General features: G+C 34.0%; 2 protein-coding genes, 1 long non-coding RNA gene and 1 other non-coding gene across 5 annotated transcripts; 1 reads left to right on the top strand and 3 right to left on the bottom strand.

Annotated features, from left to right (window-relative positions):
- Positions 1-12855: 12855 nt before the first annotated feature.
- LOC139904363 (uncharacterized) lies at positions 12856-16883 on the bottom strand. Of its 2 annotated transcripts, XR_011778756.1 has the most exons (7): positions 16436-16883; positions 16217-16286; positions 16048-16120; positions 15910-15967; positions 15561-15816; positions 13648-14109; positions 12856-13242 (listed from the first exon to the last, which is right to left on the bottom strand). XR_011778756.1 is itself a non-coding variant. In XM_071886299.1 (6 exons), exons 1-6 carry the CDS (start codon positions 16499-16501, stop codon positions 14096-14098), a joined length of 537 nt encoding a protein of 178 aa, XP_071742400.1. In that variant the 5' UTR covers positions 16502-16883; the 3' UTR covers positions 13260-14095. The 2 variants fall into 2 exon arrangements, 1 of the variants encoding a protein (XP_071742400.1); XM_071886299.1 differs by lacking the exon at positions 12856-13242 and having other exon boundaries at positions 13260-14109.
- Positions 16884-17599: 716 nt separating this feature from the next.
- LOC139843182 (uncharacterized) lies at positions 17600-23165 on the bottom strand. Its single transcript, XM_071833249.1, has 6 exons — positions 22699-23165; positions 21716-22298; positions 21551-21630; positions 20958-21414; positions 20771-20865; positions 17600-17658 (listed from the first exon to the last, which is right to left on the bottom strand). Exons 2-6 carry the CDS (start codon positions 21910-21912, stop codon positions 17600-17602), a joined length of 888 nt encoding a protein of 295 aa, XP_071689350.1. The 5' UTR covers positions 21913-22298; positions 22699-23165.
- A 4661-nt stretch (positions 23166-27826) lies between these two features.
- On the top strand, positions 27827-29872 carry LOC139904362 (uncharacterized). Its single transcript, XR_011778755.1, has 2 exons — positions 27827-28146; positions 29002-29872. It is a non-coding gene; the product is annotated as an uncharacterized lncRNA (long non-coding RNA).
- Positions 29873-36337: 6465 nt separating this feature from the next.
- LOC139845845 (small nucleolar RNA R71) lies at positions 36338-36444 on the bottom strand. The gene has a single exon (XR_011758600.1). It is a non-coding gene; the product is annotated as a small nucleolar RNA R71 (small nucleolar RNA).
- Between the last annotated feature and the right edge of the window lie 35645 nt (positions 36445-72089).

The raw sequence follows: 72089 nt of genomic DNA, 5'->3' as shown, positions 1-72089 counted from the left end.
AGTCTCAATTGAAAATTGTAGATTAATGTGTCGATTTCAAACTGATCACTGGTCGTTCAGTCACTTGAAGAAGAAGATGAATAAGGGAAACAGAAAAAGAAGGTTTAAATGATTTTGGGTTTGGGTTTATACAAATATGACGAGTCAGCAGAATGGTTTGATGAGTATGCCGGGATTCGAGAGGTCGCGGGTTCAATCCTGGCTTGGGGCAGTTTTCTTTTTAAAAGGGGTTTCTTAAGGTAGTTTACATTTTTATTATTATTAATATTATCATTATTATTATTATTATTATTATTATTATTATTATTATTATTATTATTATTATTATTGTTATTATTATTGTTAATATTATTATTATTGTTATGGTTATGATTATTGTTATTAGTATTGATTATTATTAGTATTATTAATAATTATTGCGGTTATGATGAAAATCATTATCATTACTAATATTAATTGTGACTATCATTATCACAAATATAATTGAAATTATTAATATTATTGTTATTACTAATTATTATCAATGCGTATCATCATTATCATTTTATGGCTATCATTATTATTATTATCGTTATTACTAAAAGAATTATTACTGTAAAACAACCACTTTTAATAAAATTAGTAATAACATTATCATTATTAATTTTACTAAGTATCCTTATTACTAACCTTAATATTAGAATTATCGTCTAAACACCATTATTAGTATTAATATTAATACGATTATTAAAATTTCTATTAAAACTATAATTATTACTAAAATTACTATTATTGTTAAAAGATATTATTTTTATCATTTTATCTTATCATTTGTGTTAAAATTATCAACTTTATTAAAATCATTATTATTACTTTCATTGTTATTATTATTAGTAGTATTATCATGGAGATTATTAATAGTATTACTAAAATTATCATGATATTAAAACTATCTGTTTAATTAAAAATTAATATTATTATCACTATTATTTTTATGACAAATGAATGTTATACATGTAAGAATATATTTGTAATAAATATAAGTATGTATTAATCTATTAACTAACATTATATAAATATTCATATATAATAAATTAAATGCTCTTAATATAATACAAATTAGATAAATATATATAATATATAACTTAAAGATATAATGAATAAACTTATTCGGTTACGATTACGTATATTAATATATATACAAATGTTATAGGTTCGTGAATCCAAGGCCAACCCTGCATTGTTCAGTTGTGCAATGTCGTCATATGTATTTTTACTACAAAACACAGTATTGTGAGTTTCATTTACCTTTTTACCCTTTATATTTTTGGGCTGAGAATACATGCGCAATTTTTATAAATGTTTTACGAAATAGACACAAGTATTCGAAACTACATTATATGGTTGAAGTATCGAAATCGAATATGCCCCTTTGTATTAAGTCTGGTAATCTAAGAATTAGGGAACAGACACCCTAATTGACGCGAACTCTAAAGATAGATCTGTCGGGCCCAACAAGCCCCATCCAAAGTACCGGATGCTTTAGTACTTCGAAATTTATATCATGTCCGAAGGAGGATCCCGGAATGATGGGGATATTCTTATATGTATATTGTGAATGTCGGTTACCAGGTGTTCAATCCATATGAATGATATTTTTGTCTCTATGCATGGGACGTATATTTATGAGAACTGAAAATGAAAATCTTGTGGTCTATTAAAATGATGGAAATGATTATTTATGTTAAACTAATGAACTCACCAACCTTTGGTTGACACTTGAAAGCATGTTTATTCTCAGGTACGAAAGAAATCTTCCGCTGTGCATTTGCTCATCTTAGAGATATTACTTGGAGTCATTCATGACATATTTTAAAAGACGTTGCATTCGAGTCGTCGAATTCATCAAGATTAATATTAAGTCAATTATAATAAGATATATTACGAAATAGTATGCATGTTGTCAACTTTCGATGTAATGAAAGATTGTCTTTTCAAAAACGAATGCAATGTTTGTAAAATGTATCATATAGAGGTCAAGTACCTCGCGATGTAATCAACTGTTGTGAATCGTTTATAATCGATATAGACTTCGTCCGGATGGATTAGGACGGGTCCTTTCAGTTGGTATCAGAGCTGTGGTCTTAGTGAACCAGGTCTTGCATTAGTATGTCTAACTGATAGTCGTTAGGATGCATTAGTGAGTCTGGACTTCGACCGTGTCTGCATGTCAAAAGTTTTGCTTACCATTTTTGTCGGAAATCATCTGCTTATCATCCTTAGGATATTACCTGCTTATCATTCCTAGTCTAGACACATCTTACTGCAATAATTGCATGAATAGTGTATAGACAAAATTCGTATCTTAGCGTATCTGCTAATTCATATCTTAGCATATCCGTTACTGTAGACTTTGCCTGACAGCTTACATAGATTCCTCCGTAACTTATGGAATTTTAGTATTATATATGCATATGTAAATTATGTATTGCAGGGTACTAATCTACATCATATAATCTATTTCTTATCAAAAATCCTTCATCTGATCGTACGAGATGAATCCCTCAACCAGTTCGAGTCCCTCAGATTCCGTTAGCTATTCCGATAGTTATTCCGACAGCTATTCCAGCATGGATATTCACCTAAGCTCCAAAAGCGGTGTCACCAGAATGAATTAATCAATCAACTATCCCCAATTCATCTGGTGAGTTCGTAGCCGACTTAATCAATGGAGACGCTTAGAAGGCGATCCCTTCCACCAACCGAATTCACCTCTTGGCGAAGAACCTGAAACACTTACCGGCGAATAAGCCGAAACACTATTTTCACCCTTATTTTCAGGATATCTCGTCACGATTATATTCTATCTAAAATTCTAAAACTTATTCATCCGCTCTTTCCTATCGACAATCATCCCGGAATAATAGAAGAAGTCAACGAACTTCGCGCTCGAGTAATCGATTTGGAGAATGTAGTGCAAAATCTACCAGCTTCAGCAACATCACCGGAACCAACAGTACCATCAGTAACAGCACCAGTACCATCAACAATCCATGCCTCAACATCTCATTCTGTACCTCGAGTATAATCATCATTCTACATGACGTTCTACATCATTTATCTTCGTTCGACATGGCGATTATGTATTCTCTAATGTTTTAGAGATTATATATTCTTGTTCTAACGGTAAATCAAATGAGTCTATTATCATATTGACTCATTAAATCCATAATTACATCTGAAGAAAATATATATGTATATATATTTTCATAAAGATTGTAATTGAAAATTCTTTCGTACAAACTTTTAATGATGAAAATATTTTAACGGGTAGGTAATACCCGAGGAATATTTAGATTTCACATTAATAAGTTACACTGTACATCCTTCAAATCTGATTCAACAGTCATTTACTATCCTACTTACACCCATAGATATACGTATCCGTTCACCGTAGAATAACCATTTTTATTCAATTTCATATTTGGATTTTGACCTATCAGAATCCGACAAGTGGCATAATGAAGAAAACATTGGACAAAATAAAATTTGTTAGAAACAAACAAATTAACTATGAGAAATTTTGCTAAGAATTCACGCTAACAAAATCCTAGTTAACTGTTCCTAGCTAACTGTTTACATTTTATTTATCGCAGTTTATTTATCGCAATTTAATTATCGCAATTTTATTTATTGTCATTTAATTTCTTTTATTTACTGTACGCATTTTATATATCGTCATTTAATTTCTGTATTTATTTTTACGCACTTTAAATATCGGGACACGTATACAAGGTTTTGACATATCATATCGACGCATATATATATATTATTTAGAACAACCATAGACACTCTATATGCAGTAATGATCGAGTTCTCTATACAGGGTTGAGGTTGATTTTACAATAATATATATACTTTGAGTTGTGATCGAGTCTGAGAAGTATACGTGTCACGACACGTATTAATTAATTCGAATATTATATATTAAGCTATATATGAATTATTGGACTGTCAACCGTGGACTATCGACTGTGGACTAATAACAATGGACAATTAAAATGAATTAAAATATTGATTATAACATATGAAACTAAACAATTCTTCAAGTTGCCACTTGATTTCATCTTAAAACTCATTTGTATCTTGACGATTACAATCTGCGTTCAAACCTTTCATGATTCTTAAAAACACCTCAATCAAGAGGATGAACCAACCACACTTTATCTACAGAAGAAAAAGATTGATGCATATAGTTATGCACCTAAAAAACTCTCGGAACCTGAGTTAACGTTTAACATGTATCTGTGATAGCTCCTTTGGCGTTGTTATTACCCAAAATAACTTGGTGATTCCTTTCAAAGTAGCAAATTTTGTCACAGCTCCAGCAAGTCAACTTCGACTTTTCGTTCGAAACAACCTTATTAACATCTTGATATATATGCGTGCTCTTTTGTTGTTACCGGGGAACCTTTTATATCCCACCATATTATCAGTAGACGTACCAGCAACCTCGTTGCTCTGTGGTTTAAATCTCTCCGACAAATCACTATATTTATCTATTGAAGTCTCGTCAGGTACTCATCCGCATCTTATAACGAGAACTGCCATAACAATTACCAGGAATCAGCAATCAGTACTTTAAAAACTCACAGCATATCTACATCAACAATTATATGTATGACATTTATCTCTTAGAATTATGATCTCTCATTCTGAAATTCTGAAAAGCACTCAGTCACAAATCAATACTCTGAATGTTGAAAAAGCTGAATGAAGCAGCAGAAACCATAGACAACCGTAAACGACCTTAACCATCGAAAGTTTGATGATAAAGAATAGTATGTTGGAAAAGCTCAAAAACGTTGGAACTGGAAAACGGATAGAGTTAACCATGAAAGAGACCAAGGACAAATACCAGGACCATACCATATATTCAAAGAATCCAGGTAATTCTGGATCTGATGAAACCTTCAAAGAATATCTTGCTCCGAAGTCATGTTAAAAATCTTGCGGAAAATCTTTCTCCATCAACCATCGAACTTAGAAATTCCAAAATATCATCATCAATATCTTCGATATTTCTGAGGATATTTTCATAAATATTCTTGTCCGAAATTATATACCTCTTCGTGCTTCCTGTGTATCATTATATTGGAAACATTCAATAGAAAATTTAGTACCGAAAAGCAGATAATGCTAAACTAGGAAGAAAGCCGTGGACAAATCACAAAGAATAAGTTTGACTTCAAAGAATCCAAATGATTCAATGTCTGCTAAAGTCTTTAGTGAATATCTTGCTCCTTACTCTAAACCCTTGCAGATAATAGTTTCTATCATCCTCTGATCTTAGATATTCCGAGATATTATCGTATCTTTCATTATAAATATCCTCCATATTTCTGGAGATATTTTTATGACTATTCTTATCTGAAATCATTAATCTATTCGTGCTATCAGTATTACATCATATAGAAACTGTTAGTTTCTATATTCTGTAAACTTTCGCGCTTAAAATATGAATGTTATTGAAGTAATGTTGGGAACTGATGCATGAGTTAGTATAATATAATGACACTTGATCAACGTGATTATATTACAGTAATTCATGCTGAGTTTCTAATGGAACGTGATGATTCACAGTACCATCATTACGTGCCATTTACACGACTCTTACATTCTAACCAATCTCCAAACATATTAAGAATATATCTTCTTAATAGTTCTATCTTTTCGGATATTCTGGTAATTTACCAAATCAAGATCGTGCCATTACGATTCTCTTCTTAAAACATTAACTATGTTAATCCAAAACTTCATATCTATGAATTATGGACCATTATTCGCTTGACTTGAAGTCGGGAAGAGGAGACAAAAGTATGGAACTCTTGAATATAAAAGAAGATATAAAGTTTGACAACAAGACACAAATTACAAACCGTGCATATCAATACGTATTGCCACGTAAAGGCATGGGAAAATTAATAACACTATAACCCCAAGATAATAGTAGAAGTAAATAAAATCCTCCGGTGGTAGATGAAAGAGAAGAATGACAGATATGAAAGTTAAGAGTATATCAAGAATCAGAACTGGATGGAGCATATTGGCGAATGCTTTAAAGTATGAGCTGAGGGAGAAAGAATAGAAGGTGTGGGAAATAAGAAAAACGAAGGGGGTGGATTTATAGTAAAATATCTGACAGAGTAATCAAAACAGATGATCGCATTTAAAGCGGATCCTAATTTCCTTGATTACCGAAGAATCAAATCTAATTACGAAGATTTTCTCCAAATCTCTTGAATTTGGAAATCAATCCTATCTACGTCAAAAGATATGACGAATCTATACCTACTTATTTCACCCTTTGGTGATAGCTTCACTCGTACGCTTCACATGATCGAATCATTTTATCTATATTAATCAATAATGATAAAACTCTAACTCATATTCGTCATGAAAACACTTTTATTGTTAGCCATGACGACCTCACTCAAATTTCGGGATGAAATTTCTTTAACGGGTAGGTACTGTAGTGACCCGGAAATTTCCGACCAAATTTAAACTTGATCTTTATATGTTTTCAACACGATAAGCAAAGTCAGTAGTGTTGAGTCTCGAAAATTTTGGAAACCATGTTCATATATTCAAGTTACCCTTTGATTGATTCCGACGATTCACGAACATATGTTGTAAGTATATATATATATATATATATATATATATACATATATATATATATATACATATATATATATATATATATATATATATATATATATATATATATATATATATATATATATAATATGTATCTATAAATATAAAAATAAGTACATATAATGATTTGGAATTATAGAATATAGTTTAATCATCTGAATTAAACAAGTAAAATAATATAATTAAGTTATTACTAAAATGAATATATATATATATATATATATATATATATATATATATATATATATATATATATATATATATATATATATATATATATATAGGATTTCAGTACATGATTATTATAAGTACAATGTATATGCATTAAAATGAATAAGAAATTAATACTAAATATAAGTTATTATTATGTAGTATAACCAATAAAAATGTAATACCAATATATTAAATTCAATTATAAATATAGGTTGTTATAATTATTACTTTCAATATAAATACCAAATTCAATACTAATACCAATACTAAGTGATATTAATATTATTATTTTAAATATATAATCTATAAGTATAAGTTTGATATATATAAATTGTTATAGTTACTCATATTATTATTATCATTGATAATATTATTAATATCAATGTTATAGATATTTTTATCATTATTAACATAATTACTAAAAATATTCATTTTCATTATTTCTATTACTTTTATCATTTTTCTTATTAGTAGTATTATTTGGTGATTAGTATTATTAACATTATTATTATTAATTCTATTATTATTATTATTATTATTATTATTAGTATTTATCTTTATTAATATTAATTATTAATATTAATCAACTTTCCATCACAATCTTGTCCTATTTTTCCTCATAAAAATTCGTTACTGTCTATTAAAATCTAAATGGTCGATGACTTTTTCATTCCCAAACAAAATCAGTTAGAGGTCTTCATCTAATTTTTTTTTTATTTTTTTATTTATTTAATTTTTTTTCTCTTCACTGATTAATTGACGAATATAGCTGTATATATATATAATGATCAATTACTTGAGGATATTAGGCAAGATATTCGATTATCCATCCACAACATCAAATTACAGAAGTCTATGATTTCTTGCATCTGTAATTTTTTTTTTTTTTTTAAGCTCGTCTGCTCTGTCTCTCTTTTTTTTTTTTGTCAAATCACGATTACTTATCACAATTTCAAATCCATAAATGCTATGTTGTTAGGAATGCTTCATTGAAACTGTCTGTAAACTCTTGGATTCCAAATCGGTTTATTAATTGAGAATTTTCGAGTCAAAGTTTTCTAAAAAAAAAGTCAACAGGATGTTCTTCGATCAAATTCGTACTATCTGTTTCGATTCAAGTTAAATTGTTGATTCCTAATGTTTGTATACACAAATTGCAAACTAATTCATGTAGAAAGTTTCTGTTAAAAGAGCTTTTTTGTCGAAAATCAATTTTTTTTTTTGTTCTTCACTTTGAAGCAGCGACAGTTTTATCTGTTTATTTTTTTATTTTTTTATTTAATTCATCAACCTTAGTCGTTTATAAATCAATTTCTAGTCTCAATTGAAAATTGTAGATTAATGTGTCGATTTCAAACTGATCACTGGTCGTTCAGTCACTTGAAGAAGAAGATGAATAAGGGAAACAGAAAAAGAAGGTTTAAATGATTTTGGGTTTGGGTTTATACAAATATGACGAGTCAGCAAAATGGTTTGATGAGTATGCCGGGATTCGAGAGGTCGCGGGTTCAATCCTGGCTTGGGGCAGTTTTCTTTTTAAAAGGGGTTTCTTAAGGTAGTTTACATTTTTATTATTATTAATATTATCATTATTATTATTATTATTATTGTTATTATTATTGTTAATATTATTATTATTGTTATGGTTATGATTATTGTTATTAGTATTGATTATTATTAGTATTATTAATAATTATTGCGGTTATGATGAAAATCATTATCATTACTAATATTAATTGTGACTATCATTATCACAAATATAATTGAAATTATTAATATTATTGTTATTACTAATTATTATCAATGCGTATCATCATTATCATTTTATGGCTATCATTATTATTATTATCGTTATTACTAAAAGAATTATTACTGTAAAACAACCACTTTTAATAAATTATTAATAACATTATCATTATTAATTTTACTAAGTATCCTTATTACTAACCTTAATATTAGAATTATCGTCTAAACACCATTATTAGTATTAATATTAATACGATTATTAAAATTTCTATTAAAACTATAATTATTACTAAAATTACTATTATTGTTAAAAGATATTATTTTTATCATTTTATCTTATCATTTGTGTTAAAATTATCAACTTTATTAAAATCATTATTATTACTTTCATTGTTATTATTATTAGTAGTATTATCATGGAGATTATTAATAGTATTACTAAAATTATCATGATATTAAAACTATCTGTTTAATTAAAAATTAATATTATTATCACTATTATTTTTATGGCAAATGAATGTTATACATGTAAGAATATATTTGTAATAAATATAAGTATGTATTAATCTATTAACTAACATTATATAAATATTCATATATAATAAATTAAATGCTCTTAATATAATACAAATTAGATAAATATATATAATATATAACTTAAAGATATAATGAATAAAATTATTCGGTTACGATTACGTATATTAATATATATACAAATGTTATAGGTTCGTGAATCCAAGGCCAACCCTGCATTGTTCAGTTGTGCAATGTCGTCATATGTATTTTTACTACAAAATACAGTATTGTGAGTTTCATTTACCTTTTTACTCTTTATATTTTTGGGCTGAGAATACATGCGCAATTTTTATAAATGTTTTACGAAATAGACACAAGTATTCGAAACTACATTATATGGTTGAATTATCGAAATCGAATATGCCCCTTTGTATTAAGTCTGGTAATCTAAGAATTAGGGAACAGACACCCTAATTGACGCGAACTCTAAAGATAGATCTATCGGGCCCAACAAGCCCCATCCAAAGTACCGGATGCTTTAGTACTTCGAAATTTATATCATGTCCGAATGAAGATCCCGGAATGATGGGGATATTCTTATATATATATTGTGAATGTCAGTTACCAGGTGTTCAATCCATATGAATGATATTTTTGTCTCTATGCATGGGACGTATATTTATGAGAACTGAAAATGAAAATCTTGTGGTCTATTAAAATGATGGAAATGATTATTTATGTTAAACTAATGAACTCACCAACCTTTGGTTGACACTTAAAAGCATATTTATTCTCAGGTACGAAAGAAATCTTCCGCTGTGCATTTGCTCATCTTAGAGATATTACTTGGAGTCATTCATGACATATTTCAAAAGACGTTGCATTCGAGTCGTCGAATTCATCAAGATTAATATTAAGTCAATTATAATAAGATATATTACGAAATGGTATGCATGTTGTTAACTTTCGATGTAATGAAAGATTGTCTTTTCAAAAACGAATGCAATGTTTGTAAAATGTATCATATAGAGGTCAAGTACCTCGCGATGTAATCAACTGTTGTGAATCGTTTATAATCGATATGGACTTCGTCCGGATGGATTAGGACGGGTCCTTTCACCAGTGTTGGATGACGTTCTGAGTTTATACCATGTATGAGTCCGGAAATCTGTTGCTCTGGCTTAAGATCTGGTATGCGCAGACACTCATTAGTATATCTTGTGAAAAATTCACCCAAAGATTCCTTGGATTTCTGCACAATATCATGACATTCGATATGAGTGCGTTTGCGTGGCCTCTGATTCTGATATTGCACCAAGAACTTCGTCCGCAGATCCATGAACCCGGATATGCTACCTGATGGGAGCTTATTAAACCATTCGCGAGCAATGCCCTGCAGCGTAATGGGAAATATCTGACATGCAACCGGATCCACCCAGCCTTGGGTGCGCATTGCGCCCTCGAAACGCTGCAGGAAGTCATCCGGATCAGTCAAACCATTATAAGTGCCCAGCGTATGGGGTATCTTTGGCGCTGATGGAAACGGATATGCAGTTATATGCGGAGGAAACTTATCAAAAGTAGTTGGTAGCTCAAAAGGTGGTTTAACAGGGTCACCTTTGAGCCCTGCGAAAAAACGCTTCATCATATCCTGAACAAAATCGGGTTGCGAAAATAGGTGGATCATGTCAGGAGGTGCCGCCTGCATAAATTGGCTTGCAAGATTCGCCTGCCCCTGAATATTTTGCCAAGGTTGCCCCGGCGTTTGCGGATACAACCAAGGCTGATGTGTTGGAAAAGAAGGCAGGCTTGCCGGCGCAGAGTATACGGGTAGCTGAAAAGGTGCCGAAACTTGCGGCGCATATGCCTGCGAGACCTGAGGATATGCCGCTATAAGTCCAACCGTATGCGCAGTGCTTTGCTGTTCTGCGGTTATCGGTGACCAATGAGAATTAGCATCCAGAATGACACCGAACCCCCAACTGTTAAGTAATAATGCCTGCGCATTCGCAGGAGTCAAAAACTGCGAAATTGGACGCGGTGGTTGCCAAGGTTGCAACGGTGTAAACGATGAATTCTGCTGAACACTCTGCGTCTGCAGAGGGATTGAAACCGTAGTACTATAAATAGGTACCTAGTCGCAGCATACCACGCGCGGGCCTACTGTTTCACCGCTAGTGCTCACCAAGATGACCCTTGGATCCACCGCGGAAAAATCCAACCGCGTGGTGGTGACTGGCGAGTTTGCCCTTGGCGGTGTAATCCCATCTGGATATATCGGCTTATACCTCTGAAAAGGCTCGCCGGATACAGGCGGAGGATATGGCGCGTATCCCGCCCCCGTAGCCATAGCTTGCATCTGCTGATTACCAGAAGTCGTGTTTTGATTATCTGTTTGAGTACGTTCCGATGATTCCCCGGAAGTCATGATACTGTTAAAGAAAAAATTCAAAAAATTTTGTGAATAATAAGCCTTACAATTCAAAACTTTAAAAGAAAAAAAACAAATAAACATGTCTTGAATTAGTTCGGCTGTCAATGAAAGCACCACTTGATCATGCATATTTTAACCATATGGTTAATATGCCTGTTCAATGCGTAAAGTGAGGTTTAAGGATCTTAGAACAAGGCTCTCTGGTCCGGCTACCGTGAATAACCCTGGACGACATGATGACGTTGTCGGGGTGGCCATGTGATTAAGTCCACCTTTGATAACGATCGTCGATCAGAAGGCCCCAAGTAAGGTCGTAGGTGCTAGTTTAACGAGGAACTAACCTGTTGACCTTGAGAAGATGCTAGATGATGCTGGTTACGTAAGACGTGTAGTAGATGATGGTTACGTAACGTGATTGTCCTCTTAGAATGATAATAAGGGTTTGTATATATAGGCCAACCCTAATTCTAGAACCATCTAAGATAATGATAATCTCGTCCATAACTAACTCCCCCGAATCACGGATATAATTATGAAAAAGATATTTACTTGGTAACCAAGCAATCGCCGTACCGGGGACAAAGGCATTCGACACGAATCCGCATACCGCATGCCGCATACAAGTGCAAACATACGCATGCTAGCGAGTGCCCGCATACGTACTCATTGCGCATGCGGGTTGCGTTATCATTAACGCCAATTGTGTTGTGCCGTCCACCAAAAGTGGTTAATTTACTCATAAAGTCAACAACCAAATATGCATGGAAAGTCAATCTCAAAGATACACTAACCTAAACTGAATCTAAGCCACATGTGGGTTTGGAGAAAGACAACCAGCATGAAGGAAAACAGATACTAAGAAAATGACTTGTACCAACCCCCACAATCCCTTTTTAACTGCATGTTTAATTCCACTCCCAGCACACACTCAAACACATACTGCATTCCTATTTCTATGTTATTAATAACAACATTTTCCTGCTGGGAAATGGCCAAACCTACAGCAACGTACAACTTTCACTGCATACGCTACAAGTACGTACACAAGTTTTGACCAACACCAGTACCCCAAACCCGCCCGCCAAGGACGGTATAGGGGGAGTAAAGATTTAGACCATTCACAAACAAAAAACAAAATACATAGAAAAAGAAGCGGTGAAAAAATGACTTGGACTCAAATTTTGGAGAGATTCGGTTACTAAAACACTAACTTCATATAAAGTTGACTTATTTACGTATGTTTTAGGCAGGTTTGACAGTTGGTAAAAAATAAGTGTGAAGCAGACATTAAAACATGGAGGAACAAAGAAAGCATTTACATTTTGGATAGCATAGTGCCATCTATTCCTAATTGCATGAAGCACATACAGATGTCACTTTCATCCACTACAAAGTAACGCATACATCGGTTTAACAATGACCTCATAATGTAAACTTTGAATAACAGCACTTCAACGCTGATGGCATACACTTGCATTTCCTACATCCAATAAAAGAGAGAGTAGCAAATATGCTTTTTCCAGTTTTAATCAAAAAACTCATACCTCCTTCACGATCTAAACCCAGATGAAATCTTATCTTATTATATGAGACTCCAAATCTTTTCATACCCCCACTTCCGAATCTGAAACGTCCTGTGAAATATTCACACAATTATACGAAAATAGAGTGCGACAGATAAAAAGTTGATACCTGCAGATACAAGTATTCAGGAGGCAGCAACTGCAACTGCAACTGCAAGACATCTATTTACCACAATCGCCACTGTATAAACATAAGTTGTATGTACACGGGGCAGTTGCAGTTGCAGTTGCAGTGTTTCTTAAGATATACTACTAGTAAAACAAAAAAGCTTTTTACAGTCCAAGTCACTAAAACTAGCACCAAAATCTAAAATATATAAAGAGCTCCCTCCCTCAAAACTTGTTTACATGTTCTGAAAAGAATCTATCTGTAGTAGTCTTCTAATTAATTACTGAACGGAAAGTCACTTGAACGTCATTATGTAAGTAGTAGTTGTATGCCGAAGATGTCTATACCTAATATGATAACCAACTTTAATTAAGCCATCATATTCAGATCTGTTAAATCATCCATTGGAATCTCGAGACACATAAAGTCATCATCTTGTAATATGTCATCATCAATGTTTAACCAAGAACCTATATCCTGCCCTTGCTCACCAAAATCATCTCCAAGAACATCATCCATATCAGGAATTTGCAGGTTGCGAAAAATCAAGTGGTTCCTCGTATTCGGTATTTTCCTTCACATCGACCTCAACTGTTGGTTTATGCTGATCTGAAACCATGAATTGAGAACCACTATTTACTAACGGAAGCAGATAATTGAGTCGGTTTCTGCTTGAGATTTGTTTTTGTCTTTGTCTCAACTTTATAGCAGCCATTGTTTCCCTTCCATTCTTTGTCTCTCTCACTCTTCTTTCCTTTTGCACCAAAATAAATCTCATGATTGTTCAATGGAAGGTTAAATTGTGTTACCTAGTGACGACATTGCAAATGAAATTAACAACTGGTGAATATAAGAACCCAAAAGATGAATTGAACTATTACATCTGAATACAAGGATTACTAGGGGCAATTTCGCCATTTACATATTGGGTTATGTTTGAAAGGATTACTTGTGTACCTAAATGTTATTGCTAACGGAAGAAAGAATTGGTGAATAAATCCAAAACCTCAAAATATATTATTACTTTTGAATACAAGAACTAGAAGGGGCAATTTTAATTTTAGACACATACACTTACGAACGGGCCGATTTTGGACATTTCGCTTATGTTTTATCTCTAACACATCACACAAGCAAACTCGAAAATTAAAAAGAAAGACAAATTAAAAAGAAAGACAAATAAACTAAGCCAACAGTTGCTCCCGAGTTTACGATCAGAAGAAAAGAACATAAGAGGATATAAAATGATAGAAAAAAAAAACATCGTGTTGTAGCTCAAGTGTTAGTGGCATGCTGATACTCTTTGTTAGAGGTGAGGAGTTCGGCTGCCGGGGACTACAACATTGCACACAAGGTTATCCTGTGACCTTGAAATCCACCCAAGGTCGCGTTTCGCACATTGCGTTGCGGGGAAGAGGGGATTTTACCGGCCATGCCCTCAGATTGATCCGGGTTTCCTGCAGGGCAGCAGTTGGGGGCGAGTTATGCAACTGCCGGAGATGATGGCGTGGGTGATTTAGTCCCCCCGGGATCCCAAGCTTGTTGTTCAAAAAAAGAGAAAGAACACAATTCTCGAGTTGAAAAGAATGAAATTTACACGTTGTGCATTTTCCGAGTTAGAGAAACGGGAGGAAGTGAAATTATATAACTTGTTTGATCTTTGATTTCTTCCCAAATTGGGAGAGAAAAAAAGGTCAAACCCTCCCCCCACTTCTCTTCGCTTCTCTGCTTAAACCAAACTCGGGAACACAATGTGATATTCTTTTTACTTCTCTTCTCTTCTTCCCAAAAAAAAACAAAAAAAAAAAAAAAAAAAAAAAAAAAAAAAAAAAAAACCCAACAACTCAGGAAGTAGATATAATTAAGATTTAGATTATTACTTATAAAAATATATTTTACCTTCTTTATTGAAAAACGAAGTTACAAATTTTTTTTGAAATGAAGTGTTTCGGGCCAACCTCTTTTACCAAAATTTACACATTTTGACCAGTTACTCAAACCACCCAACATGCTCACTAATTCAAATTTTCAGCAGTGAATCTTTTATGCATACAATCTCTAGGTATTATTCAAATTTTAGATTACCATTTATATATCTTTTATTTATATTCATATTGAACGTATCAGTTATAACTTTATTTTGAAACAAAGTGTTTCTGGCCAACCTCTCCTCGCAAAAAATACACGTTTTGACCAGTTAGTCAACCCACCCGCCCTGCCCACTGTGCTAGCTCTAAAGTCATGTATTTACATGTAATACCTGAAACTATTTCCGTGGAATTTGCATATAGTTGACCAGAGTCGGCATTAGTCATGGCACATAATTGAGTCTCGTTGGAATGTGATGGCCCCGATAGAAACATTTCTCTAAATAAGGGCTTGCTAAAGCAGCTTTTGCCAGTTGTTTCAAATTTTTGACATCGGTCTAATGTCCGTTTTACAAAAGCTTGAGCAGCTTGCCTGGTAACTTTGCTACCAGCACTCTTACCTCCAGGTGCAGTAGGGTCCCAACTACTCTGTACAGCATTAACCAAACAGAAACAATCTTAGATTTTGTCAATCATATTAATTCAATAACAGGAGTTTGTCACATAATCAATAAACATTACCATGTACTTCTGGTAAGCCATTCCTGTGAGCTCGTCAAAAGAATGTTGTTCATATTCCCTGCAAATTTAGATTGTGGTCTATAGTTAAATGATATTCAACGGAAACTAAATACATACAAAGGTAATCAAAAAACCTACATCTCTTGGAGCCGTCTTGCGTCAGTAGTAGTCTTCAACATTTTCTCAAGCAAACTTTTCTTTCTGACAACCTGTTAATTCATAGTATAAATAAAAGTTATCAAAACTATATTTTACTCTGGAAATTTCAAATAAAAGATTACATAACGTACTTAAGAAATTTGTAACTTTTCATGGTGCATGCTTTCTAGGTTACAGATATCCCCAGAGATGTCTCCTTCAGTGTCTGCTAGATCAGGCTGCAGAAAAATGTATCAATCGAAAGTGATTACTGACCCTATTAATGAATTTGTTAAAATAACCAGCTTATCATCATAATTTAGGTAATTTTGTGACCATAGGCAACACAAAATAGTTACAAAGAGTTAAGGTTAAAGAGATCACAAACCACTAGTTTAGGGTATAGTCCAATACTCTGAATCTCAAGAAGTAGTCTCTCATTCATGGGAATCATACGGTTTTCTGAAAGGTTATGTACACGTTCCTTACAGGACTTCTGCACAGAATTTATGTAATGCCCATTATAAGAATAGTGTCCACTAACTTCCAAGTTTTGCAATTGCTAGTGTTTCGAGACTTTGGATTTGTCATCTATTTCGAACTCAAATCTGGAACCATAGACATTAATACTTAGGTTATCGTTATCTTATGTAATTAGAGCAGCGAGAAGTCTCTGACAGAGAGGAATATCCTGAGGACTCGGTGTTCTTGGCAGTAATGGTTCCGGGTTCAGCTCAAGATTTCTGCTGTCCATTCCATTAATATGAGTATTAAAATTATCAACGTTTGATGATACTGCATTTGTGTTAGTGGTAGTGATAGCGGATGAAATGCTTCTCTGTTATGCAATGAAATTGGAAGACAGTTAGATTGCATTTTACATCTAACAACTTAAAAATAGTTAGCCAAGTGTATTGAGGATTTTGTTAAATAATTTAACATTTAAAATTGGAACGAATTATAGAATAATCCTCATATGGTCAACCTAAAGGCTAAAGGTGGCAACTTTGACCTATTTACTTATAATTGGGTCAATTCAGGTTACTCTTTATCGCCAATGGGTGAAACCTTACGAATAGATATATAGCAAATTGCCCCACATTGGACCAAGGGTCAAAAAATTGCCCAAAACCTCCTAAGTTGTTCTATTAAAAAAATTATTATTACTATTAATATAAATAATAAGAAAAAGGTAATGGCAATGATTTTGGACAAGAGTCTCAGGTCAACCTGACCTAGCCAGTTTTGACCAGTTTACCTACCTGCCAGAACCATTCATTTTGTCACCTATAGTTTTAACTACCAAACCAGAAGAAATAGTGACCACCTCATAGAAAAAGGGCACAAATAAAATGACTAATGAATGAGATATATGAAGAATACTTGCCTGTCGCTTTATAAATGATATGTCCATATCTGATAGAAAACCAAAAACTGGTTCCATTTGCCTCCAGAAAGGGCTGGATAATGCATGAGCTACAAACATCAGTCCAATAATTAGAACGACTGGTGTCCCTATCCTAATTAGAAATTTAGATTATAGCTGAGGGGATTATGAGATAACTGCATGCTGTGCTGCCAGAAGATCTTCATGCCCATCATCTGAGCAAACTAAGACAAGTCATCATGGTTGAAAGAAGAAAAGCGAAGACAAAGAACTTACTGGAACTTTAAAACTGGGTGAAAAATCAATCCAGATACATACAAATGGGTTAATACAGGTTATGTTTTATTTCTAACCAGTCATTTTTTTTTTTGAAAAGCAAGCTAATTTTATTGATAAGGAAATGATACAAAGAGGATTACAATACGAGTAACACTAATTTGAGTGAAACTCGAGGACCTATACTAGACATAAAGTAAGAAACTAACAAGATGAATACCCTAATTTCGGAGCATTATTATCAAACTTAACATCAATCGCCAATAACCATGCCATCTTTATCAAAGTTACCAAATCCAGCAGCAATCCATTGAGTCCTAAAATACTTGAACTCGTGTGGTTGCCATTGATCGATTACTTCTTTTCCTGGAGGATTATGTTTATCCAAATAACTTTTTAGTTTCTTTTTTTCTGAATTCCGTAAGTTCCACCTATCATCAAATTTATCATTTATAGATTCTTCAATTATAATCTCATCAGTATTATCATCAGTATTACCCTCATCATCTACTAATACATAAAAAGGATTGTTTGTTTCAATTCTATCTTTAGAATATGTCTTATTATTACCTTCACCATCAATGCCCTTCCCTTTATCTCCTTTCCTCAAAACATTATGATTTTGACTTTTCTGGGACTCCACATTCCAATCTGTTTCCTCCACATCAATATTGTCTTTAATACCATAATTATTCTTAACTGCATTTTTCTTGATACCTTTTGCTTCGGTTGACTGCCTTTGACTTTTATTATTATCAAAATTCAACTTCTGAAAAACCCTTCCTTTCTTACCAACAACTTTAAAGCCGTCCTCAACACACTGGTTATTTAAATCAACTGTTTCACCATCATTGTTGATTTTCAAAGCGTCTTTTAACACTTGTGCCCATACTTCATCTTCTGTTTTAGGCCTAATTTTACAAGTATTAAAAGAATGGCCAAACACTTTGCAATGAGTGCATGAAGGCGGTTTCCATTGATAGGTCACCTCAAGTTTACCCACTTTGGCTGGAAAAGAACCAATCACAGGATAGGAAAATTCGACAAAGCTAGGAAGGTCATCATTTGCATTGACTTCAGTCAAAACTCTAGCAAACCCTAGTCTTCCACTTTTACTCAAACATCTCTCTGAAGTAACTTTGTCCATCAACATAGGCCTACCAATACCACTAACAAGTTTACCTATACTTCTGCCACTCCATAGTTCAATTGGAATATTGTGAATACAAATCCAAATTGGGACTTTTTCAGGTTCAATTTTTTCAAGCCAAACCCCAGGTTCCCACTGATTCACAAAAAAAGGAACATTATTAACTAACCATGGATCACTCTCAAGCACCTCCTTCATACCCTTTTCACTTTTAAATTTGCATAAATAAAATCCTGCAGCTGTTTTCACGATTTCTTTAAGGTCATACCTCCACCACATTCTCCTTAGATGGGCATTAACAACCCTATAATCCATAGAAGTTCCGATAAAATACCCATATAATTGAAGAGAAAATGCACTACCGCCCTTCTTAACCTCCTCAGCGGAGAAAACAACTCTCTTTTGACCATTAGACATTAAAACAGGTGGAATGAATTCCATTTTTAATTCCTCTTCATCTTTGTTTTGTTTTAAGAAGTCAGCAAAAGTGACGTTTGGATTTACCCATGCTCTTGGGGTTTTATTATCTGTATTGCCTTGCCCATCACTAGTCTCAACTCCCTCCTTTGTTACAGATTTAATCCCAGGAACAACATTATCATTATCACCACTATTATTATCCTGCATATTCATTAATGTTACATCGCCACCCAATGTAAATTGGGAGAAATCATCAGGAACAATAATTGACTCTCTAAAACCATCATTCTTAAATAACTTAACAGCATTCTCAGCAGCAGCCACTAGGTTTACATCAACCTCATTATAACTACCATCTGTTGAACTCTTAAAGAATACAACAGGACTAGCAGAAACAGTCGGCTTAGCAACAGCAATTGTTTCACCAATAGATTTAGCAATAATATCATCATTATTAACTACAATATCATCAATAGAATGATCAGTTATAGCAGAATTCTTACCATACCCACCTTTCTTCCTGTTACCCTTGCGTTTTTTAATTACTTCAGGGAGTATTTTTTCATTAACAGGAATAGAAGAATCACCAGCATAAAGAACAAATTGAGCACTCTTCTTTTCTTTAGAAGGACCATCCCCAACATCAATCAGCTGGTTCATTTTACCCTTCCTCTTTCTAGCACTATAGGTTTTCAGAACCATCCCCTCTGAATCATGATTATCATTTGAGCCACCAGTAGTAATTAAGTATGATCTCTGCTTGGTTGGGTCCTGCATAGATCCATCACTTGTTACTTTAGTCCCAACAGCAGCCAATTTACCAGTCACACCTTCATCCTCCTTGCCAGAAGATTCTGATGACGCGTGTATGCTCATCTGATCATCCATATGACACGAAGAATTACCGTCTTCATGTGCAACCGTATCCAATCTAGGCGATTGATTAGATCCAGTAGATTGATCGAAGGATCTTCCTTCATGTTCATCATCTAACCCTATTTGCCTATTCCTCAAAACCCAAGGAAAAGTTTGCACCTTCTTTTTCTTCTTCCCTCCTGACGTTTTCCCCATCTTGAATTGTTGAATTGTTACTCAATTTAGGGTTACCAAAAACCCCCAAATCTGTTACGTGAAAGCAGATCCCTTAATGCCAATTGATAGGTTATTATTCTAACCAGTCATTTAAGTCACCAAAAAGAATGCATAAAAAAAAAAATTGGTCAAACGGGCATAAATGAAACCGAGTTTGTATTTTTAATGTATAAAACTTCAATTATTTAACTGATCAAATGAGTATAGAATTAGTAGCGCTAATAATTTATTCAAAGAAAACATCATTTTTGACAGAGGATGGTTAAGGTCATTCTAGGCATACACAAAAATTACTCGTTTTGACCCAAAACTTTTTGACACATTAACGACCTGCCCAAACCGCCCGTTTTACCACCACTAAAAAGTTTCAAAGTGAATGGTCAACTGATGAACCATACCAAGAAAATCTGGTGCAGTATTAACTGCAGTATGTTTTTGATGTGTATAAGCTTTGCGGTCTGAGAGTTTCCTGGGCGGCAACCGCCCTAGTTTGCTGTAATTATTTCATGACATACAAGTATTATAACTCAACAGATAAAAACTTAAGTAATAGATTAAATTCTCTCATAGAACAAAAATGTAAACCTTTCAGATTTGTCATTGGAATGTTTAGATGTCCTAAGTTGTTTTGTGGTGCCCACATTGTGAACCTTCTCACTCATCGTTGGGGCAGAAACCCGTGCAGAACCAAAACCCCGCCCGGTTCGACCTTTTCTACGAATTCCACTGTTACGAGCTTCCCCGTTCACCAACTTCTTCTTTCTTGTCGGGAAGACTAAATTTGACATCATTTGAAGATTTTGTCCAGAATTAATTTCCAGTTCATCACACTTCTGCCCCTTCTCTCTAATTTTATATTCAGTAGCACCGGACTCTTCACTTTCAGATATTGAAGAAGACATGGTATGATCACATTTAGATTTTGACTGTCGAGGAGAATCGAAAGGAGGAGTTTCATCAGTAGTTGATACAACTGGGACAAGATTGGTTCTTCTTGCGGTACGTGATATCTTTTGGGGCCTCCGTTCGGCCCACTGTGCTACTGGTGGAGATGAAGAACGTGTTGATAGTGTTTGTTTACGATTAATAGAATTCTTGATTGTAACCATGAGACGAACCCTGATCGTTAGAAATATCTGCCTGTTGTACCACAGGGGATAATTTAGGCGGCACAGTACCTGATCTTGGACCTCTAGTATCTGCATGCAGTTTTGTGCAAGTGGGACTACCGGAAATAAATTCATCTCGAACACCCATCCTAATTATACAATTGAACGTTATGATGCATAACTACTTTCATGTCTAATATAAGACCAAAAGAAGTTACAAAATGAATATCGTACTTATTGACAACTCTGAAATCTGTTCTTTCTTTCTCTAAATTATTATTACTCTTATCTCTTTTATCATGGTGAATGGAAGACCTCTCCTGATAGGGCTTCGGGATAAAAGAACGTGATCCATTAGCTTTTCCTGCTCTAATAACTTCATTCACAATCACACAAGTACCAAACGAAATAACAAGATAGATACAGTACATATATATGTCTGGTTATGCGTTTGGGAATTGATACTAATAATCAGTTGCAAAAAGAAGTGTCATTAAAAATAGCGCTTGGATATTCTTTCTGTGAGCTAACAAACAAGAAGAGAACTAAAAGCAAGATACAAACCCCCCGTTGATCCACCATAGAAGTCCGTGTGCGTTTATTAGTAACACTACTTTTCCCTCTTACTTCAACTTTATGTTGTTCAAAATCCAAGACACTAGTTGGACCGTGATTTTGGGTACCCATCGTACCAACACCGCCCCCCATAACTGTGCGATCACCACATCCATCTGGACGTGATCTTTTCCTTGACGGAATACTTGGAAAACACTTGTTCACAATCGACAAGCTCTCGCTAAAGATCTTCACGTGTTCCCTGATATATATTAGAATTTAGAAACTGAAAACATCTGTGATTTATAATCCTCGATAGTGAAATTGGCGAGATGGTCAGGTTGGGCAACATGTCAAAAGAATTCAAGTCGAGTTGGGTTGACCAGATACACATGTTGTCCAAAACTTTCAACTTCTTATGAAGCGTTTCAAATATGCTAATGAAGATTATTATATAACAATCCAAGCTTATAAATATCACCATTTGGGATGTTTTATGCATTACGAATACACTTTGCACAACTTTCCAAAAGTTTTTCCCGGTTCCTTTAAAATTGACCAATTTAACACCTAAATATGACCTAAGTAGGCCCATCCATTAGTAGACCGAATTAAGTTGACTCCTGCCCACATACACTCAAAAGAAACTATCATGAACCTACCTGGCCTTGATGGTTGACTCACACGCAGACCAGTCCTTAGTTGTTTAAGGCCGTCGGGAATAAAAGAAGGTGCTTTACCTTTCAACAGACCAGACGGTGAACCGCAAGCATTGTAGAAAATTAGTGACATCTCCTTGTCTTACAGTTGATGTGGTTCTAGACATGCTTGGAAGTGACAATAAGATAGGATTTTCCATGGCTGATGTATCAACAGAACCAGTTATATATGAACCACGCGTTGCAGAAGGATATAATGGTCTATCTGGGCTACCTACCTGATGATAGATTAAATTTACTAGATGATGCCATTGCATCAGCTTATGAGTTCCCTCTGTGTTACAAATCCTGTCAACGCAGTTGGGCATGACAAAACAGAAGATTCAACCTAAAAATGACAAACAAGAGTAAGCTTCAGATTTTCATTTATTTATTTAAATTTGCTAAGCTGTATAGTGAAGGGATCCCACTTTACATGTAAGATGCAAATGTGAGTGATATAGAACTAAATGTAATGTTAGTACTCCTGAAATCTGAATAAACGCCGCTATTGAACAAATGCAATGATTAAAGTTAAAGGTACAAATTATATGTCCAATTCAATGTTCACAAGTATTATCCGATAACCATGTAAAAATAACGAAGGACCAAACTAAGCATATTTGAGACTATCTAAGATTCTAAACGATCAACATAGAGTTCCTTCGTACAGATGTGTAATGATCAACACCAAATCAAATGATACTATAGTTACATTGTTAAATATATATTTTATATTAGCATATATCATACAGTAAAGTAATAAGTAAAAAAGATTTAATTGATGATATTCAAATAAATACCCAAATTACTTGCACATGTTTTAATATTTCCAGCATTGCATATTAACCAATCGATCTTCATAAACTTACTACGGAGTATAATAAATATATTACTGGGAAAAACAACTTAAGTAGATTTATATGTAAAAAAAATTAGCGACTTCAATTTTAATTATACTTCATCAATATCAGATCAAATACATGCATAAAATTAAACAACACTTCCAAACCCTAGAACTCCAATCTATGCAAAAAAGAAAAAGAAAAAAAACAAACTAAAAAAATACTTTCAATTTCATAAGCCACAATAGTTCAATCAAGCTTGATCAGTTAAACTAATAAATCAAAATCAACAAAAATATCAATACAGTATTATATGTGTACGTATATGATTACGTTTAGTTGTAACCACTACACAACAACAACAACAACAACAACTACAACAATAATCGCGCGTAAAATAATGGGTAAACAGAGTTAATAAGAAGGCGAGTTGAATTTTTATTTTTATTTTCCTTGGGAAAATTTTAGGTTGAGAATTTTCTTTTTATTTTTCTTTTTTTTTTTTGGCAAAAAACTGGAAATAAAATAAATAAAAGGAATTTTCACGAAAAAGTGAAAAAACCTTACAATTACAAAAGCTATTCAAAATGGGCTTACATCTCTTTAAATGACCATTTGAATCAACACATTAAACATATACTAGAACACTACATTACATCAAATTACAAACTATAATAGGATCAGAACCCTTTTATAAGACCAAGTTGCAAGCATGAATTTCGCATTACCTTAAAACTGAAACTAGCTACCAAAGCACTCCATCAAACCTCTGAACCGTTAAAGACCACGTTAAGACTAGCTACTCAGACTAGCTACTCAAAGACCACAAAGCGTCAGAACCACACTAACTTGACAAGAACGCATCTAAAACTACAAGGACAGAAACCATTAAAATTGAGATTAAAACTCATCAGCCGCCTCAGAGCATACAACCCTAAAAACCAACCATACCTCCGTACACTATAAAAACCCCATATCACAATAAACACCTTCATGTTAGAAATAAACAATCTTTAAAGAGTTGTTGAACCCTGATCAGTTAGAAGAACCCGCCCAAATGAAAATAAACATATCATTCCACACTAAATTGTGTACCTTAAACAATGATTTCGCAGCCCCTATAAATCCAAATAGGAAATCTTCAACGCTTTGATTTTGAAGGTCGTTCTTCACTATCGAACATACTTTCTAAGAAATTTCCAAACTTGTTGATCTCGTCGTTGCTTATCTTCTTAGGGTTTAAGACCTTCCTTTGACTTTAATCAGTTTTTTGGGGAACTCAGTAGTTCGAGTCTCCTCTGCACCACCATCATCATCATCCAAAGATCTAACGTCCGACCCGACCTCTACTTCTCCATTGATATCCCTTGTTATGGATTTCTTTCTCTTATTATCTTTTGATGAGCAACGGTGAGTTCCAACGCCCACATCTTTCTTCGACGTAATTTTTTATTTTAATGCGTTTTTCTTATAATGAGCGCACGAAGAACGACAATCAAGAGTCGGACATCGATGAAGATCTAAATTATCATGTGAAAACCTTGTTGCGTGAAAATAGACGGGCTCTGAAGGAATTTCAACGTCAAAATTAGAGAGGTTTTGGGCCGGCCTGCCATTCATGGGCTTGTTAGTTAGACTGGACTCAAAAGCAATCTTAGGTTTATCCAACAAAGAGGAACCATTAGGGTTGTTGTCACTGTTAACTGTTACAACAGGACCACACATTTTTTGTAGAGTATCCTCCACCAAAAGGTACTTTCCAGGTTCACTTTCACATTGTTAAGATATCTTTCCTCAAATGATCTACTCTTCACCCACTTTACAGGCACACTTTTTGATTGTTTCTTCAAAACGGGTCCCTTGTACTTTTCATACACACGTAGATTCAAATTGGAATTGGGAAGCACGCTATTAACCTTTGGATCCAAACTAACAACCGTTTGAGTTCCAAACAGTTCAAATTGGATTGAAGATTTCCGATAGTTACATCCCTATACCTGACCGGAGTAGACGGATCATTCTACGATGACCTTAGAACATCAGCCCCTTCATTTTCAATTAACGAATGATTACCGTCACAAACCTGACTAATCGGAGTTGTAGGTTCCGTTTCCAGTAACTCCACCTCGTCAGCACCTTCGCCATTGTTGTCTGGACTTGAATCGTCACCAGAATTCTTTTCAGCATTCTCACGATCGTGAACATCAATAATTGCATTGTTAATGCTTTCAATAAAACCTTCATTGTCTTCGGAATCGATATGCTCCCTAGGATTAAAACTGTTGTTGGTTTCATGAACCCATATGTCCAGCATCTGATTATCTTTCCCCATTGTGTTTATTATCCTATCAATGTGTTTCACCTTGTTGGGTTCCACGAAAACATAATACGATTCAGCTTGGATCATATCATAGGTGATTTAGCAATGTAAAGTATAGACCCAATCTCATGAACAATCTTGGAAATATTCTCCACATCTCCAAAATCAAAAGGTAAACCTTTGATTTCAATCCATGTGAACCTTGAAAATAAACTTCTTCTCTCGATCATTGGAATAACTTTAAGGAGATCATTACCATTGATTATTGCAGTCGGGCCATGACTTAGATTCTGATAGCTTTTATCATCTGCACATCTAACAATAGCACCATAATTGCCCCCATAAAGAGCAATGTTCAATTTTTGCTTTCTGATTGATAAGCCACTCTGTAATTTTGGTTTTTGATATCCCCACCTTATCAATGAGCAAAATACTTCGATTCATGCCTTCGCTCATCTCATCGTTCACCTGAAGTTGAATCAGTCCCATATTTTCCTTCTTTTTGCTTCCATTTGGTATATCATTCTGAAAGTAAGAGTCTTGACGTTGACGATTGTTTTGGTGCCTGAAGTTATTTTTAGGAGTTGAAGAGTTCTTGTCAAACTTAGCGAACCCAGTTCTAATTCTATTACCCAACAATGGTATCCCGTTCATGCTTTCAATTGCTGCAGATGCTTGCTCGTAATTCTCAAATTTGACAAAAGCGAAATTACGGCCGTACCTCCAAGCTATGTTTTGGATCCAACCGAATGTCCTAAAAGTGCTACTAATAACCATGGGGTTAATAGCTCTATCTAAATTGCCAACGAATACAGTCGTAATTCTTTTTCGTTGTCGTTGACCTCCATATCCATCATCCCCGTGATTAGTTTTGTCACCGATGTTGTTATTCACTTTGACCGCCGTACTCGAAGATCTTACCGCCTTGGCATAAGAGTGAGGTAACGTTTGAGTTTGAATCGACTGAATAGGTTGTGAATTAGTGGGAGAATTTGTAGGATTAGAAACGGGGGCTTGATTTTGGTTAATCTGTGTGTTTGAACTAGGGTTTGGGTTTGGGTTTGTTTTTGGGAGGGGAGGGAAAGGTAAAGGTACGGAGAGCATATTGTATCACTTTTGGTGGAACAGTTCATTACCATATACATGGTTGAGAATCTTTTTTTACTCTTTTTTGGTGGAACAATTAAGATGCAAGTAAGTATTCATGAGCTACCAAAATCGAAGGTTTGTTGGACCCATTACAGCCCCTTTCTGAGGACGTATTATTAGTTTCAAGTAAATTTACGTTTTCACCCATTATTTCTGTCGCATGGGTGGGGTGTAGTGTATATACATTATGGGTAGTCTTGGAATCACAAGTTTGAAGTTTGCTTCAACGACTTGAGCTGTTGAGCATGTCTTACTTTTTCTTAATATGACATTTTTTGTCAAGATTAACTAAAAATTAACTAATTTAACCAATCTCTTTTAATCATTATAAGTGGAGCATTATCTCTCCTCATTAATGTAGTTAAGCCCTTAATGACCATAGGATGATTTCTAAGATTTGATCACAACCATTCATTTACACTATTAGCTAACAAAAAAATTGAATTAGCTAATCATTGGTTAAAAAGACTAAAGTACCCTCTAATTAAATTCAAAACTACTACAATTACCCTTTAATCCACCAGACACACTTCAAATTTCATCATTCAACGAAGCAGTGCTTCAGTGGTACCCGTTGCTTATGATCCCTGGGCCCGCAGTTGTTTACCCCTTACACAAATTTGGGGCGCAGGTTCGAATCTCGGCTTGCACGCAATTGTTGGGTTACTGGGGGAGGTATTTTACAGGCATCCGGCTATTACGGGGTTGGCTTGGTGGGTTGCCGAAGGCAACACAGGGTTAAGGTGTCCCTGCCGATCTACACTTTTTTACACAAATTTCATCATTCATTGTCCATATTCTTTCTCTCATGCGATCCCTAATTCAAAATCATCCGAACCCTAATTCAACATCACAAATCCTAATTCAAAATCACATGATTGAATATGTAATCATCGATTCAGTATGTAATTTCTGATTTCAAATCTCTGATGCTCATCTGGACTTATGTCGATTTCTACAGGGACTAATCTATATCTACATGTTCATTTCGATTTCTAATCGGTTCGACTAAAATTAGGTTTTTCGTGTGTTGTATGTGCAGATTGATTGAACATTCATGGTCGATCATATCATCATATCGATTTCAAAGTTCTAGAGGTGCGATCTGTACATGTTATTATTGATTCGTAATTATTGATATTTTTTATTATTATTATTATTATTATTATTATTATTATTATTATTATTATTATTATTATTATTATTATTATTATTATTATTTTATATATATATATATATATATATATATATTATTTATTATTTATTATTATTGTTATTGTTATTGTCTTCGTCATCAGTTTATCAATTGTCTTGTGTTTTTAGGTTATTTTTGAATTTGAGTTTATGTTTAAATTGCAGTAACTTTTAATTTGAAATGTAATAGATGTGGATGGTGTATGATGTTAATTACTATCACTTCAATTTAGAGTAACTTTGACGTATATAAAAGAATCAAAAACTTGAGGCACGTATTGATATCGAATTTGAAAATATGTTGTGTATATATTTTAATTTGTACTGGTATTTAATGTATTTTGCTAAGTATAATATCCAACAACTATGTGTACAATGTATGAAATTGTATTTGAGTGCTTTGATAGATTGAGCAATTTGAGCTTGATAAAAATTAAATGTTTTTCCTTCATATGTATAATTTGTATATCAAGGGTATGGAATATTCAGAACAATCTTTATGCATATGGCCAATTTGATCTGCAATTGTTGCATGCAGTCTTGTCATAATACCTTGATACTCTAATCCTGCTACTGAGATGTTGATGATATTTATCTTAGATATGTATTTGAACTTTTATCATAGATACATTACCATATGGTAAAACTATATAATAAGTTGTACATTACCATATGAAAGTCATTCTAAAGTAAGTACATCACTATATGAAAGTATGATGATACTAACATGTTTTATATGCAACTATTTATCTGTGTCAGATCTTGAACTGGCAATGGAATTGTCTATGTCACATCTTGAACTGTAGGATGCGGACAAGCGTATTTCGTTGAGATCTAAAAGTGTATTTCAATGAAATCGACCCTTCTGGTAGGTATGATCGGGTTAGTATTCTTATTTCTTATTAAGCATCGAATGGCTTATTAGTGATAATTTATTAAATAAAAATCATATATGTTATCTTTTGATTTTGTGTCTAATGGTGATATTGAGAAAATTTGCAAGGGAATTGATACATTATGACAATGTATCATTGGATTATGAGAATGGTAAGGTATAGATCATCATTTGAACAGCTAAAGTTTATGACATACTAACGTACTCTACTTATTGGTGAATTAAATGATGGATTATTTTATTCAAGTGCAAAGCATATCTCACTTTTAATGTCAAGTGTTTATGCCATCGCCATTATATTTACTTATTTGGTTTTGATTTTTGTAACATGAATAACGATGATAGTTTGTCTGAAAATACAAACTTTATCTAGCACACCAATTAATTATTTGTATGCATGAACGAAAAAAAATCATATCTGCATAGCATATTTTATCTTGATTTTTTTGTGAATCAAAACATTTCTCTTTACTTTTCAGGATTTCAATGGTCTTTTAACCCATAATTGGATGAAATGTCAGCTCGTGATGGGAAGAAAACTTCATTGATGTGAAGGTGATGTCCATTCGTGTTCCAGTTCTATCAATTGTATACTGATGTCAATTATTCACAACAATGATTATATTAGCAACTCAAGGAGTAAAACTTGGTAGTCATGACTAATGTGTTAATATATACTCAATACATTTAGTATTTTTATTTTTCAGTGGGAACACGCGTAACATTGTTTGATTACATTGTGTCTTGCACAAGTCACATACTACGTAATAGATAGAAGTTTTTTTCGAGAGTTGAGACTCCAACTCAACTCATTATTGGTCCATGTTATATTTGTATGCGGGTAAACGGGTATACCCACGCGTAGCTCAAACGGGATTCACGAATTCACGGGTCGAGTTTTACCCGTGACGGGTATGAAATACCCGCGACCCGCTAACGGGTACAAAATTTTACCCGACTCGTGCCCGCGGGTACATTTTTTCATAAATAACCGTCCGTCACGAGCACAGGTGCCCGCGAGTGTAACACCGTACTTTTTTTTTATTAAATTACACAGCGGAATATTAGTTTATCAAATCGTGGTTATAAGCATATATTAAACATATATGATACTATTCATTACAGTTCAACTGGTGTTACTTTTCAAAACAGTTAGGCATAGTTATCAGACATCAGAGTTCTTCAGTGTGTCAAACATAACCAAAGTACAACTATCTTCTATTAGCACAACGCTAAGTGAGTGAGATATCCCAATAGATACTAATACAAAGTACCAAGCCTAGCTTTTAGAGATCATGCATTAGGTCAAGGGTATAAGGACATAACATTACACATCTATCACATAATATAGCATTACTCAACTATATCATACAGAGCTAGGCAGTGATTCAATTAACAGAGTAGCAATAACATCAACAAGTTATTCAGTAAAGGCACCAAAGGCACTATACTACACAGCCTTACATACTTATATAATAAAGGTATCTATAGCTATACATAGCTACTCACCAATAATATCAATAGCTTTACACAACTATTTACTCTCATAGCACTAATGGCTATAAAACCCCAAGAGGATCGTTGACCCTGCCAGGTCTACAACTACTAGCTGATCAAGCTAGAGCCGTACCGATAGCTCCAGTTATTGTCCCACATTATACCTCTCCTGACGTTTACATACGTCAATTGCAGTATACTACCCGTACAATAACCCCCCGAGCCCAACCCTTCTATACACGGTTGACCTCTTCCGTCCCTTCTATACACGGACGGTACTGACCCTTCTATACACGGCTAGTTCCCTAATGTGCATATAACCCACCTACAATCTCACCGTCGATAACATCACTAATAACCACAAGGCAATCTAATCAGGCATTCTAATCTAAGCGGAAACCTGATAACAGTAGTATAACCTACTACTTATCATTACAATAATAATTAACATGCATACATAGATTATCATAATCTATATTAACCAAACAGCGGGTAGTAACTACACTTGTTACTAAATACCAATATCCATAAGGATAGTCCCACTCACCAATTACCAGCAAGAACTCAGTTGTCTAATGTTACTGAGTCTTCTCAGTTCCTTTATCACCTGAGAATGATACAATCCGAGTCAGTAATCATATCTTGATAACAACCCGACAATAAGAAAATAACACCAAAACCAACACTTAATCACTTTACAAGTGGTCTGTCAATCGTACGAATAACACCATCACACGCACGTTTGAGAACACTCAACCGTGCGGTTGACAACTCACTCGTACGTTTGGTCTACGACCAAACATCCTACAATGAATCACATGATCCGTACGGTTCATCACACGAGTGACTAGTGACTCGTACGAGTCACATATCATCCGTACGTATCATCACAATCAAAACATAAATTGCTCATCACCACTCACTCGCAGGGTTCACCGCACTGTTGACTACCTCAACCGTACGAGTAAATGCTCACGCGTGCGAGTGATGAAGAACAGTAGTAACATTCAAAAAATAATCGATATCATACCATCAAATCATGCTATTAATTTACTCAAATAAGTTTATGATCCATTATGGTCAAGTTTACCCAAAATCCCTTTCAATAACAACTCCCGTATGAGCGTAAAATGGAGCATACACGCTTCCAAATAACTTTAACACAAAATAAAGTTTGAATTATTATTTTAAAACCTTACCATTAGAAAGTAAACTTCAAGACAATTCCAACGATAGTTTATTCGTCGAAAATGGAGTTACGGTTTGAAAGTTATGACCAAAACAAGTTTCCACAAATCTGACCAGTGCTCACATGTGTGGCTGAGGCCTCACTCGTGCGAGTGAGTCCTCACACGTGTTGTTGACCCTCAAAAGTGTGGTCACTCGTGTGGGAGCTGAAGAACAGCTCCAGCACGCTATTTTTCTCGTTTTTGGCCCAAAAACTCGATTTTTGCAAGTTCTAACACCAAAACCACTTCAAATACATCATATAAACTATATAGCAACTATTTTTAACAACAATTAACACTTACAAACACAAAACATGAAGATTCAAGCTCATATTCATCAAAAACTCATTTTACACCCAAAACCTAATTCTTAAGAATTAAACGACGAATTCAAGCATGCTAACCTGGATAGATGCTTACAAAGATGATATAATTCAGTACCTATAGCTTCACAAATCAATTTCAAGCTTGGATTAATTTAGGGTTTTAAGGTGAAAGAGTTTAGGTACGTTCTTGTTTGGGAATGTTCAAGAAAATGGATAAAAGAAGCTGATACATACACTCTTATGTGTTAAAATATAATACCCCATTACACACGGGTATTTACCAGTTATCTAATATCTTTTGTACTTAATTAGGCGGCCCTAACGGAGTCCAAATTAAACAAACAAACCTGTTGATAGTGCTCCAAATGAACATATAATTAGGCGCAATATCATTCCAATATGTAAAGTTTTTAGTTAAAATTGTTCTATTTTTAAGTTGTAATATTTTAAATAAATAAATGCGAAGATGAAGCACGAAGATTAAAGAATTGAAGAAAAAGTGCCACTAAAACTGGAAAAGGGTCCTTAAAGCCATAGTGCTCTCAAAAGCGTCCTAAAAAGTGAGTTAAAAGACTTGCGCGGATTTTGGGAGTTAAGGAAAATAATTTTTTGTGCAAATTACAAATTGCGAAACGCAAAGTACAAGATATCTACGCGCACGAAAGGACGTTCAAAAATCCGGAACCGAGATATAAACCGAGCATCAATGCGCGAGTCAACGGACCAAAAATTACAAGTCAACTATGTACAAGAATATAATATAATATATATATAATTAATATAAATTATATAAATTATATATATATTTAAATAAAACGTCGCCAAGCAAGAAAACAAAAGCAAGTGTCCTGATACAGCTGGCCATGCGATCGCACGATCGCATGGCCAAGATGCCTAAAAATCATGCGATCGCATGGCAGGGGAATCCTAGCCAAGTCTATAAATTGCAACATTTTCGGACGAATTATGGACACTCTTTCACTCTTCTTCCTCTGTAAGAAATATATATATTTATATTTATAATATTAAGTTTAATTTAAGTTTAATAATAATTGAGTTAATGTAAGAAATATTTTAAGGTTTTGTAAGTTGAAACTCTGTCCGGGTAACGCTACGCGATTAATCACCACTGTAAGCTATGTTCTTCCTTTTTAAATTAATGTCTCGTAACTAAGTTATTATTATGCTTATTTGAGCCGAAGTGATCGTGATGTTGGACTAAATATGAAAATGGGGTTATTGGATTTTGTACCATAATTTGGGTTTGGACAAAATACCGACATTTGTGAACATTGGACTATGGACTATTAATAGATGGGGGGTATTGTCTAATTGAATGACAACTCATTGGAATCCGTCGAACCTATCTTCAAATTAGTTAATCTAATAATTATTAAATGATTATGTATGTCCTATTTAGTGACGTTTATACGACATCTTTTACAAATCATTTAATTTAATCAATTGGATTGGGTAATTTATTATTCATTATGGCCAAGTGAATAAATTAATGTATCATGGACTAATTATAACAGGGGTGGATGGATTACATACAAGGGTAATTGGTGTAATTGTTAACAAAGTATTAAAACCTTGGATTATACGCAGTCGATAACCTGGTGTAATCATTAAACAAAGTATTAAAACCTTGTTACAGTTCGAATCTCTAATTAGTTGGAATATTAGACATCGAGAATAAGATTAATTTGATGAGCATTTTATAATTATGACCAATGAACTATTATGGACAAAAATCAGATAGGTTTCAAATAATCCAGGACAAAGGACAATTAACCCAGAGTAATAAATTAAAATCAAAACGTCATACATCATGGTTACGGAAGTTTAAATAAGCATAATTCTTTTATTTATATTTCATCGTACATTTATTTACTGTCATTTTAATTACTGCAATTTACTTTATCGCAATTTAATTTTGTCATTTATATTATCGTCATTTATCTTTACGCTTAAAGTTAAAAATCGACAAACCGGTCGTTAAACGGTAAAACCCCCATTTTATAATATTACTATTTATATATAATTATATATATTTTATATAAATGTAGTTGTTAAAAATATAGTACGTATCACTAGCTCCCTATGGAATGAACCGGACTTACTAAAAACTACACTACTCTACGATTAGGTACACTGTCTATAGTGTTGTAGCAAGGTTTAGGAATATCCCATCTATATAAATAAATAAAACTTGTATCATATTTCGCCGTATTTCGTAGTAAAAAATAATTCTATTTCGTACCCCTTCGCTTTAACATCAAGTTTTTGGCGCCGCTGCCGGGGACTCGGTGAAAAACGCTATATTTTTGTAAAAATATATTACTTCTTATTTCGTAAAAATATATTGTATTTATAATAAGTGTTAAAAATAAAAATATATATAAAAAAGAGTTATATTTTTAAGATTTTGTTTATAAAAGTATTTTTATTTTAAGTTTTTAAAATACAAGTTTATTTTTATTTTATAAAATTTAGCTATCGATTATTTTTTTTAAATCAAAATAATCAATAAAATTAGTAATTGGGTCGAGTCAGTTCGAAGCCCAAATAAATTCTGGAAAATTGGGCCATGCGATCGCATGACCCAGAAGACCAATATTCATGCGATCGCATGATGGTCTGACAGGAAAGATACCTCAGACGAAATTAATACGAAAGTAGGTTTAAATTTTAATATTATTATTAATATCAATTAGGGTTTTAATTAATTAATTAGTTTTTAATTTTAGTTTTAATATATAATTTGTATTATTAAGTTTTAATATTATTATTAAATTTATAGATTAATATTTTTATAAAATAATAATATAAATATAATATTTTTATATAAAATTTTATTTTTATATCTTTTTATTAATTGTATATTTTAATCGTATCATTCGTAAATATAGTTTTAAGTTTAGTATTTTGCCGTAGTATTTCTAGATTTTTAGGCTTTGCCGTAAAATCCCTTAAGTGCTTTTTCTTTAGATTAAGATTTAGGTGCTTTAGAATTTTACGACGTCGCTTATCGCTTTAATAAATTTTAGTGCCTTTTTAAGTAATTGTCGTTTTCCGTTTAGAATTCCATTAAGCTTTAATACCTTTAGACGCAAGTTTTAATATTTAGTTTTTAGACTTTTAAGTTTCGACGCTCTACTTTCTTATTTTTATTTTTCGACTTTTTATTTTCGACGTTTTTCGATGCACTCTTTTTCTTTCTCATTTCTACGCTCCAGTTTTTAGGACATAGATTTTTATTTCAAAATTTCGACGAAAAATTATTTTAAGCGGTTAAATTGATAGACATCCAAATTTTCTGGTTCGTAGTAATAGTTGAATTTGTTAGTGGCGAGTTGTGGGCTTCCGATTTAAAGGGTCCTGGCTACCTGCTGCATCTTTTGGCTATTCGAAACGTGAGCAAAATCAGAAAAGTCTATTAATTTGATAACTTTAATAATTTTTATCTTTATAACTAATAGGATATTCAGTGAATGCACCGAGCAAAACGTTCACCACCTGTAACTCGATCAAGACATCTAGCCAATATTATCGCCGTTGATTTTTCTTTAGAATCATCCTCTAGTCGAATAAGTACTCCAATTCAAATTTCCAATAATTCATTTTTTGAACCCGACCTCACAATTGAGAACCCGGAGGATATTCAAGGACAATTCTAAGATCCTGAAACACTAATCATTCCTCCTGAACTACAAACCGTTAAATCAGAATCCTCTAGTGATTCGTATTCAAAAAATTCAATTATGGAAGTAACTGAACCTCTAAGTATGGAAGACCGAATGAGAGCTACACGCAATGGCCAAGGTCACGCCATTATTAAGCCAGATGTTAATGCGCCAGATTACGAAATCAAAGGACAAATCCTACACATGGTAACTAATCAATGCCAATATAGTGGTACGCCAAAAGAAGATCCAAACGAACATCTTCGAACCTTTAATAGGATCTGTACTCTATTCAAAATTGGAGAAGTTGAGGATGAACAGATCTATCTCATGTTGTTTCCCTGGACTTTAAAGGGAGAAGCCAAAGATTGGTTATAATCGTTACCTGAAGGGGCGATTGACACATGGGATGTCTTAGTTGAAAATTTTCTTAAAAGATTCTTTCCAGCATCTAAAGCCGTGAGACTTCAAGGAGAAATTGTTACGTTCTCGCAAAAGCCAAATGAAACATTATATGAGGCATGGACAAGATTCGGAAAGTTGTTGAGAAGATGTCCTCAACACGGTTTAGACACTTATCAAATAGTACAAATATTCTACCAAGGTATCGACGTTGCTACACGAAAAGACATCGACACAGCAGCTGGTGGTTTCATTATGAAGAAAACTGCAACCGAAGCTCACAAAATCATTGATAACACAGCATCCCACTCACATGAGTGGCACCAAGAAAAATATATTTTTCGTTCATCTAAAGCGGCTAGAGCCGATTCTAGCCATGACTTTGATTCCGTTTCCGCAAAAATAGATGCTTTCGAGAGATGAATGGAAAAGATGACTAAAGATATTCACGCAATACGAATCAGTTGTGAGCAATGCTGTGGACCACACTTAACGAAAAATTGTCACATTGAACAAACGATGGAACAACGTGATAATGTTTCCTACATGAACCAAAGGCCGGGAAATAATTATCAGAATAAATATCAACCGCCAAGGCCAAATTTCAATCGAAATCAAAACATTCTTTACAATCCAAATGGACCCAACAATAACTCGTATAACCAATAAGGTCTGAATAACCAATCAAGTCAAAACAACACTTTCAATCAATAAAGACCTAGCTTGTATAAACCACCACAACAAATCGAAGAGAAAAAGCCAAATCTGGAAGAAATGATGGCAAAGCTAATGGAATCTCAAACACAATTTATTACATCTCAAACCCAAATGAATGAGTGGTTTGATCAGTCTTTAAGAACTCAACAAGCTTCCATTCTGAATCTAGAAAAACATGTAGGTACTCTTGCTAGCATGATGAGTGAGAGGGAACAAGGAAAGCTACCGAGTAATACTGTAGTAAATTCTCAGAATGAGAATGTTAACATGGTTTCAACGAATTCTGAAAAACCAGCACCAAAAGATGGGAAGGTTTTAGATGTGAGTAACAATGAAGAAGTTACACCACTACCACCACCCGAGTATGTAAAGCCAGTGGTGGCACCATACAGACCACCCATCCTGTTTCCAAGAAAAGGAGTTGAGTATGAGCAAGTAATAGGTAATAATGTTTTTGATACCTCTGGAAAGAAGAAGAAGAAGAATAAGAAAGTGCAAGAAATAAAAACCGTAGAAGTAAACCCGGTGAAGACAGTTCCACCAAAACATCCACCCAGGGTAGGTGATCCGGGTGAATTTATTGTTCCTTGTCTACTTAGTGATTGTGTCATGTATGATGCACTAGCAGATTTAGGTGCGAGTATAAGTGTTATGCCTCTTTCATTATATAAGAGATTAGGAGTATGTGAGTTAAGTCCAACGGAGATGAGTGTTCGACTCTTTGATCAAACCATTAAGCACCCAGTTGGAATTGCTGACAACCTACCCGTTCAAGTAGGTAATTTAACTTTTCTAGTCGAATTTACTGTCATTGGCATAGAAGAGGACTCAAACGTTCCTCTAATTTTAGGTCGACCATTCTTAGCGTCCACTGGAGCGTTATTTGATGTAAGAGAGGGTAGAATGACACTTAGTGATGGTGACAAATCGGTCACCTGTGTGAGTCGAAAGGCTAAATCTCCACCAACCAAAACCGTTGAACCAACAAAAACGATTGGTAAGAACCACATTGTTTTACCAACTCCAACGGTAGTGCTTAACAATAATAAAACGCCTAAGTGTAAGGAAAATTGTACTGACCTGAACTTTTCCATGATTATCCCATGATTATATATTAATGAAATTGATATTTACATGATTAAATATTTCCAACATGTTAAGCAATCAAACTTGTTAAGACTTGACTATTGGAAATGAGCTTTATATAGACAATTAACCACCCAAGTTGACCGGCGATTCACGAACGTTAAAACTTATAAAAACTATATGATGATATATATATATGGATATGTATATAGCTAACATGATATTATGAAAAGTAAGTATCTCACTAGGTATATTAACAATGAGTTATATACATAAAATGAGGCTATTGAATTATGAAACTCGAAACGATATATATAACGAATATCATTATAGCAACGCCTTACTAAATACATATATATCATATTAAGATATATTCATTGTTGGTTATTTGTGTCATCAATATGATTTAAGTGTAATGGGATTAATTTGTTAACCAAAATAACCTTGATAAATATCGAACAAGTTTGGGAAAGTGTGGAGTGCACACTTGTTTGAACTTATCGTAATTATGAAGGGGGTTCGGGGGCAGCGCCCCCGATAGCGGGGTCCGAGGGGTGGCAACCCCTGGCGGGGTTCAAGGGGCAGAGCCCCTGGCTGGGGTCGAGCTGCCAGGTTAGCTTGAAATTTTTTTTGTTTGGGTTAATATCGCTTTATTAAAAATGTGTTAAAATTTGAATTAATTCTTTCAACAACATTAAATGAGATCGTTAACTTAAAGCTTTCAAAAACAACACTTACATGTAACGACTAACGATGACTTAACGACTCAGTTAAAATGAATATACATGTAATGTATTAATATGTATTAGTACACTTTTGAAAGACTTCAAGACACATATCAAAGTACTTCTACTTAACAAAAATGCTTACAATTACGTTCTCATTCATTTTCATCAACAATTCTACTCGTATTCATTCAGTATTCGTACCCGTATTATACACAGCTTCTAGACGTACTTACTATGCGTATATACCAATAGGAACTAGCATGGGATTTCACTCTTGATTATGTCATGCATGTCTAATCAAATTTAACTTCTACCATGAACTAGTCAACTAACTAGACTCCTTTTAACCCCACTCACCACTCACCATTCACTACTCACCACTTAATCCATTTCACTTCCAATTCTCTTTCTAATTCTCTCTAAACACACACACACACACACACACACTCTCTCTTAGGAACTAAATTTTCCAGTAAACTAATCATCATCTTCATCAAAAATTACTTCAAGAATCAAGCTATAATCATCATAGGAAGAACACTTCAAGAACACTTCAAAAATCCTTTCAAGTTTGCTAGTTTACTTTCAATCTTGCAAATCCATTCCAAGTAATCATCTAAGATCAAGAAACCTTTGTTATTTACAGTAGGTTATCTTTCTTATTCAAGGTAATATTCATATCTAAACTTTGATTCGATTTCTATAACTATAAACTATCTTAATTCGAGTGATAATCTTACTTGAACTTGTTTTCGTGTCATGATTCTACTTCAAGAACTTTCAAGCCATCCAAGATCCTTTGAAGCTAGATCATTTCTTATCACTTCTAGTAGGTTTACCTACTAAACTTGAGGTAGTAATGATGTTCATAACATCATTCGATTCATATATATAAAACTATCTTATTCGAAGATTATAACTTGTAATCACTAGAACATAGTTTAGTTAATTCTAAACTTGTTCGCAAACAAAGTTAATCCCTCTAACTTAAATTTTAAAATCAACTAAACACATGTTCTATATCTATATGATATGCTAACTTAATAATTTAAAACCTGGAAACACGAAGAACACTGTAAAACCAGACATACGCCGTCATAGTAAAACCGGAGGCTGTTTTGGGTTAGATAATTAAAAACTATGATAAACTTTGATTTAAAAGTTGTTCTTCTGGGAAAATGATTTTTATTATGAATATGAAACTATATCCAAAAATCATGGTTAAACTCAAAGTGGAAGTATGTTTTCCAAAAAGTCATCAAGACGTCGTTCTTTCGACAGAAATGACTACCTCTTACAATATTGACTTGTTACCTGTATTTACGACTATAAACTTATACTTTTTATGTTTAGTTCATAAATTTCAGTTCATTATGAAACCATAGCAACTTGAATCACTCAAAACGGATTTAAAACGAAGAAGTTATGGGTAAAACAAGATTAGATAATTATGCTTGTTGTAGCTACGTGAAATTTGTAACAAATCTATACAAATCGTAACTTAACTAACTTATATTGTATTATACATGTATTCTAACATATATTATGTAATCTTGGGATACCATAGACACGTATACAATGTTTTGACATATCATATCGACCCATCTATATATATTATTTGGGAACAACCATAGACACTCAATATGCAGTAATGTTTGAGTTAGCTATACAGGGTTGAGGTTGATTCCAAAATAATATATATACTTTGAGTTGTGATCTAGCCTGAGACTTGTATACACTGGGTCGTGGATTGATTCGAGATAATATATATCGATTTATTTCTGTACATCTAACTGTGGACAACTAGTTGTAGATTACTAACGTTGGACTGCTAACTTAACAAACTTAAATCGTTAAAAACATAATAAAACATATTGTAAATATATTTCGATCATACTTTAATATATATGTATATGTATATATTTGTTATAGGGTCGTGAATCGACCCGTGGCCAAGTCTTATTTCCGATGAAGGAAAAATCTGTGGAAGTGAGTTATAGCCCCACTTATAAAATCTAATATTTTTGGGATGAGAATACATGCAGTTTTATAAATGTTTTACAAAATAGACACAAGTACTTGAAACTATATTATATGATTAAATCATTATACCGGATATCACCCTTTAAAAATCTTGGTAGCCTAAGAATTTGGGAACAGACCCCCAAATTGACGGGAATCCTGAAGATAGATCTATGGGCCTAACGAACCCCATCCATGTTATGGATTCTTTAGTACTTCGATTTTATATACAGATGAGTGTACCTGTATATTGGGGATATTCTAGATGTATTTGTTAATGTCGGTTACCAGGTGTTCATCATATGAATAATTTTTATGCAGATTGCATGTTGTTTATGAGAAATGGAAATATGAAATCTTGTGGTCTATTATTACGAATTGATAAATATATAGGTTAAACCTATAACTCACCAACATTTTTGTTGACGATGAAAACATGTTTATTCTTAGGTGATTATTAAGAGCTTCCGCTGTTGCATGCTAATTTATGGATAAGAGTTGGAGTCAGCATGCTTGTATAATATTGTTTAAAAACTGCATTCGAAGACATATATTGTTGTGTAATATTATTGTAAACTTTTATGTAATGGTCGTGTGAAAATGCTATATTTTAGATTATCATTATTTGATAATCGTCGTAATATTTTAAAGGTTATGGTTTGTTTTAAAATCGAATGCAGTCTTTGAAAATCGTCTCATATAGAGGTCAAAACCTCGCAATGTAATCAGTTAATATGGAACGTTTATAATCTATATGAACGGGACATTTCAAAAATGAAGTAACACCTAATGATGACCTGATAACAAAGAACCCCGTTGTTGATAAAAAACTTAAATGACCCCGTTATTAATAGTTCAATGAAGAAACTTATTAAACGGATTCGCGATGCTAGAACCAAGGGGAACTTTAAGTTATGTAACCGGTTAGTATCCAATCTATCGCCTAAAGAAAAGGCGAAACTAGTTGAATTTGTGGATATTATGTAGTGACCCGAACTTTTCCATGTTTATATATATTAATTGAGATTGATATTTACATGATTAAATGTTTCCAACATATTAAGCAATCAAACTTGTTAAGACTTGATTAATTGAAATAGGTTTCATATAGACAATTGACTACCCAAGTTGACCGGTGATTCACGAACGTTAAAACTTGTAAAAACTATATGATGACATATATATAGTTATATATATAGTTAACATGATATTATGATAAGTAAACATATCATTAAGTATATTAACAATGAACTACATATGTAAAAACAAGACTACTAACTTAATGATTGTGAAACGAGACATATATGTAACGATTATCGTTGTAACGACATTTAATGTATATATATCATATTAAGAGATATTCGTACATCATAATATCATGATAATATAATAATTTAAAATCTCTTTTGATATTATAAACATTGGGTTAACAACATTTAACAAGATCGTTAACCTAAAGGTTTCAAAACAACATTTACATGTAACGACTAACGATGACTTAACGACTCAGTTAAAATGTATATACATGTAGTGTTTTAATATGTATTCATACACTTTTGAAAGACTTCAAGACACTTATCAAAATACTTCTACTTAACAAAAATGCTTACAATTACATCCTCGTTCAGTTTCATCAACAATTCTACTCGTATGCACCCGTATTCGTACTTGTACAATACACAGCTTTTAGATGTATGTACTATTGGTATATACACTCCAATGATCAGCTCTTAGCAGCCCATGTGAGTCACCTAACACATGTGGGAACCATAATTTGGCAACTAGCATGAAATATCTCATAAAATTACAAAAATATGAGTAATCATTCATGACTTATTTACATGAAAACAAAATTACATATCCTTTATATCTAATCCATACACCAACGACCAAAAACACCTACAAACACTTTCATTCTTCAATTTTCTTCATCTAATTGATCTCTCTCAAGTTCTATCTTCAAGTTCTAAGTGTTCTTCATAAATTCCAAAAGTTCTAGTTTCATAAAATCAAGAATACTTTCAAGTTTGCTAGCTCACTTCCAATCTTGTAAGGTGATCATCCAACCTCAAGAAATCTTTGTTTCTTACAGTAGGTTATCATTCTAATACAAGGTAATAATCATATTCAAACTTTGGTTCAATTTCTATAACTATAACAATCTTATTTCAAGTGATGATCTTACTTGAACTTGTTTTCGTGTCATGATTCTGCTTCAAGAACTTCGAGCCATCCAAGGATCCATTGAAGCTAGATCCATTTTTCTCTTTTCCAGTAGGTTTATCCAAGGAACTTAAGGTAGTAATGATGTTCATAAAATCATTCGATTCATACATATAAAGCTATTTTATTCGAAGGTTTAAACTTGTAATCACTAGAACATAGTTTAGTTAATTCTAAACTTGTTCGCAAACAAAAGTTAATCCTTCTAACTTGAATTTTAAAATAAACTAAACACATGTTCTATATCTATATGATATGCTAACTTAATGATTTAAAACCTGGAAACACGAAAAACACCGTAAAACCGGATTTACGCCGTCGTAGTAACACCGCGGGCTGTTTTGGGTTAGTTAATTAAAAACTATGATAAACTTTGATTTAAAAGTTGTTATTCTGAGAAAATGATTTTTATTATGAACATGAAACTATATCCAAAAATTATGGTTAAACTCAAAGTGGAAGTATGTTTTCTAAAATGGTCATCTAGACGTCGTTCTTTCGACTGAAATGACTACCTTTACAAAAACGACTTGTAACTTATTTTTCCGACTATAAACCTATAATTTTTCTGTTTAGATTCATAAAATAGAGTTCAATATGAAACCATAGCAATTTGATTCACTCAAAACGGATTTAAAATGAAGAAGTTATGGGTAAAACAAGATTGGATAATTTTTCTCATTTTAGCTACGTGAAAATTGGTAACAAATCTATTCCAACCATAATTTAATCAACTTGTATTGTATATTATGTAATCTTAAGATACCATAGACACGTATACAATGTTTCGACCTATCATGTCGACACATCTATATATATTTCGGAACAACCATAGACACTCTATATGTGAATGTTGGAGTTAGCTATACAGGGTTGAGGTTGATTCCAAAATATATATAGTTTGAGTTGTGATCAATACTGAGATACGTATACACTGGGTTGTGGATTGATTCAAGATAATATTTATCGATTTATTTCTGTACATCTAACTGTGGACAACTAGTTGTAGGTTACTAACGAGGACAGCTGACTTAATAAACTTAAAACATCAAAATATATTAAAAGTGTTGTAAATATATTTTGAACATACTTTGATATATATGTATATATTGTTATAGGTTCGTGAATCAACCAGTGGCCAAGTCTTACTTCCCGACGAAGTAAAAATCTGTGAAAGTGAGTTATAGTCCCACTTTTAAAATCTAATATTTTTGGGATGAGAATACATGCAGGTTTTATAAATGATTTACAAAATAGACACAAGTACGTGAAACTACATTCTATGGTTGAATTATCGAAATCGAATATGCCCCTTTTTATTAAGTCTGGTAATCTAAGAATTAGGGAACAGACACCCTAATTGACGCGAATCCTAAAGATAGATCTATTGGGCCTAACAAACTCCATCCAAAGTACCGGATGCTTTAGTACTTCGAAATTTATATCATATCCGAATGGTGTCCCGGAATGATGGGGATATTCTTATATATGCATCTTGTTAATGTCGGTGACCAGGTGTTCACCATATGAATGATTTTTATCTCTATGTATGGGATGTGTATTGAAATATGAAATCTCGTGGTCTATTATTATGATTTGATATATATAGGTTAAACCTATAACTCACCAACATTTTTGTTGACGTTTTAAGCATGTTTATTCTCAGGTGATTATTAAGAGCTTACGCTGTCGCATACTTAAATAAGGACGAGATTTGGAGTCCATGCTTGTATGATATTGTGTAAAAACTGCATTCAAGAAACTTATTTTGTTGTAACATATTTGTATTTTAAACCATTATGTAATGGTCGTGTGTAAACAGGATATTTTAGATTATCATTATTTGATAATCTACGTAAAGCTTTTTAAACCTTTATTGATGAAATAAAGGTTATGGTTTGTTTTAAAATGAATGCAGTCTTTGAAAAACGTCTCATATAGAGGTCAAAACCTCGCAACGAAATCAATTAATATGGAACGTTTTTAATCAATAAGAACGGGACATTTCAGTTGGTATCCGAGCGTTGGTCTTAGAGAACCAGAAAATTTGCATTAGTGTGTCTTATCGAGTTTGTTAGGATGCATTAGTGATTCTGGACTTCGACCGTGTTTTCTTTAAAAATGATTGCTTAACATTTTTGTTGGAAACTATATATTTTTAACATATGAATATTATGTGATATATTAATCTCTTAACGTGTTTGATATTATGTGATAGATGTCTACCTCTAGAACAAGTCCCATTGACTCACCTAATAATAATGAAGAGTCAAATGTAAATTGAAATGATTCGTGGACTGATTCACAAGTTCCCGAAGAGGAACCGGAAGAAGAGTCGGAACCGGAAGAAGAATCGGAACCGGAAGAAGAATCGGAACCGGAAGAAGAATCGGAACCGGTGGGGGAAATAATAAAACGGTTAAGTAAAAGAGAATCCTTAACCAACCGACCAAGGTTAATTATGGTCAATGGTGTTTCCGCCAAGGAAGCAAAATATTGGGAGGATTACCAATTCTCTGATGAATCGGATTCCGACGAGAATTCCAATGATGTTATAGAAATTACCCCAACTGAATTTAAAAAGGCAAAAGAAAATAATAAGGGAAAGGGCATAAAAATAGAGAAATCTAATTCCAACCCCGATGAACTTTATATGTATCGTCAACCCCCGAAGTCCTTAAGTTGTAACAATGACCCGGGAACCTCTAAACCACCAGGTTTTTCTAAACCAATGTGGACAACGACGGCTCGTATTAGGGGAACATCATATATCCCTAGAAACTTGGCAAAACGAACCAAAACCGAAGAAGAAGAAACGAGCGAGTCGGAATAAGATAGTTGTATTCGTGTGGTGTAATATATGTAATATAGTGTTCTTATGCTTTATGATATATGTAAAAATTGCTTGTATTAATAAGTATTTTTTTATGAATCTAACTCTTGTCTATTTTACAGTTTAAAAACACAAAATGGATAGACAACCCAATATTTTAAGAGACCTACCCGGAGACATGATTGATGAAATCTTGTCTAGAGTCGGCCAGAATTCCTCGGCACAACTATTTAAGGCGAGATCAGTTTGTAAGACATTCGAAGAACGTTCCAAGAATGTCTTGGTTTATAAGAGACTTTCGTTTGAAAGATGGGGGATAGCACATTGGGAAACCCATAAGTTACGATGTGTTTACTTTGATGCATATATTGCGGGGAACCCAAATGCTATTTTACGCAACGGGTTAAGAAATTATTTTGACTCAATATATCCGAATATTGGACTTCGTGATTTAGAAAAAGCGGCTAACATGCAACATAAAGAAGCATGTTATGCTTACGGATTAGTAATGTTCGCTTCTCACCAAAGTGAGAACAAGAACATCGGGCTACAACTATTAAACAAAATGTTTCCACAAGTGACGGAGTCGGTAATTGGGGTAAGAAATGAGGTTTTTAGATTGTTACGGGACTGTTGGACATTACGTAACCCTCGTCCCTTTGACGACGTTACAACACGCTGTCTTATCAACGGCCATAACGGTTATGTTCCACAAGACCAAGGATGGGAAGTAGTCCTAGTAAAACCAGAATGCATGACTTGTTTCTGGACGTATGAATTACGTGTCTTTATTGCCTTTGCTGAACGACTTGTGTACTAGCTAGAATTATCTTCACAACTATCTTGTATCAAAGTTATTGTGTGCTATATTTCATGATTTATGTAAAATAAGCGGTATTGTAAGTTTGTAAAATATTGTATAAAAGTTTGAACGCGAAATATTATTATAATCAGTTTTTCATATAGAATTGTAGTAGTTGAATTGTATATTAGCTACTAAGTATGAACTTAACGGGTAGGTACTACCCGAATTTAAACTTATAAAACGCTAATATGAAGAAAAAGCTTTTATAAATGAGTTCATATTATGCTACGAAATACTATTAACTACTCTTAATATTCTGTATGATTAACTTGTTCCATTTGACTATTTTGAAGGAAATGGCACCGACTACTCGACACACCGTGAATATGAATGAAGAGGAATTTCGTACTTTTCTAGCTTCAAACATAGCCGCAGTACAGGCTGCGCTACATACCAACAATAACCTTGGATCTAGCAGTACAGGAAATCGTGTAGGATGCACCTACAAAGAATTCACTGCCTGTAAACCTTTGGAATTTGATGGAACCGAAGGACCGATCGGATTGAAACGGTGGACCGAGAAGGTCGAATCGGTGTTTGCCATAAGTAAGTGTACTGAAGAGGACAAAGTGAAGTACGCTACACATACCTTCACAGGTTCTGCGTTAACATGGTGGAATACCTATCTAGAGCAAGTGGGACAAGACGATGCGTACGCACTACCGTGGTCAGCATTCAAGCACTTGATGAACGAGAAGTACCGTCCCAGAACCGAGGTCAATAAGCTTAAGACAGAACTTAGAGGGTTACGAACCCAAGGATTTGATATTACCACGTACGAAAGACGATTCACAGAATTGTGCCTATTGTGTCCGGGAGCATTCGAAGATGAGGAAGAAAAGATCGACTCATTTGTGAAAGGATTACCGGAAAGAATCCAAGAAGATATAAGTTCACACGAGTCCGCCTCTATACAACAGGCATGTAGAATGGCTTACAAACTAGTGAACCAGATTGAAGAAAGAATTAAAGAACAGACTGCTGAAGAGGCCAATGTGAAGCAAGTCAAAAGAAAGTGGGAGGATAACGGTGATAAGAATCACCAATACAACAACAACAGCAATTACAACAATAATCGCAACAATTATCCCAACAATCGTAACATCAATCGCAACTACAACAAACGGCCCACCAACAACAACAACAACAACAACAGCAATAGCAACTACAACAATCATCCCAACAACAATAATAACCGCAACAACAACAACAATCAGAAGCAGCTATGCCAAAGGTGTGAAAAGTATCACTCGGGGTTCTGCACCAAATTTTGCAACAAGTGTAAAAGAAATGGTCATAGCGCGGTGAAGTGTGAGGTTTACGGACCAGGGGTTAATAGAACGAAAGGAACAAATGGTGTCGGAACGAGTAATGGCGGAGCAAGTAGTGTCGGAGCAAGTTATGCCAATGTAGTTTGTTATAAATGTGGAAAACCGGGCCACATTATTAGAAATTGCCCGAACCAGGAGAACACGAATGGACAAGGCCGCGGAAGAGTTTTCAATATTAATGCGGCAGAGGCACAGGAAGACCCGGAGCTTGTTACGGGTACGTTTCTTATTGACAATAAATCTGCTTACGTTTTATTTGATTCGGGTGCGGATAGAAGCTATATGAGTAGAGATTTTTGTGCTAAATTAAGTTGTCCATTGACGCCTTTGGATAGTAAATTTTTACTCGAATTAGCAAATGGTAAATTAATTTCAGCAGATAATATATGTCGGAATCGAGAAATTAAACTGGTTAGCGAAACATTTAAGATTGATTTGATACCAGTAGAGTTAGGGAGTTTTGATGTGATAATCGGTATGGACTGGTTGAAAGAAGTGAAAGCAGAGATCGTCTGTTACAAAAATGCAATACGCATTATACGAGAAAAAGGAAAACCCTTAATGGTGTACGGAGAAAAGGGCAACACGAAGCTACATCTTATTAGTAATTTGAAGGCACAAAAACTAATAAGAAAAGGTTGCTATGCTGTTCTAGCACACGTCGAGAAAGTACAAACTGAAGAAAAGAGCATCAATGATGTTCCCATTGCAAAAGAATTTCCCGATGTATTTTCGAAAGAATTACCGGGATTACCCCCACATCGATCCGTTGAATTTCAAATAGATCTTGTACCAGGAGCTGCACCAATAGCTCGTGCTCCTTACAGACTCGCACCCAGCGAAATGAAAGAACTGCAAAGCCAATTACAAGAACTTTTAGAGCGTGGTTTCATTCGACCAAGCACATCACCGTGGGGAGCTCCTGTTTTGTTTGTCAAGAAGAAAGATGGTACATTCAGGTTGTGTATCGACTACCGAGAGTTGAACAAACTTACCATCAAGAATCGCTACCCACTACCGAGAATCGACGACTTATTTGATCAACTACAAGGCTCGTCTGTTTATTCAAAGATTGACTTACGTTCCGGGTATCATCAAATGCGGGTGAAAGAAGATGATATTCCAAAGACTGCTTTCAGAACACGTTACGGTCATTACGAGTTTATGGTCATGCCGTTTGGTTTAACTAATGCACCAGCTGTGTTCATGGACCTTATGAACCGAGTGTGTGGACCATACCTTGACAAGTTTGTCATTGTTTTCATTGATGACATACTTATTTACTCAAAGAATGACCAAGAACACGGTGAACATTTGAGAAAGGTGTTAGAAGTATTGAGGAAGGAAGAATTGTACGCTAAGTTTTCAAAGTGTGCATTTTGGTTGGAAGAAGTTCAATTCCTCGGTCACATAGTGAACAAAGAAGGTATTAAGGTGGATCCGGCAAAGATAGAAACTGTTGAAAAGTGGGAAACCCCTAAAACTCTGAAACATATACGCCAGTTTTTAGGACTAGCTGGTTACTACAGAAGGTTCATCCAAGACTTTTCCAGAATAGCAAAACCCTTGACTGCATTAACGCATAAAGGGAAGAAATTTGAATGGAATGATGAACAAGAGAAAGCGTTTCAGTTATTGAAGAAAAAGCTAACTACGGCACCTATATTGTCATTGCCTGAAGGGAATGATGATTTTGTGATTTATTGTGATGCATCAAAGTAAGGTCTCGGTTGTGTATTAATGCAACGAACGAAGGTGATTGCTTATGCGTCTAGACAATTGAAGATTCACGAACAAAATTATACGACGCATGATTTGGAATTAGGCGCGGTTGTTTTTGCATTAAAGACTTGAAGGCACTACTTATATGGGGTCAAAAGTATTATATATACCGACCACAAAAGTCTTCAACACATATTTAATCAGAAACAACTGAATATGAGGCAGCGTAGGTGGATTGAATTATTGAATGATTACGACTTTGAGATTCGTTACCACCCGGGGAAGGCAAATGTGGTAGCCGATGCCTTGAGCAGGAAGGACAGAGAACCCATTCGAGTAAAATCTATGAATATAATGATTCATAATAACCTTACTACTCAAATAAAGGAGGCGCAACAAGGAGTTTTAAAAGAGGGAAATTTAAAGGATGAAATACCCAAAGGATCAGAGAAGCATCTTAATATTCGGAAAGACGGAACCCGGTATAGGGCTGAAAGGATTTGGGTACCAAAATTTGGAGATATGAGAGAAATGGTACTTAGAGAAGCTCATAAAACCAGATACTCAATACATCCTGGAACGGGGAAGATGTACAAGGATCTCAAGAAACATTTTTGGTGGCCGGGTATGAAAGCCGATGTTGCTAAATACGTAGGAGAATGTTTGACGTGTTCTAAGGTCAAAGCTGAGCATCAGAAACCATCAGGTCTACTTCAACAACCCGAAATCCTAGAATGGAAATGGGAAAACATTACCATGGATTTCATCACTAAATTGCCAAGGACTGCAAGTGGTTTTGATACTATTTGGGTAATAGTTGATCGTCTCACCAAATCAGCACACTTCCTGCCAATAAGAGAAGATGACAAGATGGAGAAGTTAGCACGACTGTATTTGAAGGAAGTCATCTCCAGACATGGAATACCAATCTCTATTATCTCTGATAGGGATGGCAGATTTATTTCAAGATTCTGGCAGACATTACAGCAAGCATTAGGAACTCGTCTAGACATGAGTACTGCCTATCATCCACAAACTGGTGGGCAGAGCGAAAGGACGATACAAACGCTTGAAGACATGCTACGAGCATGTGTTATTGATTTCGGAAACAGTTGGGATCGACATCTACCGTTAGCAGAATTTTCCTACAACAACAGCTACCATTCAAGCATTGAGATGGCGCCCTTTGAAGCACTTTATGGTAGAAAGTGCAGGTCTCCGATTTGTTGGAGTGAAGTGGGGGATAGACAGATTACGGGTCCGGAGATTATACAAGAAACTACCGAGAAGATCATCCAAATTCAACAACGGTTGAAAACCGCCCAAAGTCGACAAAAGAGCTACGCTGACATTAAAAGAAAAGATATAGAATTTGAAATTGGAGAGATGGTCATGCTTAAAGTTGCACCTTGGAAAGGCGTTGTTCGATTTGGTAAACGAGGGAAATTAAATCCAAGGTATATTGGACCATTCAAGATTATTGATCGTGTCGGACCAGTAGCTTACCGACTTGAGTTACCTCAACAACTCGCGGCTGTACATAACACTTTCCACGTCTCGAATTTGAAGAAATGTTTTGCTAAAGAAGATCTCACTATTCCGTTAGATGAAATCCAAATCAACGAAAAACTTCAATTCATCGAAGAACCCGTCGAAATAATGGATCGTGAGGTTAAAAGACTTAAGCAAAACAAGATACCAATTGTTAAGGTTCAATGGAATGCTCGTAGAGGACCCGAGTCCACCTGGGAGCGTGAAGATCAGATGAAGAAGAAATACCCGCATCTCTTTCCAGAAGATTCGTCAACACCTTCAACAGCTTAAAATTTCGGGACGAAATTTATTTAACGGGTAGGTACTGTAGTGACCCGAACTTTTCCATGTTTATATATATTAATTGAGATTGATATTTACATGATTACATGTTTCCAACATATTAAGCAATCAAACTTGTTAAGACTTGATTAATTGAAATAGGTTTCATATAGACAATTGACTACCCAAGTTGACCGGTGATTCACGAACGTTAAAACTTGTAAAAACTATATGATGACATATATATGGTTATATATATAGTTAACATGATATTATGATAAGTAAACATATCATTAAGTATATTAATAATGAACTACATATGTAAAAACAAGACTACTAACTTAATGATTGTGAAACGAGACATATATGTAACGATTATCGTTGTAACGACATTTAATGTATATATATCATATTAAGAGATATTCGTACATCATAATATCATGATAATATAATAATTTAAAATCTCTTTTGATATTATAAACATTGGGTTAACAACATTTAACAAGATCGTTAACCTAAAGGTTTCAAAACAACATTTACATGTAACGACTAACGATGACTTAACGACTCAGTTAAAATGTATATACATGTAGTGTTTTAATATGTATTCATACACTTTTGAAAGACTTTAAGACACTTATCAAAATACTTCTACTTAACAAAAATGCTTACAATTACATCCTCGTTCAGTTTCATCAACAATTCTACTCGTATGCACCCGTATTCGTACTCGTACAATACACAGCTTTTAGATGTATGTAATATTGGTATATACACTCCAATGATCAGCTCTTAGCAGCCCATGTGAGTCACCTAACACATGTGGGAACCATAATTTGGCAACTAGCATGAAATATCTCATAAAATTACAAAAATATGAGTAATCATTCATGACTTATTTACATGAAAACAAAATTACATATCCTTTATATCTAATCCATACACCAACGACCAAAAACACCTACAAACACTTTCATTCTTCAATTTTCTTCATCTAATTGATCTCTCTCAAGTTCTATCTTCAAGTTCTAAGTGTTCTTCATAAATTCCAAAAGTTCTAGTTTCATAAAATCAAGAATACTTTCAAGTTTGCTAGCTCACTTCCAATCTTGTAAGGTGATCATACAACCTCAAGAAATCTTTGTTTATTACAGTAGGTTATCATTCTAATACAAGGTAATAATCATATTCAAACTTTGGTTCAATTTCTATAACTATAACAATCTTATTTCAAGTGATGATCTTACTTGAACTTGTTTTCGTGTCATGATTCTGCTTCAAGAACTTCGAGCCATCCAAGGATCCATTGAAGCTAGATCCATTTTTCTCTTTTTCAGTAGGTTTATCCAAGGAACTTAAGGTAGTAATGATGTTCATAACATCATTCGATTCATACATATAAAGCTATCTTATTCGAAGGTTTAAACTTGTAATCACTAGAACATAGTTTAGTTAATTCTAAACTTGTTCGCAAACAAAAGTTAATCCTTCTAACTTGACTTTTAAAATAAACTAAACACATGTTCTATATCTATATGATATGCTAACTTAATGATTTAAAACCTGGAAACACGAAAAACACCGTAAAACCGGATTTACGCCGTCGTAGTAACACCGCGGGCTGTTTTGGGTTAGTTAATTAAAAACTATGATAAACTTTGATTTAAAAGTTGTTATTCTTAGAAAATGATTTTTATTATGAACATGAAACTATATCCAAAAATTATGGTTTAACTCAAAGTGGAAGTATGTTTTCTAAAATGGTCATCTAGACGTCGTTCTTTCGACTGAAATGACTACCTTTACAAAAACGACTTGTAACTTATTTTTCCGACTATAAACCTATACTTTTTCTGTTTAGATTCATAAAATAGAGTTCAATATGAAACCATAGCAATTTGATTCACTCAAAACGGATTTAAAATGAAGAAGTTATGGGTAAAACAAGATTGGATAATTTTTCTCATTTTAGCTACGTGAAAATTGGTAACAAATCTATTCCAACCATAACTTAATCAACTTGTATTGTATATTATGTAATCTTGAGATACCATAGACACGTATACAATGTTTCGACCTATCATGTCGACACATCTATATATATTTCGGAACAACCATAGACACTCTATATGTGAATGTTGGAGTTAGCTATACAGGGTTGAGGTTGATTCCAAAATATATATAGTTTGAGTTGTGATCAATACTGAGATACGTATACACTGGGTCGTGGATTGATTCAAGATAATATTTATCGATTTATTTCTGTACATCTAACTGTGGACAACTAGTTGTAGGTTACTAACGAGGACAGCTGACTTAATAAACTTAAAACATCAAAATATATTAAAAGTGTTGTAAATATATTTTGAACATACTTTGATATATATGTATATATTGTTATAGGTTCGTGAATCAACCAGTGGCCAAGTCTTACTTCCCGACGAAGTAAAAATCTGTGAAAGTGAGTTATAGTCCCACTTTTAAAATCTAATATTTTTGGGATGAGAATACATGCAGGTTTTATAAATGATTTACAAAATAGACACAAGTACGTGAAACTACATTCTATGGTTGAATTATCGAAATCGAATATGCCCCTTTTTATTAAGTCTGGTAATCTAAGAATTAGGGAACAGACACCCTAATTGACGCGAATCCTAAAGATAGATCTATTGGGCCTAACAAACCCCATCCAAAGTACCGGATGCTTTAGTACTTCGAAATTTATATCATATCCGAAGGGTGTCCCGGAATGATGGGGATATTCTTATATATGCATCTTGTTAATGTCGGTTACCAGGTGTTCACCATATGAATGATTTTTATCTCTATGTATGGGATGTGTATTGAAATATGAAATCTTGTGGTCTATTATTATGATTTGATATATATAGGTTAAACCTATAACTCACCAACATTTTTGTTGACGTTTTAAGCATGTTTATTCTCAGGTGATTATTAAGAGCTTCCGCTGTCGCATACTTAAATAAGGACGAGATTTGGAGTCCATGCTTGTATGATATTGTGTAAAAACTGCATTCAAGAAACTTATTTTGTTGTAACATATTTGTATTGTAAACCATTATGTAATGGTCGTGTGTAAACAGGATATTTTAGATTATCATTATTTGATAATCTACGTAAAGCTTTTTAAACCTTTATTGATGAAATAAAGGTTATGGTTTGTTTTAAAATGAATGCAGTCTTTGAAAAACGTCTCATATAGAGGTCAAAACCTCGCAACGAAATCAATTAATATGGAACGTTTTTAATCAATAAGAACGGGACATTTCATATTACACAAGAATCCGACCAATGACTTAAAGCAAAAGTCACAGATACGCAAGTTGATTATGGTCCAAGAGAAATTGACGATGAAGTTAATCATAATTTTGACACCACAGCTACCTATGTGTGGGGAGATTCAAATATTCTAAAAAGAAAACGCTATCTAGAGTTAGTTGTTCTGTTCTCGTGTAGTTCCGAGAATGGAATCCGATTGGTCTTTTCCACTAGCAGACACTAAGGAACTAGTTTTCTCCCCCCATTCTGAATTTTTTTTTGTTTTGTAGGTTTTGTATGAAATTAATACGCTTTTTAAATTTAAGTTTTGTGTGAATTTAAAAACAAAATTTACTTTATTTCACTAAGTTTAAAAAAAATGATTTCTAAAATTCGTCGTGAGTTAAAGACTAGATCATAGAATTTAAATTGCTTTACCCAAAGACGGGGCGAAAAATTTTGTTATCATTATTTTAATATTATTGATCTAAAGTATGCAAAAAAAAATATTATATAAATGTGGGGTAATATATCCAACTTTAAAAAAATATATATATGTTTGTATTTTATGTTATATATAAAACAGGGTAAAACAGCGCACTTTCAAAGACTGGCATTAAGTTCAGCAAAAGCTACTAATTTTAACGATAAGAAGCAAAATATATGTGAAATTGCAACAAAAGGAATGAACGATGAGGCACGCCATCTATCATTCGACGAGCTTAGTAATTACAAACTGGGTATTTTTAATCACTTTTCTACACTAATCACCCTCATGAATTTATAATTATAATCTGATTTCATGCAAATGAGTGCATTGCATGATCTCAAGTGTGGGGAAGGGTTATAAATTCTCTCGGGTTTACGCTTGGTTTAATTACCAAATTTTGTGAAAATTTGAAAAAATTTCAACTAAATGAATTCAAAATCATGTTTATACATATTTATGAACGATAAAACTAGGTGCTAATGCCGAAATTATTATTACCTCAAAAAGGACATAAATTGAGAAACAACCCAAAAACGTTTGAATTCATTTAAAATGGAATAAAGGAGAATAAAAAGGCAAAGAAAAGAAATAAAATAAAAGCTAAGTGTGGGAAGAATGCACCAAGTTCTTTAAAATATATATCACATATTTTTGTACAAGATTATTGCAGGTACTTTTGCTTTGGACTAAACTAATCAGTTTTACCCGATTTACTGTAATATATTTGAAAGAAAGATGGATCTACACGATGAATCAATTCCATCATTAAAAGGAAGTAAAGTCTTCCGAAAAAGACACGCGCTTCTTGATTTAGGTCAGGAAGTTGTCGTCCAGACCAGCTGTAGGTTGACGAAAAATCTAGAAAAGTCATCTCTAAAATCAGCAGGAAATCCACGGACCTCAGCATCAAATAGGGTCGCCAAGTGATCAGACTTATCCTAACCATGAGAGGATCTGTCTCGTAAAATGGGGAGGGCACCGTGCAAATTAGCTTGATAAGACTAATGAATCAGACCTCCAGAAAGGATAATCTCCTTAAAGATTAAAAATCAGCTTTTAAGCCTGATATTACTCAATCCTTGAGATTGACTTTAAAGACTGAGAATTACAAACTCGTAGAATTCGATGATATCTAAACTCGAGCTTGAACGAGAAAATATTTTGATCAAAATTACAACCGATTTGTTTTCTGAAAACCCATTTTCAGTGCGTTCATTACCATTGAACGTAAAATCCTAGGAATTCACCTGGAATTCATTAGGTCACCTGAACCAAATTGGGTGTCAACCGTAAGAACGGTGGTTGCATATCATGGTCGAAGACAGGACCTTGTGCTAGACCGAAAAATTATAGGGTGATCTTTACTATTTCTCCTACAAAGGATAGTAATTGCATCCGACACGTTGTGGACCATGAACATCTGCATGTCATTAGACATTGCCTTAACAGTTGCTTGTTCATCGCTTTCCTTTACAATCGAACGGTAGTTTACAGAAAGGTAATATACGGGACAAGTAAACTGGACGTGTGCTTTCCTAATACAAGGTTAGCAAGTGGGTGACACAAAATCACAAGTTTTGAGCTAAAATTTTCAAATATGAAACCCACAAAACCCACAAAACCCACAAAAATATTTTGCAAACACCGGTGAAGGGTTATTCCGAAAAACTTGTCTAGGGTAAAATCTAGCTTGAATTTTTAAAAGATCAAAAGTTTTCATAAAGATCCAATTTCCTTAAGGATCTAAATTTTCATAGTCATGTGGGACTGTAAACCACATCGTTACTATCATTGTTTATATCGCCGTATCAAAATCACTGATGTATAAATTGTGAAAAAAAAAATGATTCGAGTGAAGTATGATTTAATTTCAACTTCTGTATTGCTTGAGGACAAGCAACGCTCAAGTGAGGGGATATTTGATAGTGCTCTAAATGAACATATAATTAGGCGCAATATCATTCCAATATGTAAAGTTTTTAGTTACAATTGTTCTATTTTTAAGTTGTAATCGTTTAAATAAATAAATGCGAAGACGAAGCACGAAGATTAAAGAATTGAAGAAAAAGTGCCACTAAAACTGGAAAAGGGTCCTTAAAGCCATAGTGCACTCAAAAACATCCTAAAAAGTGAGTTAAAAGACTTGCGCGGATTTTGGGAGTTAAGAAAAATAATTTTTTGTGCAAATTACAAATTGCGAAACACAAAGTACAAGATATCTACGCGTACGAAAGGACGTTCGAAAATCCAGAACCGAGATATAAACCGAGCATCAACGCGCGAGTCAACGGATCAAAAATTACAAGTCAACTATGTACAAGAATATAATATAATATATATATATATATATATATATATATATATATATATATATATATATAATTAATATAAATTATATATATTATATATATATTTAAATAAAACATCGGCAAGCAAGAAAACAAAAGCAAGTGGCCTGATACAGCTGGCCATGCGATCGCATGGCTAGGATGCCTAAAAACCATGTGATCGCATGGCAGGGGAATCCTGGCCAAGTCTATAAATTGCAACATTTTCGGACGAATTATGGACACTCTTTCACTCTTCTTCCTCTGTAAGAAATATATATATTTATATTTATAATATTAAGTTTAATTTAAATTTAATAATAATTGGGTTAATATAAGAAATATTTTAAGGTTTTGTAAGTTGAAACTCTGTCCGGGTAACGCTACGCGATTAATCACCACTGTAAGCTATGTTCTTTCTTTTTAAATTAATGTCTCGTAACTAAGTTATTATTATGCTTATTTGAGCCGAAGTAATCATGATGTTGGACTAAATATTAAAATGGAGTTATTGGATTTTGTACCATAATTTGGGTTTGGACAAAAGACCGACACTTGTGAACATTGGACTATGGACTATTAATAGATGGGGGTATTGTCTAATTGAATGACAACTCATTGGAATCTGTCGAACCTATCTTCAAATTAGTTAATCTAATAATTATTAAATGATTATGTATGTCGTATTTAGTGACGTTTATACGACATATCTTACAAATCATTTAATTTAATCAATTGGATTGGGTAATTTATTATTCATTATGGCCAAGTGAATAAATTAATGTATCATGGACTAATTATAACAGGGGTGGATGGATTACATACAAGGGTAATTGGTGTAATTGTTAACAAAGTATTAAAACCTTGGATTATACGCAGTCGATAACCTGGTGTAATCATTAAACAAAGTATTAAAACCTTGTTACAGTTAGAATCCCTAATTAGTTGGAATATTTGACTTCGGGAATAAGGTTAATTTGACGAGCATTTTATAATTATGACCGATGAACTATTATGGATAAAAACCAGATAGGTTTCAAATAATCCAGGACAAAGGACAATTAACCCAGAGTAATAAATTAAAATCAAAACGTCAAACATCATGGTTATGGAAGTTTAAATAAGTATAATTCTTTTATTTCATATTTCATCGTACCTTTATTTACTGTCATTTTAATTACTATAATTTACTTTATCGCAATTTAATTTTGTCATTTATATTATCGTCATTTATCTTTACCATTAAAATTAAAAATCGACAAACCGGTCGTTAAACGTTAAAACCCCCATTTTATAATATTACTACTTATATATAATTATATATATTTTATATAAATATAGTTGTTAAAAATATAGTACGTATCACTAGCTCCATGTGGAACGAACCGGACTTACTAAAAACTACACTACTCTACGATTAGGTACGCTGCCTATAGTGTTGTAGCAAGGTTTAGGTATATTCCATCTATATAAATAAATAAAACTTGTATCATATTTCGCCGTATTTCATATTAAAAATAATAGTATTTCGTACTACACCCTGCACACATCACCTGTTCTGTGACCCTTGTCACAAACTGGTCTTAACAAAATCATCAAATAATCAAAAACATACAATTATTAAAATTACTAATATTAATAAATTAATATTAACTAAGGATAAAAAGGTCATTTACTACTAAGCCCAGTTTGAGAGTGTTACAAATCTACCCCCTTTAAGAAGATTCCGTCCTCGGAATCTGGTCAGTCATTACCACAAAAGTCACAGGTTCATCACTGTAGTGACCCGAACTTTTCCATGTTTATATATATTAATTGAGATTGATATTTACATGATTAAATGTTTCCAACATGTTAAGCAATCAAACTTGTTAAGACTTGATTAATTGAAATAGGTTTAATATAGAAAATTGACCACCCAAGTTGACCGGTGATTCACGAACGTTAAAACTTGTAAAAACTATATGATGACATATATATGGTTATATATATAGTTAACATGATATTATGATAAGTAAACATATCATTAAGTATATTAACAATGAACTACATATGTAAAAACAAGACTACTAACTTAATGATTTTGAAACGAGACATATATGTAACGATTATCGTTGTAACGACATTTAATGTATATATATTATATTAAGAGATATTCGTACATCATAATATCATGATAATATAATAATTTAAAATCTCTTTTGATATTATAAACATTGGGTTAACAACATTTAACAAGATCGTTAACCTAAAGGTTTCAAAACAACATTTACATGTAACGACTAACGATGACTTAACGACTCAGTTAAAATGTATATACATGTAGTGTTTTAATATGTATTTATACACTTTTGAAAGACTTCAATACACTTATGAAAATACTTCTACTTAACAAAAATGCTTACAATTACATCCTCGTTCAGTTTCATCAACAATTCTACTCGTATGCACCCGTATTCGTACTCGTACAATACACAGCTTTTAGATGTATGTACTATTGGTATATACACTCCAATGATCAGCTCTTAGAAGCCCATGTGAGTCACCTAACACATGTGGGAACCATCATTTGGCAACTAGCATGAAATATCTCATAAAATTACAAAAATATGAGTAATCATTCATGACTTATTTACATGAAAACAAAATTACATATCCTTTATATCTAATCCATACACCAACGACCAAAAACACCTACAAACACTTTCATTCTTCAATTTTCTTCATTTAATTGATCTCTCTCAAGTTCTATCTTCAAGTTCTAAGTGTTCTTCATAAATTCCAAAAGTTCTAGTTTCATAAAATCAAGAATACTTTCAAGTTTGCTAGCTCACTTCCAATCTTGTAAGGTGATCATCCAACCTCAAGAAATCTTTGTTTCTTACAGTAGGTTATCATTCTAATACAAGGTAATAATCATATTCAAACTTTGGTTCAATTTCTATAACTATAACAATCTTATTTCAAGTGATGATCTTACTTGAACTTGTTTTCGTGTCATGATTCTGCTTCAAGAACTTCGAGCCATCCAAGGATCCGTTGAAGCTAGATCCATTTTTCTCTTTTCTAGTAGGTTTATCCAAGGAAATTAAGGTAGTAATGATGTTCATAACATCATTGGATTCATACATATAAAGCTATCTTATTCGAAGGTTTAAACTTGTAATCACTAGAACATAGTTTAGTTAATTCTAAACTTGTTCGCAAACAAAAGTTAATCCTTCTAAATTGACTTTTAAAATCAACTAAACACATGTTCTATATCTATATGATATGCTAACTTAATGATTTAAAACCTGGAAACACGAAAAACACCGTAAAACCGGATTTACGCCGTCGTAGTAACACCGCGGGCTGTTTTGGGTTAGTTAATTAAAAACTATGATAAACTTTGATTTAAAAGTTGTTATTCTGAGAAAATGATTTTTATTATGAACATGAAACTATATCCAAAAATTATGGTTAAACTCAAAGTGGAAGTATGTTTTCTAAAATGGTCATCTAGACGTCGTTCTTTCGACTGAAATGACTACCTTTACAAAAACGACTTGTAACTTATTTTTCCGACTATAAACCTATACTTTTTCTGTTTAGATTCATAAAATAGAGTTCAATATGAAACCATAGCAATTTGATTCACTCAAAACGGATTTAAAATGAAGAAGTTATGGGTAAAACAAGATTGGATAATTTTTCTCATTTTAGCTACGTGAAAATTGGTAACAAATCTATTCCAACCATAACTTAATCAACTTGTATTGTATATTATGTAATCTTGAGATACCATAGACACGTATACAATGTTTCGACCTATCATGTCGACACATCTATTTATATTTCGGAACAACCATAGACACTCTATATGTGAATGTTGGAGTTAGCTATACAGGGTTGAGGTTGATTCCAAAATATATATAGTTTGAGTTGTGATCAATACTGAGATACGTATACACTGGGTCGTGGATTGATTCAAGATAATATTTATCGATTTATTTCTGTACATCTAACTGTGGACAACTAGTTGTAGGTTACTAACGATGACAGCTGACTTAATAAACTTAAAACATCAAAATATATTAAAAGTATTGTAAATATATTTTGAACATACTTTGATATATATGTATATATTGTTATAGGTTCGTGAATCAACCAGTGGCCAAGTCTTACTTCCCGACGAAGTAAAAAAAATCTGTGAAAGTGAGTTATAGTCCCACTTTTAAAATCTAATATTTTTGGGATGAGAATACATGCAGGTTTTATAAATGATTTACAAAATAGACACAAGTACGTGAAACTACATTCTATGGTTGAATTATCGAAATCGAATATGCCCCTTTTTATTAAGTCTGGTAATCTAAGAATTAGGGAACAGACACCCTAATTGACGCGAATCCTAAAGATAGATCTATTGGGCCTAACAAACCCCATCCAAAGTACCGGATGCTTTAATACTTCAAAATTTATATCATATCCGAAGGGTGTCCCGGAATGATGGGGATATTCTTATATATGCATCTTGTTAATGTCGGTTACCAGGTGTTCACCATATGAATGATTTTTATCTCTATGTATGGGATGTGTATTGAAATATGAAATCTTGTGGTCTATTGTTACGATTTGATATATATAGGTTAAACCTATAACTCACCAACATTTTTGTTGACGTTTTAAGCATGTTTATTCTCAGGTGATTATTAAGAGCTTCCGCTATCGCATACTTAAATAAGGACAAGATTTGGAGTCCATGTTTGTATGATATTGTGTAAAAACTGCATTCAAGAAACTGATTTCGATGTAACATATTTGTATTGTAAACCATTATGTAATGGTCGTGTGTAAACAGGATATTTTAGATTATCATTATTTGATAATCTACGTAAAGCTTTTTAAACCTTTATTTATGAAATAAAGGTTACGGTTTGTTTTAAAAATGAATGCAGTCTTTGAAAAACGTCTCATATAGAGGTCAAAACCTCGCAACGAAATCAATTAATATGGAACGTTTTTAATCAATAAGAACGGGACATTTCAGTTGGTATCCGAGCGTTGGTCTTAGAGAACCAGAATTTTGTATTAGTGTGTCTTATCGAGTTTGTTAGGATGCATTAGTGAGTCTGGACTTCGACCGTGTTTACTTGAAAAATGATTGCTTAACAAATTTTGTTGGAAACTATATATTTTTAACATGTGAATATTATGTGATATATTAATCTCTTAACGCGTTTGATATTATGTGATAGATGTTTACCTCTAGAACAAGTCCCATTGACTCACCTAATAATAATGAAGAGTCAAATGTAAATTGGAATGATTCGTGGACTGATTCACAAGTTCCCGAAGAGGAACCGGAAGAAGAGTCGGAACCAGAAGAAGAATCGGAACCGGAAGAAGAATCGGAACCGGAAGAAGAATCGGAACCGGATGAAGAAATAGAACCGGTGGGGGAAATAATAAAACGGTTAAGTAAAAGAAAATCCTCAACCAACCGACCAAGGTTAATTATGGTCAATGGTGTTTCCGCCAAGGAAGCAAAATATTGGGAGGATTACCAATTCTCCGATGAATCGGATTCCGACGAGAATTCCGATGATGTTATAGAAATTACCCTAACTGAATTTAAAAAGGCAAAAGAAAATAATAAGGGAAAGGGCATAAAAATAGAGAAATCTAATTCCAACCCCGATGAACTTTATATGTATCGTCAACCCCCGAAGTCCTTAAGTTGTAACAATGACCCGGGAACCTCTAAACCACCAGGTTTTTCTAAACCAATGTGGATAACGACGGCTCGTATTAGGGGAACATCATATATCCCTAGAAACTTGGCAAAACGAACCAAAACCGAACAAGAAGAAACGAGCGAGTCAGAATAAGATAGTTATATTCGTGTGGTGTAATATATGTAATATAGTGTGCTTATGCTTTATGATATATGTAAAAATTGCTTGTATTAATAAGTTTTTTTTTTTATGAATCTAACTCTTGTCTATTTTACAGTTTAAAAACACAAAATGGATAGACAACCCAATATTTTAAGAGACCTACCCGGAGACATGATTGATGAAATCTTGTCTAGAGTCGGCCAGAATTCCTCGGCACAACTATTTAAGGCGAGATCAGTTTGTAAGACATTCGAAGAACGTTCCAAGAATGTCTTGGTTTGTAAGACATTGGGAAATCCATAAGTTACGATGTGTTTACTTTGACGCATATATTGCGGGGAACCCAAATGCTATTTTACGCAACGGGTTAAGAAATTATTTTGACTCAGTATATCCGAATATAGGACTTCGTGATTTAGAAAAAGCGGCTAACATGCAACATAAAGAAGCATGTTATGCTTACGGGTTAGTAATGTTCGCTTCTCACCAAAGTGAGAACAAGAACATCGGCCTACAACTATTAAACAAAACGTTCCCACAAGTGACGGAGTCGGTAATTGGGGTGAGAAATGGGGTTTTTAGATTGTTACGGGACTGTTGGACATTACGTAACCCTCGTCCCTTTGACGAAGTTACAACACGCTGTCTTATCAACGGCCATAACGGTTATGTTGCACAAGACCAAGGATGGGAAGTAGTCCTAGTAAAACCAGAATGCATGACTTGTTTCTGGACGTATGAATTACGTGTCTTTATTGCCTTTGCTGAACGACTTGTGTACTAGCTAGAATTATCTTCACAACTATCTTGTATCAAAGCTATTGTGTGCTATATTTCATGCTTTATGTAAAATAAGCGGTATTGTAAGTTTGTAAAATATTGTATAAAAGTTTGAACGCGAAATATTATTATAATCAGTTTTTCATATAGAATTGTAGTAGTTGAATTGTATATTAGCTACTAAGTATGAACTTAACGGGTAGGTACTACCCGAATTTAAACTTATAAAACGCTAATATGAAGAAAAAGCTTTTATAAATGAGTTCATATTATGCTACGAAATACTATTAACTACTCTTAATATTCTGTATGATTAACTTGTTCCATTTAACTATTTTGAAGGAAATGGCACCGACTACTCGACACACCGTGAATATGAATGAAGAGGAATTCCGTACTTTTCTAGCTTCAAACACAGCTGCAGTACAGGCTGCGCTACATACCAACAATAACCTTGGATCTAGCAGTACAGGAAATCGTGTAGGATGCACCTATAAAGAATTCACTGCCTGCAAACCTTTGGAATTTGATGGAACCGAAGGACCGATCGGATTGAAACGGTGGACCGAGAAGGTCGAATCGGTGTTTGCCATAAGTAAGTGTACTGAAGAGGACAAAGTAAAGTACGCTACGCATACCTTCACAGGTTCTGCGTTAACATGGTGGAATACCTATCTAGAGCAGGTGGGACAAGACGATGCGTACGCACTACCGTGGTCAGCATTCAAGCACTTGATGAACGAGAAGTACCGTCCCAGAACCGAGGTCAATAAGCTCAAGACAGAACTTAGAGGGTTACGAACCCAAGGATTTGATATTACCACGTACGAAAGACGATTCACAGAATTGTGCCTATTGTGTCCTGGAACATTCGAAGATGAGGAAGAGAAGATCGACGCGTTTGTGAAAGGATTACCGGAAAGAATCCAAGAAGATATAAGTTCACACGAGCCCGCCTCCATACAACAGGCATGTAGAATGGCTCACAAACTAGTGAACCAGATTGAAGAAAGAATTAAAGAACAGACTGCTGAAGAGGCCAATGTGAAGCAAGTCAAAAGAAAGTGGGAGGAAAACGGTGATAAGAATCACCAATACAACAACAACAGCAATTACAACAATAATCGCAACAATTATCCCAACAATCGCAACATCAATCGCAACTACAACAAACGGCCCAACAACAACAACAACAACAACAACAACAATAGCAACTACAACAATCATCCCAACAACAATAATAACCGCAACAACAACAACAATCAGAAGCAGCTATGCCAAAGGTGTGAAAAGAATCACTCGGGGTTCTGCACCAAATTTTGCAACAAGTGTAAAAGAAATGGTCATAGCGCGGCGAAGTGTGAGGTCTACGGACCAGGGGTTAATAGAACGAAAGGAACAAATGGTGTCGGAACGAGTAATGGCGGAGCAAGTAGTGTCGGAGCAAGTTATGCCAATGTAGTTTGTTATAAATGTGGAAAACCGGGCCACATTATTAGAAATTGCCCGAACCAGGAGAACACGAATGGACAAGGCCGTGGAAGAGTTTTCAATATTAATGCGGCAGAGGCACAGGAAGACCCGGAGCTTGTTACGGGTACGTTTCTTATTGACAATAAATCTGCTTACGTTTTATTTGATTCGGGTGCGGATAGAAGCTATATGAGTAGAGATTTTTGTGCTAAATTAAGTTGTCCATTGACGCCTTTGGATAGTAAATTTTTACTCGAATTAGCAAATGGTAAATTAATTTCAGCAGATAATATATGTCGGAATCGAGAAATTAAACTGGTTAGAGAAACATTTAAGATTGATTTGATACCAGTAGAGTTAGGGAGTTTTGATGTGATAATCGGTATGGACTGGTTGAAAGAAGTGAAAGCGGAGATCGTTTGTTACAAAAATGCAATTCGCATTATACGAGAAAAAGGAAAACCCTTAATGGTGTACGGAGAAAAGGGCAACACGAAGCTACATCTTATTAGTAATTTGAAGGCACAAAAACTAATAAGAAAAGGTTGCTATGCTGTTCTAGCACACGTCGAGAAAGTACAAACTGAAGAAAAGAGCATCAATGATGTTCCCGTCGCAAAAGAATTTCCTGATGTATTTCCGAAAGAATTACCGGGATTACCCCCACATCGATCCGTTGAATTTCAAATAGATCTTGTACCAGGAGCTGCACCAATAGCTCGTGCTCCTTACAGACTCGCACCCAGCGAGATGAAAGAACTACAAAGCCAATTACAAGAACTTTTAGAGCGTGATTTCATTCGACCAAGCACGTCACCGTGGGGAGCTCCTGTTTTGTTTGTCAAGAAGAAAGATGGTACATTCAGGTTGTGTATCGACTACCGAGAGTTGAACAAACTTACCATCAAGAACCGCTACCCACTACCGAGAATCGATGACTTATTTGATCAACTACAAGGCTCGTCTGTTTATTCAAAGATTGACTTACGTTCCGGGTATCATCAAATGCGGGTGAAAGAAGATGATATTCCAAAGACTGCTTTCAGAACACGTTACGGTCATTACGAGTTTATGGTCATGCCGTTTGGTTTAACTAATGCACCAGCTGTGTTCATGGACCTTATGAACCAAGTGTGTGGACCATACCTTGACAAGTTTGTCATTGTTTTCATTGATGACATACTTATTTACTCAAAGAATGACCAAGAACACGGTGAACATTTGAGAAAGGTGTTAGAAGTATTGAGGAAGGAAGAATTGTACGCTAAGTTTTCAAAGTGTGCATTTTGGTTAGAAGAAGTTCAATTCCTCGGTCACATAGTGAACAAAGAAGGTATTAAGGTGGATCCGGCAAAGATAGAAACTGTTGAAAAGTGGGAAACCCCGAAAACTCCGAAACACATACGCCAGTTTTTAGGACTAGCTGGTTACTACAGAAGGTTCATCCAAGACTTTTCCAGAATAGCAAAACCCTTGACTGCATTAACGCATAAAGGGAAGAAATTTGAATGGAATGATGAACAAGAGAAAGCGTTTCAGTTATTGAAGAAAAAGCTAACTACGACACCTATATTGTCATTGCCTGAAGGGAATGATGATTTTGTGATTTATTGTGATGCATCAAAGCAAGGTCTCGGTTGTGTATTAATGCAACGAACGAAGGTGATTGCTTATGCGTCTAGACAATTGAAGATTCACGAACAAAATTATACGACGCATGATTTGGAATTCGGCGCGGTTGTTTTTGCATTAAAGACTTGGAGGCACTACTTATATGGGGTCAAAAGTATTATATATACCGACCACAAAAGTCTTCAACACATATTTAATCAGAAACAACTGAATATGAGGCAGCGTAGGTGGATTGAATTATTGAATGATTACGACTTTGAGATTCGTTACCACCCGGGGAAGGCAAATGTGGTAGCCGATGCCTTGAGCAGGAAGGACAGAGAACCCATTCGAGTAAAATCTATGAATATAATGATTCATAATAACATTACTACTCAAATAAAGGAGGCGCAACAAGGAGTTTTAAAAGAGGGAAATTTAAAGGATGAAATACCCAAAGGATCGGAGAAGCATCTTAATATTCGGGAAGACGGAACCCGGTATAGGGCTGAAAGGATTTGGGTACCAAAATTTGGAGATATGAGAGAAATGGGACTTAGAGAAGCTCATAAAACCAGATACTCAATACATCCTGGAACGGGGAAGATGTACAAGGATCTCAAGAAACATTTTTGGTGGCCGGGTATGAAAGCCGATGTTGCTAAATACGTAGGAGAATGTTTGACGTGTTCTAAGGTCAAAGCTGAGCATCAGAAACCATCAGGTCTACTTCAACAACCCGAAATCCCGGAATGGAAATGGGAAAACATTACCATGGATTTCATCACTAAATTGCCAAGGACTGCAAGTGGTTTTGATACTATTTGGGTAATAGTTGACCGTCTCACCAAATCAGCACACTTCTTGCCAATAAGAGAAGATGACAAGATGGAGAAGTTAGCACGACTGTATTTGAAGGAAGTCATCTCCAGACATGGAATACCAATCTCTATTATCTCTGATAGGGATGGCAGATTTATTTCAAGATTCTGGCAGACATTACAGCAAGCATTAGGAACTCGTCTAGACATGAGTACTGCCTATCATCCACAAACTGATGGGCAGAGCGAAAGGACGATACAAACGCTTGAAGACATGCTACGAGCATGTGTTATTGATTTCGGAAACAGTTGGGATCGACATCTACCATTAGCAGAATTTTCCTACAACAACAGCTACCATTCAAGCATTGAGATGGCGCCGTTTAAAGCACTTTATGGTAGAAAGTGCAGGTCTCCAATTTGTTGGAGTGAAGTGGGGGATAGACAGATTACGGGTCCGGAGATTATACAAGAAACTACCGAGAAGATCATCCAAATTCAACAACGGTTGAAAACCGCCCAAAGTCGACAAAAGAGCTACGCTGACATTAAAAGAAAAGATATAGAATTTGAAATTGGAGAGATGGTCATGCTTAAAGTTGCACCTTGGAAAGGCGTTGTTCGATTTGGTAAACGAGGGAAATTAAATCCAAGGTATATTGGACCATTCAAGATTATTGATCGTGTCGGACCAGTAGCTTACCGACTTGAGTTACCTCAACAACTCGCGGCTGTACATAACACTTTCCACGTCTCGAATTTGAAAAAATGTTTTGCTAAAGAAGATCTCACTATTCCGTTAGATGAAATCCAAATCAACGAAAAACTTCAATTCATCGAAGAACCCGTCGAAATAATGGATCGTGAGGTTAAAAGACTTAAGCAAAACAAGATACCAATTGTTAAGGTTCGATGGAATGCTCGTAGAGGACCCGAGTTCACCTGGGAGCGTGAAGATCAGATGAAGAAGAAATACCCGCATCTATTTCCAGAAGATTCGTCAACACCTTCAACAGCTTAAAATTTCGGGACGAAATTTATTTAACGGGTAGGTACTGTAGTGACCCGAACTTTTCCATGTTTATATATATTAATTGAGATTGATATTTACATGATTAAATGTTTCCAACATGTTAAGCAATCAAACTTGTTAAGACTTGATTAATTGAAATAGGTTTAATATAGACAATTGACCACCCAAGTTGACCGGTGATTCACGAACGTTAAAACTTGTAAAAACTATATGATGACATATATATGGTTATATATATAGTTAACATGATATTATGATAAGTAAACATATCATTAAGTATATTAACAATGAACTACATATGTAAAAACAAGACAACTAACTTAATGATTTTGAAACGAGACATATATGTAACGATTATCGTTGTAACGACATTTAATGTATATATATCATATTAAGAGATATTCGTACATCATAATATCATGATAATATAATAATTTAAAATCTCTTTTGATATTATAAACATTGGGTTAACAACATTTAACAAGATCGTTAACCTAAAGGTTTCGAAACAACATTTACATGTAACGACTAACGATGACTTAACGACTCAGTTAAAATGTATATACATGTAGTGTTTTAATATGTACTTATACACTTTTTAAAGACTTCAATACACTTATGAAAATACTTCTACTTAACAAAAATGCTTACAATTACATCCTCGTTCAGTTTCATCAACAATTCTACTCGTATGCACCCGTATTCGTACTCGTACAATACACAGCTTTTAGATGTATGTACTATTGGTATATACACTCCAATGATCAGCTCTTAGCAGCCCATGTGAGTCACCTAACACATGTGGGAACCATCATTTGGCAACTAGCATGAAATATCTCATAAAATTACAAAAATATGAGTAATCATTCATGACTTATTTACATGAAAACAAAATTACATATCCTTTATATCTAATCCATACACCAACGACCAAAAACACCTACAAACACTTTCATTCTTCAATTTTCTTCATCTAATTGATCTCTCTCAAGTTCTATCTTCAAGTTCTAAGTGTTCTTCATAAATTCCAAAAGTTCTAGTTTCATAAAATCAAGAATACTTTCAAGTTTGCTAGCTCACTTCCAATCTTGTAAGGTGATCATCCAACCTCAAGAAATCTTTGTTTCTTACAGTAGGTTATCATTCTAATACAAGGTAATAATCATATTCAAATTTTGGTTCAATTTCTATAACTATAACAATCTTATTTCAAGTGATGATCTTACTTGAACTTGTTTTCGTGTCATGATTCTGCTTCAAGAACTTCGAGCCATCCAAGGATCCGTTGAAGCTAGATCCATTTTTCTCTTTTCCAGTAGGTTTATCCAAGGAAATTAAGGTAGTAATGATGTTCATAACATCATTCGATTCATACATATAAAGCTATCTTATTCGAAGGTTTAAACTTGTAATCACTAGAACATAGTTTAGTTAATTCTAAACTTGTTCGCAAACAAAAGTTAATCCTTCTAACTTGACTTTTAAAATCAACTAAACACATGTTCTATATCTATATGATATGCTAACTTAATGATTTAAAACCTGGAAACACGAAAAACACCGTAAAACCGGATTTACGCCGTCGTAGTAACACCGCGGGCTGTTTTGGGTTAGTTAATTAAAAACTATGATAAACTTTGATTTAAAAGTTGTTATTCTGAGAAAATGATTTTTATTATGAACATGAAACTATATCCAAAAATTATGGTTAAACTCAAAGTGGAAGTATGTTTTCTAAAATGGTCATCTAGACGTCGTTCTTTCGACTGAAATGACTACCTTTACAAAAACGACTTGTAACTTATTTTTCCGACTATAAACCTATACTTTTTCTGTTTAGATTCATAAAATAGAGTTCAATATGAAACCATAGCAATTTGATTCACTCAAAACGGATTTAAAATGAAGAAGTTATGGGTAAAACAAGATTGGATAATTTTTCTCATTTTAGCTACGTGAAAATTGGTAACAAATCTATTTCAACCATAACTTAATCAACTTGTATTGTATATTATGTAATCTTGAGATACCATAGACACGTATACAATGTTTCGACCTATCATGTCGACACATCTATATATATTTCGGAACAACCATAGACACTCTATATGTGAATGTTGGAGTTAGCTATACAGGGTTGAGGTTGATTCCAAAATATATATAGTTTGAGTTGTGATCAATACTGAGATACGTATACACTGGGTCGTGGATTGATTCAAGATAATATTTATCGATTTATTTCTGTACATCTAACTGTGGACAACTAGTTGTAGGTTACTAACGATGACAGCTGACTTAATAAACTTAAAACATCAAAATATATTAAAAGTATTGTAAATATATTTTGAACATACTTTGATATATATGTATATATTGTTATAGGTTCGTGAATCAACCAGTGGCCAAGTCTTACTTCCCGACGAAGTAAAAAAAATCTGTGAAAGTGAGTTATAGTCCCACTTTTAAAATCTAATATTTTTGGGATGAGAATACATGCAGGTTTTATAAATGATTTACAAAATAGACACAAGTACGTGAAACTACATTCTATGGTTGAATTATCGAAATCGAATATGCCCCTTTTTATTAAGTCTGGTAATCTAAGAATTAGGGAACAGACACCCTAATTGACGCGAATCCTAAAGATAGATCTATTGGGCCTAACAAACCCCATCCAAAGTACCGGATGCTTTAATACTTCGAAATTTATATCATATCTGAAGGGTGTCCCGGAATGATGGGGATATTCTTATATATGCATCTTGTTAATG

The sequence above is a fragment of the Rutidosis leptorrhynchoides genome, chromosome 4, assembly GCF_046630445.1.
Source record: "Rutidosis leptorrhynchoides isolate AG116_Rl617_1_P2 chromosome 4, CSIRO_AGI_Rlap_v1, whole genome shotgun sequence".
Taxonomy (NCBI): Eukaryota; Viridiplantae; Streptophyta; class Magnoliopsida; order Asterales; family Asteraceae; genus Rutidosis; species Rutidosis leptorrhynchoides.
The sequence above is the reverse complement of the archived record's forward strand: the minus strand, read 5'-3'. Positions and strand labels throughout refer to the sequence as shown.

Coding starts and splice junctions, on each gene's coding strand:
- LOC139904363 (XM_071886299.1), bottom strand. CDS start 16,501: ATGATTCCCATGAATGAGAGACTACTTCTTGAGATTCAGAGTATTGGA. Junction 16,287..16,435: donor GACTATACCCTAAACTAGTG/GTTTGTGATCTC, acceptor ATTTTTCTGCAG/CCTGATCTAGCAGACACTGA. Junction 15,968..16,047: donor GCAAGACGGCTCCAAGAGAT/GTAGGTTTTTTG, acceptor CTAAATTTGCAG/GGAATATGAACAACATTCTT.
- LOC139843182 (XM_071833249.1), bottom strand. CDS start 21,912: ATGTACTGTATCTATCTTGTTATTTCGTTTGGTACTTGTGTGATTGTG. Junction 21,631..21,715: donor GATTTCAGAGTTGTCAATAA/GTACGATATTCA, acceptor TTGTATAATTAG/GATGGGTGTTCGAGATGAAT. Junction 20,866..20,957: donor TCCAATGACAAATCTGAAAG/GTTTACATTTTT, acceptor AAATAATTACAG/CAAACTAGGGCGGTTGCCGC.